At 47.1% G+C, this 69,904-nt stretch overlaps 1 protein-coding gene across 1 annotated transcript; it reads left to right on the top strand.

Moving 5' to 3' along the window:
- The first annotated feature begins 16,908 nt into the window (after window positions 1–16,908).
- KIF18B (kinesin family member 18B) lies at window positions 16,909–47,814 on the top strand. The gene is made up of 16 exons (XM_081166254.1): window positions 16,909–17,321; window positions 22,663–22,993; window positions 26,258–26,415; window positions 29,546–29,650; window positions 30,449–30,559; window positions 33,017–33,214; window positions 34,428–34,604; window positions 34,731–34,805; window positions 36,972–37,087; window positions 38,870–38,984; window positions 40,011–40,126; window positions 40,750–40,976; window positions 42,912–43,473; window positions 44,509–44,613; window positions 45,726–45,817; window positions 47,052–47,814. Exons 2-16 carry the CDS (start codon window positions 22,675–22,677, stop codon window positions 47,087–47,089), a joined length of 2,514 nt encoding a protein of 837 aa, XP_081022380.1. The 5' UTR covers window positions 16,909–17,321; window positions 22,663–22,674; the 3' UTR covers window positions 47,090–47,814.
- The last annotated feature ends 22,090 nt before the right edge of the window (window positions 47,815–69,904 follow it).

Raw genomic sequence — 69,904 nt, 5'->3', positions numbered from 1 at the left:
AAAAGTGAAGGTAAAGGTACCCCTGCCCGTACGGGCCAGTCGTGTCCGACTCTAGGGTTGTGCACCCATCTCACTCAAGAGGCCGGGGGCCAGCGCTGTCCGGAGACACTTCCGGGTCACGTGGCCAGCGTGATGAAGCTGCTCTGGCGAACCAGCACCAGCACAGCACACGGAAACGCCGTTTACCTTCCCGCTATAAAGCGGTACCTATTTATCTTCTTGCACTTAGGGGTGCTTTCGAACTGCTAGGTAGGCAGGAGCTGGGACTGAAAGACGGGAGCCCACCCCGCCGTGGGGATTCAAACCGCCAACCATGCGATCGGCAAGCGCCACCCGCCACCCGCGTCCCACACATGAAAAGTAGCATGTGCAAATGTTATAGAAATCTGAATATTTATATGTGCCCGGGTATTTGAAGTCAACACAGACAGGAAAATCCATCCAAGTGTTCTAGAAGGTGGTATGGCTCGGCCTTTCTAGAGAATGGCATCCCCACAATTGTGAGGCGACCATCCAGATCACTTCACAAACTTGCCGGTTTGCAGTCACTTGGGGCTCATCCTGTCTCCAGCTCCTCACCTGCAGTACCTCCAAGTGTCCCTATTTTCCATATTTACAGAAGCTGTCCTGGTTTCTGAGTTGATCCCAGAATGTCCCGCTTTTCCTTGTTGTTGTTTAGTCGTTTAGTCGTGTCCGGCTCTTCGTGACCCCGTGGACCAGAGCACGCCAGGCACTCCTGTCTTCCACTGCCTCCCGCAGTTTGGTCAAACTCATGCTGGTAGCTTCAAGAACACCATCCAACCATCTCGTCCTCTGTCGTCCCCTTCTCCTTGTGCCCTCCATCTTTCCAGGGAGTCTTCTCTTCTCATGAGGTGACCAAAATACTGGAGTCTCAGCTTCACCTTAGGATGTCCCTATTTCCATCAATGTTGGAGGGTATACGTCTGCCCTGGGCTCTGTTGCTAGGCGTTGTCCAAGAACCACATTTATTTTATTATTATCTCATATATTGCAGTGGCAGCCCTACCGAAGCCTTGAACCTAAGTCTCTCACGCCAGAGCCACGCCCTGAATCTGCAAATACACTCAAGCCAAGCTCAACTCTCTGATTTGGTTGCCCAGAGCCCATTGCCGGCACTGCTAATGAACACAATTTTATTCAGATCAAGCCTGGAGTGCGAGCCAACCTCTCCGCGAACTGGGTGGGCAGGGAGATTGCCTCCATCCTGCGCTCTGCTGTCATTCGGAACAAGTTTCACACATGACACCATATGCTTAGGGGTGCTTTCAGACATGGGTGATTTAGCAGCACGCAATCATGGCTGCTCTGCCTTGAGCTGGGAATGGAATAGCAAATCTTATCTCCACACTTAAGAACACTCTGCAGCTAAGTGGGCAGTCCCTCTTGCCCCAACCCCAAATATTTTTGGGAGGAAGGTTTTCTTTGGGATAATGGTGTTGGTGGGGAAACAGTTTAAGTCCATTCCTCTTGTTGCACACACACTCTCATGATTCCCCCCCCCTTTCCCTGCTGCAATGGGGGGTGAGGTGAAACAGATTTAAGGCAAGGTTTTTTGGAAAGCGAATGTTTGAAATAATTCCAGGAGGGAAAAGGTAAAAGGTGTTAACAGAAAATCCAAGGGCTCCCTTGGACAAAAACAAAGACACCAACCAGGATAACTTGGAGCGAAACAGCAGCCTGTAGGCTTGGCCTTTATTGGATATTGTCGCGACAGGACTCCCACCCACAACAAGATAAAGCAAAATGGAAGCCCAGAACAAAAGAAGGTCCCAACTTTTATTAGTTACTAATCCCCCAAACTAAACCCGTAAGACTACATCACAAGTACATCACAAAAAGGAGGGGCTGAGGGAGGAGTTGTGGTGGTAACCTGAGTGTCCTGTCACCTGGCTGGTTCCTCCTTTCCCCCCACCCCATGAGTACTTTCCAGGTGACAGAGGGGAGTTTGCAGTTTCCTGCCCCCAGAGGGAAGAGCTGATCATTGTCCTTTGTTCCAGTCTGTGCTGAATCCACTCCCATATGCAAGTTCTTTGTGATCTTGATGGTCTTCTGTCTAGGACCATCAGGGTTGGCATAGCAACTGGGCAGGGCTCCTGTGCGTGTGCTGGTATGCTCAAGGGATTATGGCTGGCCTGTATCAAACCTTCCCCATTTTGTAGTCCTTCCTTCATGGAGTAAAATAAAAGTGGAACAGTGCAGATCCGATGTATGGTTGATTTTCTATGAATTTATAACAGAAGCATAGCGTATATAGTGTATGAGTGTGTGTGTGTGTGTGTGTGTGTGTGTGTGTGTGTGTGTGTGAAGTTTGTACAAACTGAATGATTGGGGGGGGGGTTCCTGCGACAAAGGTAAAGGACCCCTGGACGGTTAAGTCCAGTCAAAGGCGACTATGGGGTTGCAGCACTCATTTTGCTTTCAGGTTGAGGTTTGTCCACAGACAGCTTTCCGGGTCATGTGGCCAGCATGACTAAACCGCTTCTAGTGCAACAGGGCACCGTGACAGAAACCAGAGCACATGGAAATGCTGTTTACCTTTCCGCCACAGTGGTATCTATTTATCTACTTGCACTGGCGTGCTTTTGAACTGCTAGGTTGGCAGGAGCTGGGACAGAGCAACGGGAGTTCACCCTGTCATATGGATTTGAACCGCCGACCTTCCAATCGGCAAGCCCAAGAGGCTCAGTGGTTTAGACCACATCGCCACCTGTGTCCCATTCTCCAGGAGAGAAGAGGCAGACCACAGAGAAGCAAATGGTGAAAGCAGAATCTAGAAAATGGCTAAAGCCATTTAATTGGATGAAATGGCCATACCTCTGTACCAAGAGAACTTGCCCAACTGTTCCACTGAATTGTAAAAAGTCATATTTTCTAAACTCTAAAAAAAAGTGGAAGCTGAGCAGAGGATACATGACAGGGCTCTGTGTGTGATTGTTTTTGTTCATGTTGTACTGCAGATGTCATGTAAAAAGTGACTGAACGAAGCATGGCTATTCCATAGTAAATGCCCAGGTGCGGAAGCTGCCTAGGAATGCATATCCATTCTTTATTTTTTTCTTTGGTCTTCAGTGGAATGAAGTCGTGTGTGAGCAAGAAAGAGATAAGTGCATTTTTAAAGTAGGACTTGTTAGCAGGGATGGCAGGGCGAAAAGCACTGCAGCAAAAATTGCAACATCAGCTGAAAAAAATTGATGAGAAGCTGTCAATTAATTCCTGGCTTTTATCCAGCCAGATTTTCTGCAGTTTTAACCTCTGGATGAAGCTGGATCCCGGGGTTCTTTCAGAGAGAAATGAGGATATGTGCAAGGAAAAAAGCATATCTTGGCCCAGGTGCAGAAAGCTTAAAGGGCAAGGAAACAATTGCCCTCTCCCCACCCAATTCTGAGAATGAAGTCATTGCTACATCTGCTTGAATGCTGCAGAATGTTCACAAACATTCCAACAAGTGAGAAATGTTAGCAATATAATATCAGCAAACGGTGCAGATGCTGGGCTTGGGGCAAATGGGAATTGTAGTCCACAAGAGTGGCCTAGGAGCTGTGGCATTGAGAAGAATAGCCCAGGGGGCTGAGGAACGAGGAAGATGCAGAAGGCTCAGGGAAACTACAAGGAAAGGGAGGTGTTCCCATATCACAGAAATTTTCCATTTCAACCTTTGGTCAATAAGTTTCATAGAAACCTTTCAGTGTTCCAGCATGTGTGAGATTTAAGAGTTGTTGTGGGTGGGGGGTGTAGAAAGCACAGGGCAGGCTATGTTCAGAATTCCCTTCTTTTATATAATTACTTCACAGGTTCCAATGGAAACATATTCTGGGAATAATTCTTGCTGTGCCTGGGGTTAAATACAAGTTGTGCTGACACCATGCATTTAAAGTACAGAGAGAGAGAGAGAGAGAGAGAGAGAGAGAGAGAGAGAGAGAGAGAGAGAATCCTAGGGACAGCTTCTGCAAATCCGGGACTGTCCCTGGAAAACAACAACAACAATAACAACAACAACAATTTATTTATACCCCACCCATCTGGTTGGGTTTCCCCTCTGGGCGGCTTCCAGCAAAATATTAAAATAAAATAATTCATCAAATATTAAAAGCTTCCCTAAACAGGGACGCGGGTAGCGCTGTGGGTTAAACCACAGAGCCTAGGACTTGCCGATCAGAAGGTCAGCAGTTCGAATCCCCGTGACGGGGTGAGCTCCCGTTGCTTGGTCCCTGCTCCTGCCAACCTAACAGTTTGAAAGCACGTCAAAGTGCAAGTAGATAAATAGGTACCGCTCCAGCGGGAAGGTAAACAGTGTTTCCGTGCGCTGCTCTGGTTCACCAGAAGCAGCTTAGTCATGCTGGCCACATGACCCGGAAGCTGTACGCCGGCTCCCTCAGCCAATAAAGCGAAATGAGCGCAGCAACCCCAGAGTCGGCCACGACTGGACCCTAATGGTCAGGGGTCCCTTTACCTTTAAACAGGGACACTTGAGGGGGGTCTGTCTTAAACTACATTTCCCAGGATTCTTTGGGGGAGTGCTTTTAAATGCAGGGTGCATATGCAGCCGCATTCCCTAGAATGGGAAGCAGTCTCTCTGCCCTCTTACTCCTTGTGCATGACCAACAATTGTGTGGACACCTCCTGGCTGGAACTTTGCCTTGTGTGTCCACTCCTTTCCTCTCTCTGCGGCGCTTACGAAGCGCTGAGGCCTGTCAAATTGACACCGTCTGCCTGCGATGGAGCCCTCATGGAAAAGCACGCCGAGTTTTTCTCCTTTCCTCCTCCGCATCCGCCTGCTTCTGTCACCGACGGCTCCCTGCGCCACTCACTTTTGCCTCGGATGGCATAAGGGCTGATTAGCGAAGGAAGCGGGTGCCACAGCGAGTGGGTTTCTCATCTCTCTCCCTCTCTCTCGCTTACTCTCTCACACACGCACAATTTAGCACTAATAGAGTTGGCAGGGCCACAGCGAGTGTCTTCGATCCACCAAGCGTGGGTGGGATCTATTCTTGGTAGGGCAGACAACCAGTCCAAACCCCCCTTTGTATGGAAAATAAAAGCACTCCGTTAGCAGAGTTGGGGCACATTTTTCGCCTGTGGGCCATATTCTTTTCTGAGCAACTTTCTGAGGCCCACATGCTGTCAGCATCGCCCTTGAGCCAGTGCCACCAACTGGACTCATCCACTTCAGCCTGACTGGGCTAGGCGAGCTGGGTAGCACTTCCAGAGACCACCTTCTGCACAGGAACAGGTCAAAGTGCTGTGGACTCACAGCTTAGAGTTGTGAGCACCGGATTCACTTCCACAAGAAGACAGTCGTCGCACAGCAGAGTATAGCAGAGCATAAAGGACTCGGAGAGCAGCTCTGTAGAATATCTTCTTTATTCTATCTACAACTATAATATACAACTATATACAGAGCTAAATGAGGTCTAAACGAAAATGCTGAACTCCACTGAGTGTCTGCAGCTGCTCTTAGCAGCAACCTTATCTATACACACGATCTCTCTCTAACACTCAGTGTCGGGTGTCACCTTCGCCCAGTAGGTTTCTACACACACAAACCCTAGTTTACCTTCTGCCTAGGCAAGCAAGAGGCGTTATCAGAGTTCCTGGGCACATTCCAGGCAGGCAGAAACATCCAAGGAGGGAAGAAAGCAGCGCCGGTGAGGAACTGTAGTTTTCAAACTGGAGTTCTGTGGGGGTAAATGATAGCTCCAAGGATCATCTGGGTGAGTGACCAATGTGTGGATGCCGTCAAAAGGTCTTTTGACCCTCTCTTTTTGCATCATTTTCCTGATCTAAGTTATCCTCCATGGGGTTGCTAATTTGCCCCGCAGGCGAAAACTCACAGACACCGTATGGGTACCTTTAATTCTTCATCTGCGAAGCAAATTGCATTTCAGGGGAAGGTGACTAATTCAGAGCACAGAAAGGATATGGGAAGAAATTGTGTTTAAAAAAAATAATCAAAAAACATTTGCTGGTTCCCGAGCTCCATCCTGAACGTTATTATTATTACCCACCCTTTACTAACAGGTCCCAGGGCGGGTTACGACAACTGAAAATTCAGAATTAAAAACTGCAACTGGAGATAAAGACACATCTACTTTAAATAATAATCATTAATGTTCCATCAGCAATTTAGCCTAGAATCCCATGGTACAAATCTAGTCATAAATATCTATGGTTGAGTAGACTTTGTAGGGACATAAAATAATTGAGTTAGGATGCAGTCCTATATAGTGGGGATGTGGGTGGTGCTGTGGTCTAAACCACTGAGCCTCTTGGGCTTGGCAATCAGAAGGTCGGTGGTTCGAATCCATGCAACAGAGCGAGCTCTCATTGCTCTGTCCCAGCTCCTGCCAACCTAGCTGTTTGAAAGCATGCCAGTGCAAGTAGATAAATAGGTACTGCTGCGGCGGGAAGGTAAACGGCGTTTCTGTGTGCTCTGGTTTCTGTCACGGTGTCCCATTGCGCCAGAAGCGGTTTAGTCCTGCTGGCCACATGACCCGGAAAGCTGTCTGTGAACAAATGCCGGCTCCCTCGGCCTGAAAGCGAGATGAGCGCCAAAACCACATAGTCGCCTTTGACTAGACTTAACTGTCCAGGGGTCCTTTACCTTTACCTATACAGTACCTATCTGAGATACAGTACCTATCAGAGATTATGCCCCACTGGACTCAACGGGGCTTACTTCTGAGTAGACATGTATAGTATGTAATTTTTAGACAATCAAAAACTTCTAGGAAGACAAATATGCTAGTGAGTCCTCAAGTAACTGGAAACCCACCTAGAATTACACAAATAAAGCAATAGGTTCAGACAAAAGTTACCTGGTGGTATGGATTTACTAATGGAGTAATTGGCCTTGATGTCACAGAAGGATGAGGCAGTGAGAAAGGTAAAGGTAAAGGGACCCCTGACCATTAGGGTCCAGTCGTGGCCGACTCTGGGGTTGTGGCGCTCATCTTGCTTTATTGACCGAGGGAACCGGCGTACAGCTTCCGGGTCATGTGGCCAGCATGACTAAGCTGCTTCTGGCGAACCAGAGCAGCGCACGGAAACGCCGTTTACCTTCCAGCCGGAGCGGTACCTATTTATCTACTTGCACTTTGACAGGCTTTTGAACTGCTAGTTGGGCAGGAGCTAGGACAGAGCAACGGGAGTTCACCCTGTCCTGGGGATTCGAACTGCCGACCTTCTGATCGGCAAGTCCTAGGCTCTGTGGTTTAACCCACAGCGCCACCCACATCCTGTGAGAAAGGTACGTGCCTGCTATTGGCTGAGCAGCTTTGGTACTAGAGAGGGCTAGGGAAGTAGAACCAAGGAAAGGAGATGGCAGGAAGGAGAAAGAGGAATCAGAGAGGGGAAGGAATATGAGAACAGAGGATGCTTCCAGATAGGAGTTTATTGTGGAATGGGTGTTGCTTACCCACTCATGTTGCTGTATCCATTCAAACACTCATGGCCAGGAGCCAAAATGGTAAAGAAGGCTGAAAGTTCACCTTTTGCTTTTCGAAGCAACCAGCCAGAATCATTGGCTATAAGCCTCTAGTTATATTTTAATAACTTTTGCTAAAATTGAATTTTATCTGACAATAATTCCATAACATATGCACGAGAGTAGCCAGGGAAATATTGCGCTGCCAACATGAATCAGATGTTATAATCCCCCTCGTAGGTTTATTTTATTCTTTAAAATCCGTTTCCATTGCAAAGCATACGCACAAGGCACGGCCTGCAAATCGCTCCTCGTGCCTCTAATATTTTTGCCTCCAAGTTGTCAAAAAGAACAAAGTGCTGTAATATAAATCACCGGTGTTCCTGAAGTGTATAGTACATCTTAGCAGGAGCTTAGTCTTAACAGATGTTGGCTGTATTCTTACTGCTGAGGCAGCTGGTCCTGATATGAAGCCTTGGAGACAGTTGGACTTGGCGTGTCTATTTATACTTGCAATTTGAAGCGTTTTTGCCCTTTCCAGGGCCTAAAGTCTCCATTTTCTTGCATTCTACATGATGGAGAGTTCTGTGTAGCTCAAAACTTTGAATATTTCTGGAATATTATTTCGCTTGCAAGGAAAGAAAAGCTCCCTGTTAACGGTGCCTCTGTGGGAGTTTTGGTTATGCTAAGCCCCAATTTCATACCCTCCAACATTTCTGCAACGAAAATAGGGACGTCCTAAGGAAAAGCAGGACATTCCAGAATCAAATCAGAAACCAGGACGGCTTCTGTAAAATCCAGGACTGTTCCTGGAAAATAGGGACACTTGGAGGGTCTGCAATTTCCATGTGGTGAGAGACTCCAGGGGTTCCTGTGTTAAGCTGGGCTTGGTTTCCTTGGAATGAAGGTCAGTGGAGAACAGGGCCGGCCCACCCATAAGGCAAGGTGAGGCAACTGCCACAGTGGCAGGGTAGCAGATCCAGCTTCCAAGAAATGCATTTATTGCGGCGGCAGTGACAGCTATGGCACTCTTCTTGGAGGCCGGACCTCCACAGCGGCCTCTTGGCAAACAGGAAGCGAAGTTCCCAATGTAGATCTTTATCCTCCCCTAGTTCCTGATGTCAATCTTCACTCACTTCTTCTTTCCTGGCTGGCCTCAGGTGCCAAAATGTCTTGGGCCAGCCCTGGCAGAGACTGCAGGGATTTTAGGATAAATGGCTTTACTTACACATATATATGACCTCAGCATAGGATGGCAGGACTCACAACATTGGCACTCCTGACAGATCTCACTTCCCCTTTAGGCTTCCAAGGAAGCTACAAAGTCCACCGCAGAGCAAGACATGTCTCCCTCTCTCTAGTCCTGAGTCGATATAGGATCACAGGCCTGGAAGGGATCCAAGTATATCATCTAGACTGGCCCTGCCACACCCGAACCCCATAACAATACTATATGCAGAACAGCGGACAGCAGACAGTCACCTCTTCCGAGTCCCGCCAACCAATCTTCCCCCATTTTCTTCTACGGTAAAATCCGGGGGAAGCAGAGAGCAAAGGGTTTTGACACCCCGCATGGTTCTGCAAGAGATGGGGTCCAGGAATAGCCACCCAGTGACAACGGCAGACGGGACAGGCCTTGATTTGGCCTGGCAACCCCCCAGCCGCCTCTGCCTCTCCCCTTTTCTGTCACTCGCGGCTGCACATTGTCAACATGAGAGAGCGAGAGAGAAACCTCTCCCTCTCTGGCTTTCTCTTAATTTCCTCGCTCTCCCGCCCTGCCCACATCTCTGCCATTCACCAGCAGCCCTGGAAATCCATCAGCCTGCCTGATTCCTTTCCGTTCCACAAGACTGTTGATGCCTAACAAGGCCTGACAGACTGCTTTCCGTGCCACGCAGGCTCTCCGGGCAAGCAGATGACCAGAGGCCTGTTTGTGGGAGAGCGAGAGAGGGTCAGCCGACCAACTCCAGCCTCGCATATGAGCTTGCCCGCTGGAGGGGGTCTTCGTGTTGGAGCTGAGCAGCAGGGAAACATGAGACACCCAACGATTCACTGGCTTTTGTCTCGCTCGGGGGGCTGGGGTGCCAATGGGTGCCTACTGTTTCTAGCTGGGATTTGGGTGGGCACAGCCCCGTTAGCTGGCTCTCACCACTGGGAAACTTGTTGCCACAGAATCTAACCATGTTTCCGTGTTCCTTTAATACACAGGTGGTGCTGTGGGTAAAACCACAGAGCCTAGGACTTGCCGATCGGAAGGTCAGCAGTTCGAATCCCCGCGACGGGGTGAGCACCCGTTGCTCGGTCCCTGCTCCTGCCAACCTAGCAGTTCGAAAGCACGTCAAAGTGCAAGTAGATAAATAGGTACCGCTCCGGCGGGAAGGTAAACGGCGTTTCCGTGCGCTGCTCTGGTTCGCCAGAAGCGGCTTAGTCATGCTGGCCACATGACCCGGAAGCTGTACGCCGGCCCCCTTGGCCAATAAAGCGAGATTAGCGCCGCAACTCCAGAGTCGGTCACGACTGGACCTAAAGGTCAGGGGTCCCTTTACCCTTTACCTTAAGGCATCTGTGGTCCTGCATATTGTGATGGCCTGGGACTCTGGCTCAGACTCGGAACCAGAGGAGACTCAGTCCGCACCGGATCCTTTGCCTCAGGCGGCATCTGAACCTAGTCTGGGGCCTGATCCCAAAGAGTCCCAGTCTGCACAGGGTCCCCTGCAACAAGCACCAGCTGGGCCGAGTCAGGGGTCTGAGCCTGCCCTGGCTCCAGATGCAGGGATTACCTCGTTGCCTTCAGCTGGGCCATCACTTAAAGCTGCTCCACTACCAGTTGGGTCAGGAGAGGCTGAGGCAGCCCCTGGGTCCAGTAACCCACCAACATCTCCCAAGCTGCAGAGACCACGGTCTGAGAGAAGGAGAGACCTGAGTACTCGCAGGAGGAGTGCTCGCTTTCGGGTGAGACAGGGAGGTGAGTCACTGGGGGATCAAGACCGGCTGTTACCCCAACAAAGATAAAAGGCTGTCGGACCCCGCCCCAGGTTGTGGGAGCAACATGGCTGTTTGTCAGAACCTGCCTGAGACCCTGTGCCTGGTTTCCTGCCTTGGCACTGTCAGACTGACTCCTCGTGGAACCCTTGGATTCGGGACCGGACCTGGACTGCGTTGCTTGGGTTACCCCTGGGCCCAGCACACATATGCTCTTCGACTCCAATGCCCATCAGCCCCACCCATCATGGTCAACAGCCAGCAATGATGGCAGTTGTGTTTTTGTTGTTAGCACCCGTCTATTTCGGGAGACAATGGAGGAGTGCACCTTTGAGGATGAAGTCAAACTGCTGGAAGGTTGCAGCAACTGCTGTGGCTGTAGAGACCAATACGGGACAGACATGTTTTGTTGCAGCTGGGGCAGATGAAGGTGTCCAGTTTTGCTACTGCAGATGCACCATGGCCTTTCTTCTCTCTGTGCTCCTCCCAGCGGGTCATCCCTCCTCTGGCCACTACTATGAATACACAACCTGACTTTCTGACTCCAGACACTGCCGTCATCAGCGAGGAATTCCCACACTGCGGGGTTGATGTTGCCAACCTTCCTGACATGTTTGCAGACGTGTTTGTCGCATAGAGTTGGTCGGCCAATAGGACTGGTGCTTGAAGCCAGCTCCCTATAGAGCGCATCCTTCAGGATCCTGACATCTTCCATTCTGTGGACAGGACCAAGCCAGCATAGACGTCGCTGAGACAGAAGTGGAGACATGCTGGGATTGTGGGCTTGGGAGAGGACATCTTCGTTTGAGACTCTGTCCTGCCATGTGATACCCCAAATATTCCTAATGCAATGCATGTGTAAGGCGTTGAGGCATCACTCTTGACAGTTGTAAGTTGTCCACGGCTCACTTCCATACAGCGTGCTCAACACACAAGCCTGATAGACCTTCATCTTGTTATTGGGTGTTAGCATCACATTCTCCCATATCTTTTTGGAGACGAAAGCCATTGGGGGTTGAAGTCCCGCCACATCAGGAATGCTACAGGTTCCTCATCCCTGCTCTAATGTTTCAAGAAGTTAATGATTACTACCACACAGTTAATTAGCATAGAAGTTAATTTACAGGTTAATTTATACATTTTTAAAAATTTCTACCTCCCCCAGAGGGAGGGATCTCATGCAATGCTGCCTCTTTTGATCCAAAATTCATTCCTCCTAATCCCAAACATGCTAAGGCTCATCTATGAGCTCATAGGTGAAAGAGAAGCTCTTGTTAAGGCCTCAGCTCCTTTGCAACTGCAGGTTGGATGGAAATATTTGTTGAAATAAAAGATCAGGTTGATGGCTAATGTCAAGGCATTCCTTGAGGGTGACACATACCCCAGAACATTCAGGAAGAGTAGAGCAATGTTAAAATCTAATTCTGGGTTTTCAAAAGCTGACAAGTTTGCAGAAAGGCTGAGGCTGAGAGCCAGAGAGCATGCTTTTTATGCAAAAGATTCGCAGCATCTTCAAGTAGGAGGACAGGAAAAGACGCATGTCTGAAGCGTTGGAGAGTCACTGCTAGTCAGTGTAAATAGACAATACTGTGCTTGACAGACCAGTGGACTGACACGGTATAACTTTGTAGCTTTGTAATGTACTTATCCTATACAGTGGTACCTTGGGTTAAGTACTTAATTCATTCCGGAGGTCCGTACTTAACCTGAAACTGTTCTTAACCTGAAGCACCACTTTAGCTAATGGGGCCTCCTGCTGCCACCGTGCCGCCGAAGCACGATTTCCGTTCTCATCCTGAAGCAAAGTTCTTAACCTGAAGCACTATTTCTGGGTTAGCGGAGTCTGTAACCTGAAGCGTATGTAACCTGAAGCGTATGTAACCTGAGATACCACTGTACTGTCAAAACCATATGTCCTCAAAAGAGCAGATACCCATTCCCCCCCCCTCCGTGTATAAGACGCCCCCATGTATAAGATAACCCCCTTTTTTTAACGCAAAATTAAGAAATTAAGTAGTTTAGCTTTGGGGGGGGAGGTCACTTCTGCCAATCGCTCATCCACCTGCCCGCCACTGCCGATCGCTTGCCACAGCCACTGCCAATTGCACACCTCACCGCAGCCACTAATTGTCTGTCCGCTCGCCGCCACCAACAGCACACCCGCCCCCTTGCTGCAGCAGCCAATCGCCCGCCTGCCTCACCGCAGCCACCAATCACCCGCCCAATCGCTGCTGCCAATCTCTTGCTTGCTGCTGCCATTAATCGCATGTCCCTCCTCTGAATTCACTATCCGTGTATAAGATGACACCCAATTTTTGCCTTTTTTTAATAGCAAAAAGCATCGTCTTATACACGGAAAAATACGGTAATATGCACAGATTGTATATGTTTCAAACGAGCTTTGACACTTCTGCATCCAACCTTCCTGCATTCTGTTGCGACCACTACAGCCCTCGCAGTGGCCAAGCAGTGATTCTGCAACAGAACAGGATTTAAACATGGGTTCGTTTTTTAAAAAAATTAATTGTTATACTCGTCGTTGTATTATATTGAATCTTTTGTGTATTTTTGTGGTTTTGCTTGGCGGGCCGCCTAGAGAAGACTCATGAAGGGTTGGCTGGATAAATGCAGAAAATAAACAAGCAGATTAATAGGGCAGAGGGCAGGAGTAAATAATCTTGACATGCCTTCCGGATCAGAGGTTGCTAGAAAAATCAAGGATCTGCCCAGATATATTTAGCAGCGGCCAAGCATGTTTTGCTGCAAGACAACCATCCGCTTTTCCTTACTCTCAGCATTTAGTTATCTGAGGTAAATTATCTGAGGTAAATTCATGGAGGTTGCATTCTGGACCCCTCCGGACTGGTGGGGTTTTTTTTGGCAGGGATATGTAATTGACACAATAATAGTGCATTCATTTAGGATCTATGCTGGACCATCCCCACCTCATTCCGCTTTGTTAGTTGTTCTGCTACGCTTCCCCAATGTTAGCACATTATTGCTGTCTGGAAGGGCACACCTGACCTGTAGCACAACAAAAGTGGAACAGCAACTTTGTTGTTGTTGTTGTTGTTTAGTCGTTTAGTCGTGTCCGACTCTTAGTCAGTGGCGTAGTGTGGGTTGTCAGCACCCGGGGCAAGGCAAGTAATTTGCGCCCCCTAACCCGTGGATTTGCGCCCCCTAACCCATGGATTTGCGCCCCCTAACCCTAACCCCCAGATGTTGCGCCCGGTGCGGCCGGCCCCCCTGCACCCCCCACGCTACGCCACTGCTCTTAGTGACCCCATAGATCAGAGCACGCCAGGCACTCCTGTCTTCCACTGCCTCCCGCAGTTTGGTCAAACTCATTCTGGTAGCTTCGAGAACACTATCCAACCATCTAATCCTCTGTCGTCCCCTTCTCCTTGTGCCCTCCATCTTTCCCAACATCAGGGTCTTTTCCAGGGAGTCTTCTCTTCTCATGAGGTGGCCAAAGTATTGGAGCCTCAGCTTCAGGATCTGTCCTTCCAGTGAGCACTCAGGGCTGATTTCCTTAAGAATGGAGAGGTTTGATCTTCTTACAGTCCATGGGACTTTCAGGAGTCTCCTCCAGCACCATAACAGCAACTTACCCACCCCCAAAATATTTGTGGCATGAAAAGTTGCAGGATTTCAGAAGGAAGTTACAGGATGTGCAGTCAGTGACTGGAAATGGAGCAGTATTTCTGCCCTGAAACTTGTCCAGGCATGAGCAGTGTTGGAAGAGGGATTGTGCAGAACTTTCCTGATATCATCAGGAGCACAAGTGCACACAAAAAAGACGTAAACTGTCATGACGCCATGTTGCCTGTGAAGACCATGTGGAGAAGCATAACCTAGATTAATGAAAAATGATGGATTTGAGACAGATCACACGAACACCACCTTGGGTCGCTCGAGGCAGGAGTCAAACTCCGCTTTCCTGACATTGTTTACTAGACAGCCCTGCACAAGGGAGTGCAAAGGACCATATGGACAGGGAGCCGTGTGACCAGGATAAAACTCTCTCTGAGACTTCCCAAATAACCGTTCAGGAGGAGAGGCACGGCCCTGTATCACACATGTATACACCATGATGACTAAGGAGGAACATGACAGACATTCATTATATTGTGAACAGCCAAAATACCCATTCCTTTCGTGATGCTGGAGCACAGGTTCACCTGATCACTTTATCGGGCCTCCACAGGGCCTTTTTTCCCAGCCAGAACTCAGTTCCAGCGCCTCTTAGATGGGTGGTGTTATGTACTGAAGTTCTCCCCCTGGGCCAGCAGGGGGATACTGTAGATAGTTTTCACTCAGGTCCACATATGCAAATAAGGGATTGAAAGTGACTTTCAGTGATTGGATAGTTACAGAAAGTTGTTACAGTTGCGTTGTACTGGAGCTCTATATAAGCAGGCTGGCTTAACCCTTCAGTTCTGTTCTGTTCTGTTCTGACCTGTGAATAAACAAGAGCCGTTTGAAGAATCGCTGTGTCGTCTGATATGTTCACCTACAACTTAACAGGTGCCATTGCCATTCTAAGAGAACTAAAGATCTTTGCTTCTTCCAGTACACTGCATTAGTTTGCCTGTCTTCTCAAGTGATGCGTATTTTTTTTCGGAGACACCGTTGAAGAAATCTTTTGAGGAATTGGAAGTAAGAGTTTATAAGTGGACCATGTTTCACAAGCGTACAGTAAGGTTGGTAGTTCAATAGCTTTGTAAACAAGCATTTTGGTTTCCCTGCGAATTAACCATTAGTACTTCGAAGCACCCACAGAACTGAGCATTAGAATGCAAGCGAAAAAAGGAGGCTGTCTTGAGGAACTGCAGAATGAGGAGAGATGCCCTAAGACTGGAGGGAACTGCACTGCTGTAGGGAACAACCTCCGTTTGAAATGACCGTGTTCTCCTGTGGTAAAGTGAAGAATTTTTGGGAATTAATCTATAATGAACTCAAGAAAAAATTTAAATATACTTCACCCAAAAAAACCTGAAGCCTTTCTGTTGGGGTTGATGGGGAAAGAAATTAAAAAGATGGACCAAAGATTTTTTATGTATGCCACAGCTGCAGCAAGAAATATGCTAGCCCAGAATTGGAAAACACAAGAAATACCTACCATTGCGGAATGGCAGGTGAAGATGATGAGCTACGCAGAACTAGCCAGATTGACGGGAAGAATTCGAGACCAGGATGAACAGGAGTATCAAGAAAGTTTGAGTAAATTCCTCTTATAACACTTACAACGTATGGCAGATGTAAGTTAAATAAATAGAATACACGATATAAGAAAACATAGGATGCTCGCTGAAGGGGTGGAGGGAAGTCATAAGCTCGGCAGAGCTAAGGTAATAATGTGATTTATGTGTATTACAATTGTATGTGTAAAGAAAACAATAAAAATTTATTGGAAAGGGGGGAAAAGAAATGACCGTGTTCTAGGATCTGGACCCCCTCCATGCAGACTGAAGGCGTAAATAGGTGAATAAACCACATTTCTTAAAGCTACGAGTCTCCACCGTGTCTCAGATCTCCAAAAGAGCACAGTCCCCAGGTGATTTTCCTGGAACCGTACAGGCTCTTGCCACCCGACTTTTGCAACAGTATTTTTTAATGATATTGCTATATACCCACATGTTTCTGTATCAAGACACATTATCCAGGGTTATTCTTCCCCCAGTGTTGTACTGTGCTACTGTTATAAACAAAAAATGCCATTTTCCCTTATGGGGTATCCAAGAGCCCATATAGAGTCCTTACATAGGTTCCCTATTGGTAGGAGAGAATAACAGAGGCCAACCAGAGAATATTGAGAAGCAAAGCAGCTAGTAAGCTTGATCTTTATTGATCTGTTGCAACAGGGTCCTCACTCACCACACACAGGAGAGAGGAGGAGCCCAGAACAATGGCGCCCAAGGCCTTATACAGTGGTACCTCGGGTTAAGTACTTAATTCGTTCCGGAGGTCTGTTTTTAACCTGAAACTGTTCTTAACCTAAAGCACCACTTTAGCTAATGGGGCCTCCTGCTGCCGCCGCGCTGCCAGAGCCCGATTTTTGTTCTTATCCTGAAGCAAAGTTCTTAACCTGAAGCACTATTTCTAGGTTAGCGGAGTGTGTAACCTGAAGCGTATGTAACCTGAAGCGTATGTAACCCGAGGTACCACTGTATGGACTTTTGAAATTGCTACCCTGTAGATCAAGACCACCCCCAGAAACATCATACCTACATCAAAGAAAAGGCAGTCTAAAACAGAAATTTTAATGTTGTTTTTCTCCTGTCCTTGTTTATCTCCTGTCTGGCAGGTTACTTGATTGGCTTGCCTGGGGCCAGTCCTTTGTAATGATAAATACTGGGTTCCTGGGCCAGGTCACAGGCTCACACCCTATTCAAACACAGACATACCCTCAAGACAAGATTTCTGAAGGAAAAGACAATGGGGAGGCTTTTCCATTTTCCTTTGACCTTGCAGAGAGAGCATTTGGTCAGTTTGGGACAATTTGGGAATCAAAAATGGTTCCAGGTCGGTCTTCCTGTGCTGATCTATGTATGTGCTTGGCTGGTACACTTATGAACATTACCATATATCTAAGACCTCAAAATTCCTATCACACTACTGTTTCTCTACAGGTTGCAGCAAAAAGCCAGCTTCAGAAGTTCCCTCGCATCCCCCCCCCCAAGCCTAACCGAAACTACTACTCCCAGCATGCATAGCGAAAGGCCGGCCGCCTCCACAGTATTTTTGTCCTCGCCAAAGGAACAGACTGGCCAATTAGAAGAAGTCCAGAGGCGCGCGTGGTAGGCCAGTCCACCAATGGGAAGCGGGCGAAGGGGCGTGGCCGGGAGATTTGAACTGGCGAGTCGAGGGAGGCAGAACTGCGTGCAGGATCTCGGTAAGGGGACATAGAAAGAATGTATTTAGGGGTGCTTGATTTTTATTGCCGTGGGGGGGGGAAAGAAAAATATACTGTATATAATATAGGATTCTGTCTGGTGGCCACACGGTACGAGGATTATCTTGCATCGTCGACTGAACAGCCTTTCCTGCTTTTAGTGCCTTCGGCGGCTGCAATGCGCAGAAAACAGATCGGGAAGTTTTTTACATCGTGGAGATCTATCAATGTCTGGGGATCATCCTGCCCTTGATGGATCTCCATGTTGCGAAGAAAGAAAGAAAGAAAACTCCCCGACAGGCTCTTGGTATTCAAGCTGCCGTTTAAAGGCATAGGAGCAGGGGCTGGTTAAAACGTTGGCAACTAATGGGAGGCACTGGGGTGGGTTTTGCATGAAGACCTCACCAAAGGGCGAGGGAGCCAACAGACCCGTCTTTCACAACCGCAAAACAATATTATAAAACAGGTTCTCAAGCTCCCTCAGCCTGAGACCTCTTGAATATTGCCAGGAATGTCAGTGGATCGTGTAATAATCTTTTTTTTGGGGGGTAGGGGGTTGTTCTATGCTGAACAAGCACTCATTTTTGCTCCTGGGTTATATGAATTTAAAAATGAGTATTCCCCCGACCCCTCTTGCATGGGGATTGTTGTAAAAACTAGTGACATATGAAAAAGGAAATCGTGCCCTAAGGCCAAGCTGCTGGTTACACCCCCCCCCCCCGGGGGGAAATTAGCCTTGTTAGCCTGTTTGATCTGACCATCCTCAAAATAGCCTCATGTTTCTTCAGAAGAAACAAATCCAGTATAGGGCCAAGAATATATATTTTGTGGCTATTCTGCAACATCTCCTTGGCTTTTCGGAACAGAGCACCACAGACCACAGTCTGCGTTTAGGATGTTCACCACACATCAAATATAATATACATTTCAAGCCAAACTGTCGTGGGAGAACTGTGAACAGGATCTCCTGGGGCTTTTTGGTTTGTCTGTTTTTATAAATGTTATTAGCTGCCCTGAGATAGGGGGTTCAGATTAGGACCTAGGTTCAGCGAGTGAGAGGGTTAACTTTCCCCTCTTGCGCTGTTTTCCCAGTCCACATAATTCTCCACACTCAAGCTGCTGTTTGGCCCTTAGTGTAAAACACAATATCTGTATGTTTTTGCTTCCCTTCCATTTGCGAACATATGAAAACATCCTGATACCAGCTTATTAATTTTAGAGAATGAAGGACTGAACTAATCTATATTGACTTGACCAACGGTGCTAAACCACTTGGTGATACAGGATCATTCCAGATATTCCCAGTCCCCTAGTATTTTTAAATGCAGGGGCAAATGTATTTTATCCAATGATAGCTTTACTCTAGCAGATACTTGATTTTTGCTAATCCTGTTGCAGTCCTCTGCACCACTGCTAAAAACATGACTGCCATACAAAAACTGCTTTTTATTTATTTACTTACTGACATTGCAACCCTAAGAATATCTTATCAGAAGTAAACCCTATTGAATTAAATGGGGCTTACTCCCAGTAAGTGGATTTAGGATTGCAGCCTTGTCTATTCGGCCCCCATCACACCGTGATGTTGGCTCAGGCCACAACAGCTTAAAATATAAATAATAAGAACAAGAATCAAATGCAGTTTAAGATGTGGATAGTTCAGTTGGTTAAAGTGTGGTGCTGATAATGCCATGGTTGGAGGTTCAATCCTTGGAATGGACAGCTGCATATTCCTGCCTTGCAGGGGGTTGGACTAGATGTCCCTTAGGGTCCCTTCAAACTTCTGTGATTCCAAAAACGTGCTGCTCATATTCCCTCTGTTAAATATGATAGGCCATGCCAAAATATAACAACAGATAGTGGTAGAAAACCAGGATATATATAGGTAACCATTAGGTCCAGTCGTGACCGACTCTGGGGTTGCGGCACTCATCTCGCTTTATTGGCCGAGGGAGCCGGCGTACAGCTTCCGGGTCATGTGGCCAGCATGACTAAGCCGCTTCTGGCGAACCAGAGCAGCGCACGGAAACGCCATTTACCTTCCCGCCGGAGCGGTACCTATTTATCTACTTGCACTTTGACGTGCTTTTGAACTGCTAGGTTGGCAGGAGCAAGGACCGAGCAACGGGAGCTCACCCCGTCGCGGGGATTTGAACTGCCGACCTGATCGGCAAGTCCTAGGCTCTGTGGTTTAACCCACAGCACTACCCTTTAGAATATATATATATAACAGATTTGATGAATAGATTTTGAAAGCAATGATTCAAAGTATTAATCCATTAGACTTCAGTTTTTGTTTTCGGCTTTCCCCTTGAAAGGAATTCCAAAATGTTGGATTTGCAGTTCTCAGAATTGCTAAATGGTGACTTTGCACAGCACTTCCTTTCAACTACATGTGGCCCCCGCTAGACATTTCCCATTTTCCTCAGTTTCAGGATGTTTCTGATCTGCTCCGATCTGTCCCTGAAGACATAAATTGAGCCCTTTAGAAACGATTTTGTGAACATGGCCTGAATCCCGAAGTAGAAGTGAAGGCACTGCCTTACAAAGCCGTCAGAAGTGATTGCTCTTTTCAGAGAGGACAGCTGTTATTAAAACCCACATTTATAATCTTGCAACAAATGAATGCATTGATTAGCCGGTACAATCAATCAATGAGTGCCTTTGGCCGTTAATCCCTTGTGGCTGAACAGGGCTGTAAATTTGTTGCCTTAGTAGCATTAAAGCAAGACAAATTTATCATCCTGTGTTCAGTTGCTGGGCTCTGAACTTCAGGAAGGTTGTTGAGACATTGTGAAGGACTCCAAGGAGAGTTAGGTGGTTGGCTGGCATGTGGCTGGTTATTTGCTACTTCCCTGCTTACTGGAGCAGAATGGTTTTTCTCTGTGAATGAATAGATGACATATGAAATTGCAATTTGTTTATCTCACCATCATCTCCTTATGCAAACTTAGTTGACTTGTGTATGCATGTCCCCAGGGTTCCCAACTGCACTATACATTTACAGAAGTATCATACCACTATAAGCAATCATGGCTTTCCCCTTTGTTAGGTGACTCCTCCTCCTTCTTTGGCGATCACTCGTAGCCGAGTAAGATTGTCTCCCATAAACACAATTTTAACAATGAGTCCGTAAGTGACTGTGGAGGCCAATTCTGGATCCACATGTCCTTCCACAGTGGGGACATAGGTTTCCAGGCAGGAATTGACCACGGTGTGGCCAAGTGTGCCTTCCTCTTAGCACGTTTCTCCCTTGCATCCTAAGTTCGAGTGTCTTCAAAGCCCATGAAACCTTTGGTAAAGGCTGTTCTCCAATTGGAGCGCTCGCAGGCCAGTGTTTCCCAATTGTTGGTGTTTATACTACATTTTTTAAAATTTGCCTTGAGGCAGTCTTTAAACCTCTTTTGTTGACCACCAGCATTGTTCCTCTCCCAGAGCTATAATTCCTATACAGTGGTACCTGTTCCAGAGTACTGTTCGCATCTAGAAGCAAACGCAACTAGTGATGGCAGGTCTGCGCATGTCGCTTTTCACTGCTTCTGCGCATGCACGTGATGTCATTTTGAGTGCGCAAGCGGTGAAACCCGGAAGTAACGCGGGTTGCCGCGGAGCACAACTCGAACGCGCTAAAACCGAGGCGCATTCAACCTAAGGTATGACTGTAGTTCCCTGGGAAGAAGGATGGATTGTTAAACCAACTGGGACAGAGGTTTTCTACCTTTTTGAGTCCACAGCTCCCTTGACCAACCACGTTCTTTCTGCAGCACCCCTGTGGGGCTCAGGAGCCCAGTTATGTCACCCCTTGCCTACAGAGATGGGAGCCTCTCACCCTTTTTTTGAACACCCTCCCTTGTGGAATGTTCCCTCAGCCTCCTTCCCTCTCCTTGGGAGTCCTCCGAGCTGCTCCTACACCACCTTCTCAAGCCGCCCCACAGGAGCCTGGGAAAAGGATGCCCACAGCCTTAGTGGCCCAATGGAGACTGGCCAAAGGTGAGGCCAGCACCTTACCTTGGGTGGCAGCAGCAGGCGCTGCCAGGCCTGCATGGCAGAAAGGCTCTCCTTCAGCACCGGACACTCAGCTCCCAGGCAGGCATTGCACACAGCAAGCCCAAGTAACGCTGGTGCAGTACCTGCCTGCCTGCCCGGCCTCCCACTTGTCTGTCCATTTCTCAACAGCAAGGGCTGGCAGACTGGCTGGCTGGACTTCCTCACCCACTTGCCTGCTTGCTCCGAGGCCTCTAAGCTCCTGGCTTCAGCAACCCCTGGCCAGGCCCCAGAGGCATCATTTGCCTGGGGAGCTTGTAGACAGGGCTGCTGCAGCAAACAGCTGGACAAGCCTTTGGGAGGCAAAGATGCGAGAGGGCATCAGAGGAGGGAGGGAAGGAAAGAGGGATAGAGGCCAGCGTTGCCCATGGCACCCCTGACCATCATTCAGGGCTCCAGCGGGAAGGTAAACAGCGTTTCCGTGTGCTGCTCTGGATCGCCAGAAGCAGCTTGGTCATGGTGGCCACATGACCCAGAAGCTGTCTGCGGACAAACGCCGGCTCCATCAGCAAGATGATCGCGCAACCCCAGAGTCGTCTGCGACTGGACCTAACGGTCAGGGGTACCTTTACCTTTAATAACTCTCAACACGCTACAGTTCCCGGGGGAAGTCCTATCTTTTTTAAGTGGTACGATATTGTTTTAAACGAGGAATGTGGATGTGGCCAGGTTTGGAGAGTTTCTTCAAGAGCAATTCAGCACCCGCTCAGAATCAACAGGGATGTGAAGACTCTGGCGCTGCGCATGTTGACATGCTCCTGTCCTCTCTCTTTAAAATATTTTTATTAGGAATTTCAACATAACAAATTATCAAACCATATAATAGCGTACATTATTCCCCCCCCTTCCCCCTCCCTTTCATCCGTCCCTCCCCTCCCCCTCCAAAGACTTTCCTCAGCTCCTCTCTCTGATTTCTCCGCACATGTTATTCTCTGCATGTTATAAAATTTGACATATCCTTACATTATCTATCTAACATGTTATCAACCAATAAATTTATGTATGTTTATTCAAAACCTGCCAAGGAGTCCAGTTCATTTTGTTGTCTTTTTAGAAGCTCCCATTCTTCCTTGAAGCCACAGTTGTCCTTGTCCCCAATTTATATGTCAATTTAGCCAACTCTGCGTAACTTGTCAGTTTTTCTTGCCACTGTTCCTTCGTTGGGATTTCCTCATTCTTCCATCCTTGTGCTAGCAAGACTCTTGCCGCTGTTGTAGCATACGTAAATAAATTCTTTGTTTTTCTTGGCAGGTCTTGTCCTACAATCCCTAACAAAAATGTCCTCTCTTTGACACAGAGCCCTGAAGCCATGGCGCACGTCTCGCCCGCTGGTGAGGGCAGCGTGGCGGTAGTGGTGCGGGTGCGGCCGCAGACCCCCCGCGAGCGGGAGGGGAACCGCCAAAGCGTGGTGCGGGTGGTCGGAGACTCTATGTTGGTGTTTGATCCCGAGGAACCCAGCCCGCCGGGGGTCTTCTCCCAAGCTCAGGACCCTCCGTCGAAAAGGAAAGGCAAGAACCTGACGTTCGCTTTTGACCGGGTGTTCGGCGAGAGCGCTACCCAAGCAGAGGTGTTTGAGAATACGACCAAAGAGATCCTGGGCGGTGTTCTGAATGGCTACAACTGTTCAGGTAAGGAGGCTGGAGTGGTGGGGCTTCACTTGGCTCTGCCGTCGAGACAGGCAGTCTTCAAGCTCCAGCTCCACCTCAGCTCCCATCAGATGTCAAAGAGATAAACAACTACCTGACATTCAGAAGACATCTTAAGGCAGCCCTGTTCAGGGAAGTTTTAATGTGTGACATCTTAGTGTATTTTTTTGTCTTTGCGGAAGCTACCCAGCCAGATGGGCGGGGTACAAATAAATTATTATTATTATTATTATTATTATTATTATTATTATTATTATTATTCAAGGCCGTGGCCTGACACCATAGATAAAGGCTGGAGCCATGGTTCGCAATGTGGGGCACACGCCCCACAGGGGGACAATTTGATTTTTAAGGGGGGCAGTTCGAGAATCAGTTATTAACAGCGAATTTTTTGCATTTCTTATGGTTCTAGGGGCCTCACATACAGTATATAAATACCATACTTTTCCATGTACAGTGGTACCTCTGGATGCGAACGGGATCCGTTCCGGACCCCATTCGCATCCAGAAGTGACCGCACCCCGCGTCTGCGTGGGTCGCAATTCGCCGCTTCCGCGCATGCGCGTGACATCAATTTGACTGCACATGCGTGAGCGGCAAAACCCGAAAGTAACATGCTTATCCCGAAGCTACTTCAATCCGAGGTATGACTGTATAAGACTAGGTTTCTTTCTTTAAAAATTATGCTAAAAAGTTGGGGGCGTCCTATACATGGATAGTGCATAGGATGGACATTTGATTGGTTGCTGCCGCGGCTGTCAGCAGCTATTGGGCGTGTTATTGGCTGCTGCGTCAGTGGCTGGTGTTGATTGGCTGACGCTGTGGTAATTGGGCGGGTGATGGGCAGCTTCTGCCAGCGAGGGACAGACGAGAGGCAGATTTTGCGGCGCGTGCACGTGAGCAATTTTTGGCAATCCCCCCAAAGGACGCTCAACAACCCTGGGTAAACCCCCCAAGAAAAGCACAACAACTCTGTGCCATCTCCTCATATTTTCTTAAATTTGAGTCTTCTACATGGGGGCGTGTTATACACAGAAAAGTACGGTCTATATTGTGGCACACATTTTTAAAATTAAAATCGGAATGTACACAGCGGTCAGCTGGTGATAATGGAGAGGTTATCTAAACAGAAAATACACTGAGCGCATTCAGGGGGAGTAGCGCTCCGAGAGCACTCAGTCAACAGTTTTGGAATTTCCCCCTGAATGCAACCGCTCCAAAGCTGTTCATTTGGAGCAGTTGCCATTTTTCAGTGCAGTCTTTTGGCCCGCTACCTGCTTTGAGCACTGGTGATCGGTGGGTATCTACCTTGGGAAATTCGCAATTTATCAGCGAGGGAATGTATGACGCTTTCTCGTGGGTCCCGTGCTTTATAAGCAAGGCAAATATAATAATTACTGCTATAGAACTCTAAATACAAATGGTAAGTGTATCTAAAGTATTAAACTTCGATCACAATTCTTTGGAAGCTTGTTTAGACCAAGTTAATAGCCTTTTAGGCTTTCTCCACGTGAATAGGAGTTCACCTTTTGAATAATCAGAATTACCATATTTTTTGCTCTATAAGATTCACTTTTTCCCTCCTAAAAAGTAAGGGGGAAAGTGTGTGCGTCGTATGGAGCGAATGCAGGCTGTGCAGCTATCCCTGAAGCCAGAACAGCAAGAGGGATTGCTGCTTTCACTGCGCAGTGATCCCTCTTGCTGTTCTGGCTCCTGAGATTCAGAATATTTTTTTTCTTGTTTTCCTCCTCCAAAAACTAGGTGCGTCTTGTGGTCTGGTGCGTCTTATACAGCGAAAAATATTGTATATGTCCGGGGGGGTGGGGCATCAGGATTTTAGAGATGCTTAGGTGGAGCATTGCCAAAAAAAGTTGGGAACCACTAGACTAGAAAGAGACGCCATTTGGCACTTATGGGATGGAACTGGAAGCCACCCTTGGCCAGTGTTAGAAACTCAGATATATAAGCTAGACCGCAAATGGCTCCTTAAACCAGCGTTACAGTCAGCGAAATGGAATACCTAGTTGCCATTTCTGGGCTAGACGGCTCAAAAGTTGTATATTTCAATATGACTTTTTGCTTCCGATTGTGCAGATATAACTTATGGGATGGAACTGGAAGCCACCCTTGGCCAGTGTTAGAAACTCAGATATATAAGCTAGACCGCAAATGGCTCCTTAAACCAGCGTTACAGTCAGCGAAATGGAATTCCTAGTTGCCATTTCTGGGCTAGACGGCTCAAAAGTTGTATATTTCAATATGACTTTTTGCTTCCGATTGTGCAGATATAACGGGTAGAATTCTACAGGATGTATTGTTATAGTGTGTGAAAACAGTAGAGACCCAAGAATTCCCAGGCAGGCACCTCCAGATGCCTGGAGGGAGCTGGCAGGCATCCTGGTACCTGGGCATCTTCACTTGGTTGCAAGAGGCTGATAGCCAGGTGCAAAATGTACCTGGCAAATTTTGAATGTTGGCCATGACTCTCAGTGAACCAGATGGCAGGGGCATTGCCCCATCTCCACCTGTGGGTCATGTCCAGAATACACTGGTGTCTAGCATGGAAACTGATTTTTATTTACTGGGAATACTAACCTGGACTGTGTGACCCTCATAGATGACAGGAGCAGGAGAGATCCTCCTTCAGGTACAGTGGTAACTTGGTTCTCAAACGCCTTGGTACTCAAAACAACTTGGAACCCAAACACTGCAAACCTGGAAGTAAGTGTTTTGGTTTGTGAACTTTTTTCAGAAGCTGAACATGCTCCATTTTGAGTGCCACGCTTCCGTTTTGAGTGTTCGCTGAGGTCTGTCTGTTTTTGCTATTTGTTTTGCGTTTTTGTGGCTCTTTTTTGTTTTGTTTTTGTGACTGTGTGGAACCCAGTTAAGCTACTGATTGATTGTGTGAATGCAGTACATGGTTCATTGCTTTCATTTTATGGCTCAATGGTCTCATTAGATAGTAAAATTCATGTTAAATTGCTGTTTTAGGGGTTGTTTTTTAAAGTCTGGCACGGATTAATCCGTTTTGCATTACTTTCTATGGGAAAGCACGCCTTGGTTTTGGAACGCTTTGGTTTTGGAACGGACTTCCAGAACAGATTAAGCTTGAGAACCAAGGTACCACTGTACGTTGGCCCCAGGATTTGAACAGCCTTCCGGCATCTGTTAGTGATCCAGGTGGTTCAGTGCACATCCCTGACAATTAGGGGCTGACTCAGTGGCTGTGGCCTCCTTCTCTTCCAGTGTTTGCCTACGGTGCAACGGGTGCAGGGAAGACCCACACCATGCTGGGATCGGAGAAGGAACCGGGCATCATGTACTTCACCATGGAGGAGCTGTACAAGCAAATAGAGGCCAGGAAGGAGAATAAGCACTGCGAGGTCCTCGTCTCCTACCAGGAGGTATCACCCTCTCCCATGTCTTACAGCTTCTTTCTACCTTAGGCTGCAGAGAGATGCAGTGTTCATAGCAGATTGATCATGAAAATCGATTTGAAAAAGTGATCTTTCTTTTATAACTTCTTTTTTCTTTCTGTAAAACCGCTTTTGTTGTGTTACTGACGATGTATTCCGACCTTGGAAAAAAAGCAATAAAAAAAATTATTATAAAAAAAAAAAACATAGCAGAGGTCAGACCGCCCCTAGCAGGAACCCAGTTTTGCAGTTTGACCTCCACGCATACAGATAGGCAAGTGGAAATTCTGGGCTTGCCCTTGGTCTTGTTCTCTTCAGAAGGGCTGCCTGAAGTAGCATATATGTGAGAACAGGGCCTTTTCTGTGGTGGCTCCCCATCTGTGGAACGCTTTTCCCAGAGAGGCTCTCCTGGTGGCGTCATTACGTGCCTTTAAGCGCCAGGCAAAAACATTTCTCTTTAACCACGCCTTTGGCCATTAAATAATCTTATAGCCTGTTAAAAGTGTTGGATTTATTTTATTTTTGTTTATTTATTAGAAGAGCAATTGATTGTTAAACCAGTCCAGGAATTGTAGCTCTGGGAGGGGAATAGGGGTCTTCTAAAAACTCTCAGCACCGTCAACAAACTCCAGTTCCCAGGATTCTTATGGGGGAAGGAAGTGACTTTTTAAAGTGGCATGATGCTCATTTAAATGTATAGTTCAGATGGGGTCCAACGCAGGAAAATGTCCGTTGCAGGGGGTTGGACTAGATGACCCATGGGGTCCCTTCCATTCTTCCAGTTCTATGATTCTATGTATTATCAAGGCACTGAAGGCAAGTTTCATACCAGCTTAGCTACAATCAAAAATGTCTTGTGCGTGTTTTCTCTCCTGGGGCTGCAACCTGATTAAAGGCATTTTAAATGATGAATAATCAATTAATCTATTGATAAATTTTGCATATGGGTAAGACGCTACATTTCTGGCACGAGAGGGACACCTTTTGGGGGCTGTGACAAATAACCATGTGCCAGTAAAACAGCACTTTCCATTTGCAGGAGGCAAGGCTTCTGATTTAGAGGAGTCTCTGGAACAATATGGAATGCAGCAGGGAATCTGTGGCCCTCCAGATGTTATTGGAATCCAACTCCCATCAGCCTTTGTCAGCATGGCTGATGGTGAAGGATGCTGGGAGGTGGAGTCCACCAACATCTGGAAGGCCACAGGTTCCCCACCATCCCAGATGTGGCACAGAAGGAAAGCACAGAGACACCGTCAAAGAAAGCTCTTTGATATTGGATCATGCGCACATGTTGCAGGAGACATCATCTCAGAAGAGGGAGAGGGTGCTTGCCACCTACAGTTTCCATAAGTGAATTGTGTTTAAAAATTACATTTTTTAAAAAAACAACCAGCTGCCTGATTAATTGGAGGCACCTTTTTAGTTGATTAAAAGCTTCGAAGCAATTGATCTAACTAATTAATCAATTAATCACTGCGGCCCTGCTTGTTGCAGTCCTTGGGCTCCTGCCCATGGCATACAAAGTGCAGTTCAGACCTGTAAAATCTAGTTGGTTGGCAGAACTTCCATCTAGTGCGTTCCCCGGTTCAAAGGGAGCCCCGTTTTTTACAGGGTAGCGCGCCATGCCTGTAACAGTGAGAGATACGCCCACCGTTAGCTGCTGTGATTTTGGCAAGGCCGTTCCACGGACGGGTGCTCTTGTTTGCTTGCAATCTGCTTTGGCTTTCCTCCCTCAAAAAAAATAATAATTAAAAAATCTGGAAAACTTTCCAGTTGATTGTTTGTTTCCCCATACGTGTTGCCTTGTTTACTACAAAGTATTCGGGGCAACTTACCCAAACTAGAGGCATTGATGAAACTACCATTAAAACAGCCAGATACATTAAAAATAAAAAGATATATTTTGCTAACAGGGTTGGTACACTCGTGGGCAAAATTGTGGAAACCTTTTGGGGAAAGTGTATTTCTGAGGTTTGGTGGCTCATAACACCTGCTTGGCTCTCCAAACTCTCATGCCCATTGGCTATGTTCAAATGAAGGAAAGTTCCTCCATATCAGCGTAAGCAAGTTGTGCTTCCTTTTTCTGGTTCTTTGGCTATACAGTGGTGCCTCGCAAGACGAAAAGAGTCTGTTCTGTGATTCTCTTCGTCTAGCGGTTTTTTCGTCTTGCGAAGCAAGCCCATTGACGGATTAGCGCTATTAGCGGCTTTTAGAGGCTTATCTGCTGATTGGATCAGCTGATAAGCGGCTTAGCGGCTTAGAAAAGGGGGGGGGGAGGAAGAAAAAACCCGCAGGAACTCGCAAGACATTGTTGTCTTGCGAAGCAAGCCCATAGGAAATTCGTTTTGCGAAGCCCCTCCAAAATGGAAAACTCTTTCGTCTAGCGAGTTTTCCGTCTTGCAAGGCATTCTTCTTGCGGGGCACCACTGTAACTTTTGATAGAATACAGGTGATTGAACAAACTTTGTTGCATTACACTCTTCATTAAAATATCTCTCCATTGATATATAATTTTATGGTATCACTCCAAAAATAAGTGGCCTTATGAGCCATCAAACCTCAGAAATACACTTTTCCCAAAAGGTTTCCACAATTTTGGCCACTAATTTTTGGCCACGATGCCGGCACCAGGGCTGGGGAGGCCCTGCCCTGGTTTTGCATGTCAGGCTTCATCAGAATTGGATGAAGCTACTTTTTAATCGTCAGAGAATGAATGAACTTTTTAGTTCCCTCCCTGCCCACATCTAGATCACTAGATGCCCCCGAAAACTGATTGACTGGTTTATCTGAATTTAAGAAACATGAGCAGTTGCCTGCAGCCTGAAACAGCAAGTGGTGACTCTCTTGCTGCTTAGATCAGGAGGGAGTTGTGCTCTTAGCTACAGCTTCAAGCTGATTTTCCAGGCATGATAGGGGTTGGAGCAAACACCCCAGCAGGAACACCAGATTGGCTCTGCTAGGGTATTTGCACCTCGCTAAATTCATCTCCCTGTGAGCGACAGTGACACACCTGCTGGAAAACTAGCTGCTCTGCCCCAGCCGGAAAGCCACTTCTGAAGTGCTGACTCCCAGGAGACTTAAATGCACTGTATTGAAGCCCGATTCTTTCTTCCAGGTGTACAATGAGCAGATCCACGACCTGTTGGAACCGAAGGGCCCGCTGGCCATTCAGGAGGACCCAGAGAAAGGGGTTGTGGTACAAGGGCTGTCTTATCACCAGGTGGGTACGATGATTGCCTTGCAGGGAGGACAATATGGGGGGGTATATATGTATATAGGGATGCGGTTGGTGCTGTGGTCTAAACCACTGAGCCTAGGGCTTGCCGGTCGGAAGGTTGGCGGTTCGAATCCCCATGATGGGGTGAGCTCCCGTTGCTCGGTCCCTGCTCCTGCCCAGCTAACAGTTCTAAAGCACGTCAAAGTGCAAGTAGATAAATAGGTACCACTCCGGTGGGAAGGTAAACGGCATTTCCATGTGCTGCTCTGGTTTCGCCAGAAGCGGTTTAGTCATGCTGACCTGAAACTGTTCTCAACCTGAAGCACCACTTTAGCTAATGGGGCCTCCTGCTGTTGCCGCCGCCACTGCACGATTTCTGTTCTCATCCTGAAGCAAAGTTCTTAACCCAAGGTAATATTTCTGGGTTAGAGGAGTCTGTAACCTGAACCGTATGTCACCTGAAGCACATGTAACCCGAGGTACCACTGTACATATATGTAATTAAAGAGCCCATCGCTTGCTTACGGGATTTCTTCAGCTCTGGTGGGAACATGAAGGAGAAGTTACTATTTGTGGCTGTGGAACGTGCTTTTCTCAACAGTCTCTCTCTCTGCTGGCCTGTGACTTTTTATTTGTTTTAATCCTTTATTGAAATTCATAGATATCATACAGTATCTTAAATCCACACATACAAAGAAAAAATAACCTTACATAAATTTACAGTTAAATATTAAATTACTCTTTCCACATATTTCCTAACTAAACAGTCTCTCTTTCTCTCTGCTGGCCTGTGACTTTTAGCCAAAATCAGCAGGCCAACTCCTGGAGATGCTGAGGCGAGGAAATCTGAACCGTACACAGCACCCCACAGACATTAACGCCACCTCTTCGCGCTCCCATGCAGTCTTCCAGGTAAGTGTGGCAGAGATTGTTAGGGACCATACGCAACTTTGGCAGGGCACTGTAATTAGGAAGAGAATCCTTTCCCTCTTCATACAGGAAATATTATTTCTGTCCCTCAATGTAGTGAAAGCTTTTTGTACGCTCATGGTGATTTGCTCTTGTGATGGCATTTAGCCAGTCGTACACGATCCCACAAAAGGTTTTGGGGCGGTTACACAGCTTACTTTCAAATTGGTGATCGTCCTGCAACTTCCTGCTGAACTCCTGCAGCTTTTCATACCACAAATGCTGTGGTGTTTTTGTTTTGCTCCCACTTGCTTTGTGCTATAGTGGAAGACTGCCGCTCCATATGGCAGTACAGTGGTGCCCCGCAAGACGAATGCCTCGCAAGACGGAAAACTCGCTAGATGAAAGAGTTTTCCGTTTTGGAGGTGCTTCGCAAAACGAATTTCCTATGGGCTTGTTTCGCAAGACGACAATGTCTTGCGAGTTCCTGCTGGTTTTTTTTTCCTTCCCCCCCTTTTTCTAAGCCGCTAAGCCGCTTATCAGCTGATCCGATCAGCAGATAAGCCGCTAATAGCGCTAATCCGCTAATCCGTCAATGGGCTTGCTTCGCAAGACGAAAAAACCGCTAGACGAAGAGAATCACAGAACGGATTCTTTTCGTCTTGCGAGGCACCACTGTAGTGTGGTAACACCATGAAGCATCACGGAACTACTAATAAAGCAGCAATTAATGACGCATTAGAAAACCACGAGTGATGCACTCTTATTGTGTCAGTGCTAAGTAGCAGAATACGCCCATCGGAAAAACCCACCAGCCTTGCAGAAGCCTTAAACAAAAAACAAACAAAAACTCCATCAAATTTCATTATTTTGGTCACAAACCAGTTCCAACTCACATACAATATCAGGGAAGTCATAAAACATGATAGGGATACATTTGAATTTGCAATTGGGTATAACAGGGACGTGGGTGGCGCTGTGGGTTAAACCACTGAGCCTAGGGCTTGCCGATCAGAAGGTTGGCGATTTGAATCCCCGTGACAGGGTGGGCTCCTGTTGCTCAGTCCCTGCTCCTGCCAACCTAGCAGTTCGAAAGCACATCAAAGTGCAAGTAGATAAATAGGTACCGCTTTGGCGGGAAGGTAAACAGCGTTTAAGTGTCTGCGGACAAACGCCAGCTCCCTCGGCCAATAAAGCGAGATGAGCGCCGCAACCCCGAGTCGGTCATGACTAGACCTAATGGTCCTTTATAATAGGGACAATGCAGATATATCAGCAGTTAAAAATATATAAGTTAAATCTTAATCACTAAAATATAACCTAAAATTGTCATTTAAGGCCTTAGTCATTATGGTAGCACAGCTTGTTCCCTAAGTTTTATGGCACCTGCACAGAGTTTGGCCTCCCTTAGCCTGATCTCTGGGATCCTTGTCCTCTACCAGGGATTTTAGACATTGAAGTTCGGACCCATTTGGAGATTTTTGTATAGCAGGGGTGATAAATGCCGAGCCTATATCCCTGTGGAAACGACAGCGTAACAAGACATGAGAGACAGTTTCTACCTTTAATCTGTTGCCCTATGTGTGGCTTCCTGGAGATATTTTGTCTTGCCACTGTGGAAAATGGAGGTTAGACCAGATGGATCCTTGATCCGATCTGTATTCTTGTGGGGCAGGTAAAAAGGTAAAGGACCAGTCGAAGGCGACTCTGGGGTTGCGGCGCTCATCTCGCTTTCAGGCTAAGGGAGCCAGCATTTGTCCGCAGACAGCTTTTTGGGTCATGTGGCCAGCATGACTAAAACGCTTCTGGCGCAACGGGCCACCGTGACGGAAACCAGAGTGCCCAGAAACGCCGTTTACCGTCCCGCCACAGCGGTACCTATTAATCTACTTGCACTGGCGTGCTTTTGAACTGCATTAAAAACTTCCCAATAACAGGACTGTCTTCAGGTGTTGTGTAGGAGTTTGGATTTGATATCCCGCTTTATCACTACCCGAAGGAGTCTCAAAGCGGCTAACATTCTCCTTTCCCTTCCTCCCCCACAACAAACACTCTGTGAGGTGAGTGGGGCTGAGAGACTTCAAAGAAGTGTGACTAACCCAAGGTCACCCAGCAGCTGCATGTGGAGGAGCGGAGATGCGAACCCGGTTCACCAGATTACGAGACTACCGCTCTTAACCACTACACCACACTGGCTCTCCATCTCCTTGATACCTGATAGGAGGGCGTTCCACTACCGAGAAGTCCCTCTGCCTGATTCCCTGTAACTTCACTTCTCAATGTCCAGGCCAAACAATGGAGGTGGAGATGCTCCTTCAGGTATACAGGGCCGAGGCTGTTTAGGGCTTTAAAGGTCAGCACCAACGCAGATTCAACTGGCTGTCTCCAGTTCTGCTTATCAAGGAAGTTCAGTGCTCTTCCACCCACACCAAGGGATGCAGCACTTTTTAACTTTTTCAGATCCATGTGAAGCAACGGGATCGCGTTGTGGGCATCACCCGGGACCTTCAGGTGGCCAAGATGAGTCTGATCGACTTGGCAGGCTCAGAGCGGGCCTCTGCCACCAAGGCCAAAGGGGAGCGCCGCCGCGAGGGGGCCAACATCAACCGCTCCTTGCTGGCTCTCATCAACGTCATTAACAGCCTGGCGGATGCCAAGGTAACGCCTTTGCTACTTCTTCCTGCCCCTGGGTTTAAATTTCTGTGGTCTGCCTCTGGGTTTACTGTTCAGGGACACCCTTGGCCATTGTTAAAGGGCACCTGAGTTCACTCAGTGACAGTCATTCCCGCGTACATATTTTTATATAATAAAGTGTGTGTACAAAAAAAGCTTCGAAGGCTTTCAACATAATAAATCTGACCGCGTTATCCAGACTGGTAGAGGCTTTAAAACATGCAGCATGATTCGGAACGGGCAAAGAGCGTATATTGTCTTTTATATATATATATAAATATTTATTAAAGTTTCAGAAAAAGGAATAGCATTAAAGCAGAAAATGCAAAAATAAAAGACAAAAATAAAAATACAAGAAAAATACAGAATAAGTACGCAGATTAAAAAAGGAAAATAAAAATTCAACCTTTCCATATCTTACATTCATATCCTTGTTTCCCTGACTTCCTCATACCTCCCTTTTTTGTATTCCAATTCAGTTAATTAATTAAGCAATTTCTTTCCCTCCATATTATCCTGATCTTTAATCTTAATATATTGTAACATTAAATTTTTACCTATTTAAAAATCCAATTTTCCATATTCTTTTATATCATTACAGCTAGAAACCGCTTAACTTCATTCGAACATCATTCTAACATTCAATATATTGTCTGTTTTTATAAAGAAATAATGCCGTGCTGTAACTTCCCTTCTAAATCTTCCACCCCTTACTTGTTCTCATAAAGTGTTTCCTGCACACAAACTTTTTGCATAAACCAGCTGCTGAAAAGTGGAGTCCTTTCCACTCTCTATTATAGCTCAGCTTCACCACAAGGGGGTGAAGTTGTAAGACTAACAGCACAATATATTCTGCATAGAATCACAGAATTGTAGAGTTGGAAGTGACCCCCTGGGTTATCTAGTGCAACCCCCTGCAAGGCAGGAATAGGGCAGGTTCTAAATTTTAATAAATATTAATAATGCAGCTGTCCCTTATGGGGATTGAACCTGCAACCTTGGCATTATCGGCACCAGGTATGTTTATTCGGATGTAAGACCCACTCTGGTCACTTGGACTTACCTCCAGGTAGGCGTGCACATGGGACTGTAGTCGCAGTCGCCACAGAAGAATTAAAGGGGAATTGTGGGCATTTTCCTGTGGGAACGTGATTTTTATAAACCCAATTTTCGTCTCTGCTTCCCTTTTGGCCCACAGGGCAAAAAGCCTCACATTCCATACCGGGACAGCAAGCTTACCCGCCTCCTAAAGGATTCTATCGGTGGGAACTGCCGGACCATAATGATAGCCGCCGTTAGTCCCTCTGCGCTTTCCTACGAGGACACCTACAACACCCTAAAGTATGCCAACCGAGCTAAAGAGATCAAACTCCTAGTAAGTATCCGAGAAAGGCAACCTATTAAATCAGGCCAGAATTGCAACTTGTGCAAAAATGTAACAGCCTTCCTCTGTCCCCCATCTCAAAATCACCTGCTTTCTGTGCTTTGTCCTGGCCTGCAGATGAAAAGCAACGTGGTCAGTGTGGATTGCCATATCAGCCAATACGCAGCGGTTTGTGAGCAGCTGAAAGCAGAGGTAAGCAGACCCTTTTTTCCCTTTGGGTGGGAACCTGGGGAAGAGCGGGGGGTCGTCGTATAATGAAGCCTTCTTCACAGGGAATATGGTAGTCCATAGCTACTAGTCATGTTGACTTACCGCATTTTTCGTTCTATAGGACGCACTTTTTCCCCTCCAAAAATTAAGGAGAAATGTGTGTGCGTCCTATGTAGCAAATGCAGGCTCCTTGGCTTCAGTGATAGCCCCTTCCATTTCTCCTCCCGCTTCACTGAAGGGACGCTGCGCAGCTCTCCCTCTCTGCTGAAGCCGGGAGAATCTTGCTCTCCCGGCTTCAGCAAAAGGAACCCAAAGCCTCCGGAGCACAGCGGGAACTCGCGCTGCGCTCCAAAGGCTTCAGGCAGCTATCCCTGAAGCCTGGAGAGCGAGAGGGGTCGGTGCGCTCCGAAGGCTTCAGGGAGCTATACCTGAAGCCTTCGGAGCACAGCGCGAGTTCCCTCTGCACTCAAGAGGCTTCGGGTTCCTTTTGCTGAAGCCGGAAGAGCAAGACTCTCCTGGCTTCAGCAGAGAGGGAGAGCTGTGCAGCGCCCCTTCAGCCAAGCGGGAGGAGAAATGGAGGGGGCTCTGTTTCTCCTGCCGCTTCGCTGAAGGGGCGCTGAGCAGAGAGGGGAGGATTTTTTTTTTCTTGTTCTCCCCCTCTAAAACAAGGTGCGTCCTATAGTCGGGTGCTTCCTATAAAGCGAAAAATACGGTGCGTAACCTCCAGAATTAGCCAACAGCCCTGGCCAGTGGGGCATTTTTGAATTGCTAGACAAGGTATGCAATCCCTCTGTCTGGTTAAAAGTTTCACCGCAGTGCCAAGGAGCTCAAAACTATGCTGTGTGGCAGTCCAGCTGTCGATTCTTGCTGTCTAGCTGCACATCGATGCTTTACAGTTTCTTTCTCTCTCCCACTCCCTGTTAGCATTGCCATAACATTGTCCTTTTTGGGGACCCAGCGGCCTGTGCCGGATTACTAAATTGGCAGAGCAGGTCCCTCATGCCTTTTAGGGGTCTTGCAACAACGGGTCAAAATTAATATTGATTTGATCTTGAAAGAAAATGGCAATCAAGCTTTCTTAGTTCAGTGTTATCCCACTAGAGTATGCACATGTGGTGGGCAAGAGAGATTTCAACTGCCGTGGGGCCTTGGCAGGATTTAATCTGGCACTGCCAGAGGCCTAGTTAGAAATCTAGAAAACTGGTGTGGCCACCAGAAAATACAGCCTTTACAGAAGAAAAAACCGGTGAGTCTCAGTAAGCAACAGGAAAAAGCACCTGAGCGCAGCCCCAAACAAGTGAGAGACAGGCAGAAAACACCCACTCAAAAGCCGTAAAACTTTATTTATTCTTTTGAGGAAGAGCAGGTGTCAGGAGGGTTGTCTGAGGGTGTCTACGGGTGCTGTGTTGAAGACCCCAGATACAGTGGTGCCTCGCAAGACGAAAAGAATCCGTTCTGTGATTCTCTTCATCTAGCGGTTTTTTCGTCTTGCGAAGCAAGCCCATTGAAGGATTAGCGGATTAGCGCTTTTAGCGGCTTATCTGCTGATCGGATCAGCTGATAAGTGGCTTAGCGGCTTAGAAAAGGGGGGGGGAGGGAAAAAACCAGCAGGAACTCGCAAGACATTGTCGTCTTGCGAAGCAAGCCCATACGAAATTCGTTTTGCGAAGCACCTCCAAAACGGAAAACTCTTTCGTCTAGCGAGTTTTCCGTCTTGCGAGGCATTCGTCTTGTGGGGCACCACTGTACAAATGTTCCCTACAGGCCAAGTTCCACTCGTGAAGGTCCTTAGAACTAATCCTCCATAGAAAATGTCATTCAGGACAACACAGTAAACAATTAAAAACATTGGCAGGGTTTTTTTAAAAAAACACTTGCAATGTGACAGGAACTATGGTGATAACCGATTTTTAAAGAAAATATGGAGAACATTATACAATGCAGCTGGAAAAGAGTAACTATGGAACCTGTAGAGGGAAGTCTAGGGATTCAGAGAATCCTATTTGTATATGATTATGATTTACACGTGAATGCAAATGTTAAATGGAAAATCGAAACCATGGTTGGTTTGTAATAAAGACAGTACACTGCGATCTTGGGAACTTCGCCCTGTGTGCGAAATAAAAATAAAAAAAATACGCCTTTCAGGTGGCCGAATTAAGAGGGCGGCTCCGAGCTTATGAGGAAAATGTCCCAGCGGTTAGACCCCACCTTGTACCGGCTGTTCTGACTCCTCCCAGACCTGGCCAGGATGAGCTCATCAGGTAGGTCTGTGCAAAGTGAGGCATTTAAAGCTGAAATCTAGCCAATCATGGACCCCAGGATTTGAAGGATCTGTTTCAGCCCGAAGTCCTCCTCACAGCCTCTTCTTTTCCTTCCCTAAAAACCTAGGCTCCTATTTTTTCTAAGATATTCAGAGACATGCAGTGCTTAAATTTTCCTTTTCCTTTTTTTTTTTTAACCACAGCAACCACGAGGCCTAGAAATTTGCCTCTATTTAGAAAATAGATTCTCAAGTGTTGTGGGATCCACTGTCAGAGGGCTTCGTCCACAATAATAATTTAATAATAATAATTTTATTTAAAAAATTATATCCTGCCCATCTGGCTGGGCAGCTTACAACATATATAAAAACACAACGAAACATCAAACATTTAAAGAAAACAAAATATCCTATGCAAGCAGCAAACAGACCAGTAAATCAATAGAAACCAACAATAACAATAATAACAGCAATAATAAACAGTTTATAGTCATGCCGAAATTAAAATAAAATGCCCGCATCCACACCATGCTGAGAGCTATAGTTTGTTTAGGGTGCTGAGAGTTGTTAGAAGACACACACACACACACACACACACACACACACCGCTCCCCTCACGGAACTACAATTCCCAGATTTCCCTAGGAAGTGGAGTTGATTGTTAAACCCCTCTGAGAGGGAAGGGATGGTCTCCGAACAACTCTTTCTTCACCCTTAACAAACTACAGCTCCCAGAATTCTTTGAGGGAAGCAGCAAGTGTTTAAAGTGGCATAACAGAGCTTTCAATGCACGCTATGTGAACATCTAGTGTTAACTACTTTTATCACTGGGGCAGGGCCAGATTTAGGTTTGATAAGGCCCATAGCTACTGAAGGTAATGGGGCCCTTTATATGTCCAGCTGTCCTTTGTCAACAACAAATTGTCGCAGTTTTTTGTGTTGAATATAGGCTATATGGTAATTTATGGACCTAATAGGTATCTAAAGCCATTTGCACATAACGAAGTATGTATTTTATGAAAGTAATTGTTGAACTGAAATACAATTAAGAAGAAGTATATTAATAGTGAAATACAATTACGAAGAAGTATATTAATTGTGAAATAATTATTAAGTCCTAACTTAAAATGATTTTTTATTCATAGCAAACTTAATAATGCAAACACAATGGCATTTGGCAATAACAAAAATTCCTTTAGAAACACAATTTACAAAGACTCATAATCTAGTCTCTAGAAACTTGCTATAACATGAAATAGTAACAGCAAACCAGTGATATTTTAGGGAGCAGGCTAGCAGGCGGGGCCCATTACTTACATCATAGGAGCCGACACAACACAAAACACTGTTGCCGTATGTAGGTTTTATTTTATTTATTTGTTTTTTATCTTATATTTTGGAAATGTACATCCAGGTGTTTTTTTTTCCCTTTAATTTTTTTGGGAGGCCCCCAAGTGAGTGGGGACCTAAGCTATAGCTTGTTTAGCTTATATGTAAATCTGGCACTGCACTGGGGGAAGGAGAGAGGTACGGATCGGAGGGCAGGAGTGGGTCGTGGATGAGAATAAAACCGGCTGAGAGCTGGCGTCATGTCTAGGAGCCCAAGCTATGAAACAGGACGTCCTTGGTTTGAATTTCACCTCCACTGCAGACTTTCTCAAACAGAGCAAGGCTGTGCCCCCAGAAGCAGGGCACTGGAAGGTTAGACCAGATGTCCTTTGGGTTTCCTACCAGCGCTTGGTAGAGAATGGTTGGTGACACCCCACTCCTGCACTTGGTACAGGTCAAAGGAGGCTTGTTCCGACTGCGAAGCCCCGGATAAGGGCGATGGCGAGGCAGAGCTGCTGAAACCGAATGATGGCGCCTCTTCTTCAGGAAAAAGCAGCACAGCAGAGCAGGTAAGGGCCAGGAAGTTTGTGGGATGGGCATCAAGGTCAGGAGATCTCAGCATGTGGATCCTTTTTCCTGAGGCTTTTCCACCCAGAGATCCGCTCAGTATCTGCAGTGCCTCTCTTAAAAGATTCACACGTGGTTGTTTTTATAACTGACCGCTGAGATCGTTTCTCGGCTAATCCCGGAGCACCCCACAGGGATTGCCCCACGGGGCAGCAAGTGGATTTGTGGGTGCTTTGATCAGCACCCTGAGGGTGTTCTTTTATCATCCGCACCCAGAGGAATTGGGAGCGTTGCATGACATCGCAGCAGCTCGTCCAATTGTGTGTTGTTTTTTAAAAATAAATTTATTTATTTGGTTTTTCAGATTAAACTTTTACAATCACATATCCAACATACAACCTAAAAGCCAAGATTCCAAAAAATCTCCTGGAATTCCCTCCTCCCCTTTGTGGGTCCTATTGCTAATCATTTCCTCCCGCATCTTTTATGATAATCCAAATCTTTTACATCTCCATTATGTCCAAAATTCACCTTTAAACTACAAGCGGTTATTCAGATCGTCCATTTGTCAGTTGGGCATGTTGCACACGATGGGTAGAATTTAGCATCCGGTATATATTATACTGGGATGCGGGTGGCGCTGTGGGTTGCCGATCAGAAGGTCGGTGGTTCGAATCCCCATGACGGGGTGAGCTCCCGCTGCTCGGTCCCTGCTCCTGCCAACCTTGCAGTTCGAAAGCACGTCAAAGTGCAAGTAGATAAATAGGTACCACTCCGGCGGGAAGGTAAATGGCGTTTCCTTGAGCTGCTCTGGTTCGCCAGAAGTGGCTTAGTCATGCTGGCAACATGACCTGGAAGCTGTACACCGGCCCCCTCAGCCAATAAAGCGAGATGAGCGCCGCAACCCCAGAGTCTGCCACGACTGGACCTAATGGTCAGGGGTCCCTTTACCTTTACCTATATATTATACAAATTTTACACCAGCATAACCCCCCCCCCAACACACACCTTTTTGCTGTGTTTGATAGATTCAAGAACTGGGGGGGGACCCCAGCTGCTGTGGCACAGAGTCCTCAGATCCAGCTGAGAAACAGGAGAAGCTGAATGCTCGGTTGCAAGGAATGGATAAAAAGCAGCTGATGAGGTGAGTCGATGTCTTTCCACCCGATACAGGGAGAGCGAGGTCTTCTTATCCTGTCATCTCGTGCAGGTTTAAGCACATATCAGGTTGACAGTCAAATTGATGTCACAGTCATTTCATTCTTTCCAAAATACAGTGGTACCTCAGGTTACAAACACCTCGGGTTACAAACACTTCGGGTTACAGACTCCGCTAACTCGGAAGTAGTATCTTGGGTTAAGAACTTTACCTCAGGATGAGAACAGAAATCACGCGGCGGCGGGAGACCCCACTAGCTAAAGTGGTACCTCAGGTTAAGAACGGTTTCAGGTTAGGATTGGACCTCCAGAACGAATTAAGTTCTTAACCCGAGGTACCACTTTACTGCTTATCTGCAGGGTGGGCAGGAACTGTGCTGATTCCTTTCTGCTCTTTTGCAGCGTACACAACATACATTCAAAGTACGCGACTTTCCCTACTTGAATCCTGGGACCTGGAACCTTTCGCTCTGTGAAAGGCAAACTACAGTTCCCCAGGATTCTTTGGGGAAAGCCATGTGATTTAATCGTACGTTGCACACACAGCCTTTGCTACCGTCTCTCCCATTGTGATCCCGTGGTTATTTTCGATCTTTCTTACTGTCTCAGGCTGGTAACGTCAATCTTGCACGTGGCACAAAGGCAGTATGCCCTTCTGAAAGCTGCCAACCTCCTCACCCCGGATACGAGGGTTGACTTTGAAGGCCTGGGCAGCTTGGTGTCGGGAGAGGCCTGTGAGGCCCCAGACGTTTCCACTGTAAAGGAGCAAGTTGGGGAACTGGATGTGGCTACTCGAGGCAGCCTGGAGCCAGAAGTGCAGCAGCTCGTGGATAATGGTGATTCTTGGGGGGGTGGGGGCAGAGTTGAAATTTATTTTAATTTTATTTATTTGTTGGATTCATATACAGCCCTATACCCGGAGGTCTCAGGGCGATTCACAGAACAAAATCAGAATATAAAACCACAAAATATATCATCAAAATAAAAACAACAACCCAATAACCGCCACAACCACATTTTAAAAGGGCATAGGATCAAATCGACCAAAGACCTGGTTAAAAAGGAATGTTTTTGCCTGGCGCCTAAAGGTGTATAATGAAGGCGCCAGGCAAACTTCCCTGGGGAGAGCATTCCACAGACGGGGAGCCGCTGCAGAGAAGGCCCCATTCTCATGTTGCCACCCTCTGGACCTCTTGAGGAGGAGGCCTACAAAGAAGGGCCTCAGAAGATGATCTCAGGGTCTGGGTAGGTTCATATGGAAAGAGGGGGTCCTTGAGGTGTTGCGGTCCTGAACCGTTTTAAGGTTTTGTGGGTCAAAACCAGCACTTTCAATTGGACCCAGAAACTAATTGGTAGCCAATGCAGTCGGATCAGAATTAGCAGTGAATGGGATTGGCTGAGTGCAAAGTGGCTGACTGAGTGGTTAACTGAGTGAAGGGTTTCCCCATTGGCTGACTAGGGGGTTGGCTGAATGAAGGGTTCCCCCATTGGCTGACTGGGGGGTTAGCTGAGTGAAGGGTTCCCCCAATGGCTGACTGGGGGGTTGGCTGAGTGAAGGGTTCCCCCATTGGCTGACTGGGTGGTTGGCTGAGTGTAGGGTTCCCCCATTGGCTGACTGAGGGGTTAGCTGAGTGAAGGGTTCTCCCATTAGCTGACTGGGGGGTTGGCTGAGTGAAGGGTTCCCCTATTGGCTGAGTGTAGGGTTCCCCCATTGGCTGACGGGGGGTTGGCTGAGTGAAGGGTTCCCCCATTGGCTGACTGGGGGGTTAGCTGAGTGAAGGGTTCCCCCGTTGGCTGACTGGGGGGTTGGCTGAATGAAGGGTTCCCCCATTGGCTGACTGAGGGGTTAGCTGAGTGAAGGGTTCCCCCATTGGCTGACTGAGGGGTTAGCTGAGTGAAGGGTTCTCCCATTAGCTGACAGGGGGGTTGGCTGAGTGAAGGGTTCTCCCATTGGCTGAGTGCAGGGTTCCCCCATTGGCTGACTGGGGGGTTGGCTGAGTGCAGGGTTCCCCCATTGGCTGACTGGGGGGTTGGCTGAGTGAAGGGTTCCCCCATTGGCTGACTGAGGGGTTAGCTGAGTGAAGGGTTCCCCCATTGGCTGACTGGGGGGTTGGCTGAGTGAAGGGTTCCCCCATTGGCTGACTGAGGGGTTAGCTGAGTGAAGGGTTCCCCCATTGGCTGACTGAGGGGTTAGCTGAGTGAAGGGTTCCCCCACTGGCTGACTGAGGGGTTAGCTGAGTGAAGGGTTCCCCCATTGGCTGACTAGGGGGTTGGCTGAATGAAGGGTTCCCCCATTGGCTGACTGAGGGGTTAGCTGAGTGAAGGGTTCCCCCATTGGCTGACTGAGGGGTTGGCTGAGTGAAGGGTTCCCCCATTGGCTGACTGAGGGGTTAGCTGAGTGAAGGGTTCTCCCATTAGCTGACTGAGGGGTTAGCTGAGTGAAGGTTTCTCCCATTAGCTGACTGGGGGGTTGGCTGAGTGAAGGGTTCTCCCATTGGCTGAGTGCAGGGTTCCCCCATTGGCTGACTGGGGGGTTGGCTGAGTGCAGGGTTCCCCCATTGGCTGACTGGGGGGTTGGCTGAGTGAAGGGTTCCCCCATTGGCTGACTGGGGGGTGGCTGAGTGAAGGGTTCCCCCATTGGCTGACTGGGGGGTTGGCTGAGTGAAGGGTTCCCCCATTGGCTGATTTGTCCACTCTCCCGGGTCCATGCCCTTGGGTGTTCGTCTCTCTTAGGCTGCCAGTTTTCATTGCTCTCTGCCTCTCTGTCACAGCTGCCCTCCCGCCTTCCCTTCCTGCAGCCGAGTGTGTCGATCCAACGGGCGGTCCTGGGGTCTTGCCCGCTTCACCAGAGAGGGGCCCAATGCCAGGCGCAACTTTCAAGACCCCCCACCTCCCAACAAAGAAGCGAAGGAAGTCAGCAGAGAGCCCACCGCTGTCCGAAAGGAGTTCCCCTTCCACCCCCAAGGGGCGGGCCAAGCGTCGGCGGAAGAATCCCCTCTCCCCACAGCAAGTGGGCTCCCTGAAGGAATGGGCTGCTTTCCCTCAGGCTGACTGCACCAGCACTCCTGTCGTGGATAAAGCCAGGTCTTCTAGTCCGTACAGTCTCCGCCCGCTGCCGTGCTGCCCTTTGACAGTTACGAAGACCCGTAGGCCTCTGGGCACCTCAGCCGCCCAGAATTGCTCCACACCAGCTCCACCGAGGGGCCTGAACACCACCTTTGACCTCTGCGAGGTTCCCTGCCCTCCTGACGTGAAACCCAGCGCTCCTGAATGCCCTGCCTGGGAGAGCATCCAACACCTCTCTAACCACCAGGGGGCACCTTTCATACCCAGGTGGGTGCCTGTGAGCTGCAAGGCCCTCTGGCATTTCCTTCCCTTTGCAGAGGTTTGGCCCAGGCGGCCTCAGACACAAACTGTGCCAATACTTGCGGTTCCCAGTTGAAAGCGTAGGGGGCAGTCTCTGCCAAGCAGCAGGGAAGAATCCCACAAAACACAGTTCCTGCCTCCACTCTTACAATCTAAGTCAAAAAGCCGTGGCACAAAAGGAAAAAGCAATGGGGAGGGTGGAGGAAAAGGATTACACTCAGACAACAAATTCCTGATGTTACCAGGCTCTTCTAACGACCAGGTTGGGTGGAAATGGGCTGCTTGTAGTTCAGAAAGGAAAAAAACAGGCCTGTGTGGCCTTTTGATAACCCAAACGTCTTGGAAGTGGCTTTTATACAGCCAAAAGTTGCTGTCCTTACCTTCTGGGCCCTATCAGGAATCTACTTGTCACTCTTGCTGTGGCGGTTAAGGCTCTCCGTGGCCTAATTGGTACCATCACCTCCAGAGGAGATGATCCTGCTACTCTTCGTCACAAGAGAGTTGCTTCTACAATCATTTTAAGTTGGGGGAATTGGGGAGGAAGGCAGGAGCCCAGCTGTTAAAAGCAGCACAGGATGTTTCCCATTTCCCAGCAAAGTCTCCAAAAAGTGAAAACAGTTGAGACCTGTCTGCATTGCCTGAAAGTTCCTGGTCTTTAAGACAGCCTTGCAAATAGTTACTAGCCTGCAAGCATTTTTGCCACCCGGTTGGGTTTGTACATTAGGTGCAGAGGAGGGCCAGAGCGCTCCCCTTCCCAGTTCCTCTGCCAGTCTGCTCATTCGCCTCCATTCAGTTCTTTGTCGCCTGCGGCCACCAGGCAAATATTTAAGTGCAAGGCCACTTTAAGAGGTGTGGACCTTTTTTTGGCAGCCAATCCCTGCCTTTGTCCCGTATCTCTTGGCGAATTAGAGGTGGCCAGTTTCCTTGGGGTGAGGAGGGGGTGGGCAGCCAAACCCTCCTGGAGGCTGTGCTTCTTGCATTTAACTCCTGCAATCCTTTCAGTTCCAGGGCGTCCATGCCAGTGTTCACCATGAAGGGCTCCTCCATTCCGCGATCGTCCTCCTTGGCCTGCAAAGCCTCAACGCAGAAGAGGAGGCACACCACTAAGTAAGCTCACTCTCCTTTTCAATAGGCTTGTCCTGGGAACACAGCTATGTCCTCCTGGCCCTGATTGAGGTCATCAAAACAATATTGATTTTACCACGGCGGTGCCAGGTTGAGGATCCCTGCCTTCAAGGCTGCCAAACCTACTTAAAAATATCGGTGAGAAGATAATCCCTGCCCTCAGGCTCCCAGCCAAAAAGGCATGACACAAAAGGAAAAGGGGGGTGGGAGGGAGGAGGAAAAAGCTTAGGCACTAATTCTAAGCAGTTGGTCCCTTACTTTTCTCGCCCTGATCTGGCGACAGTGATCCATGTGACGGTCACCTCCAGGCTTGATTATTGTAACTCGCTCTACGCGGGGCTGCCCTTGAAGCTGACCCAGAAACTCCAGCGGGTGCAGAATGCCACGGCGAGGGTCCTTGCCCCGGGGTCACATCCATCCAGTGCTTTACCAACTGCACTGGAGTACAGGGTCAGGTTTAAGGTGTTGGTTTTGACCTTTAAAGCCCTATGCGGCCTAGGACCCTCGTACCTACGGGACCGCCTCTCCTAGTATGCCCCGCGGAGGACCTTAAGGTCCAAAATGACAACACTTTGGAGTTCCCAAGCCGCAAGGTGGTTAGATTGGTCTCAACTAGGGCCAGGGTCTTCTCAGTACTGGCCCCGACTTGGTGGAACGCTCTGTCTCAAAAGACTAGGGCCCTGTGGGACTTGACATCTTTCCTCAGGGCCTGCAAGACAGAGCCTGTTCTGCCTGGCCTTTGGTTTGGACTCAGTCTGACCCTTGTGTTTTCCCTCCCTTATGGTTTTTACCCATATGCTACTTTTAAATGAGGCTGCATTTTAAACATTTTAAATTGCATTTTAACCTGTATTTTAAATTCTCTCCCCCCCCCCCCGGTTATGTTTTTATTGTAATTTTACTGGTGTTAGCCGCCCTGAGCCCGGCTCTGGCCAGGGAGGGCGGGGTATAAGTAAAATTTATTATTATTATTAGAGGGCTTTTAATGAGGAGCAAGAACGGGGGGGGGGGATTGGAGAGGAGCTGAATGTTGCTGGCCTTTCTGCAAGGCTGCTGGAGAAGCCTTGCAACCCAATCTCTCTCCCTCTTTTTAGCCCCGCCTCCTACTCGCTGGGTGCGCCACGCAGCCGCATTGCCAGGCTCCAGGGCACGTCACTCAAGTCTTCGCGGGTCACGAGCGCACCAGGTAAACTGGGTCCAGCTAATAGTAGTGCAAGTAGTGTGTCTGCCCATATTCTCCCAAACAGTTAGGCCCACAGAGCTCTGGTTGTGAAGAGAACAAGGCTGGGGAATGCTTGAGGGGAAGAGCAGGCAGGAGAAGATTGGGAGGTGGGGAGATGCTGGAAGCTGAAGAGGTAAGAGGGTTTAGTGAGCAGGAGGAGTCTGACAGAGAGCAGTCCAGAAGCAGAGGCTGGAGAGGAAGAAGGCCAAGAAGCGGTAATGATGTACTGTATTTTTCGCTCCATAAAGCGCACCTGACCATAAGGCGCACCTACTTTTTTGGGGGGGGGTTAAAGAAAAAAAATATGTGGCTCTTGGGGGCTTTTGCGGGAGATGGGGGAAGTGAGAGAGCCTCGCTCTGTCCTTTCCGCCACTTCCTGCAAAAGCCAGAGATAGTTGCGCGAAGCCTCCCCAGGGCAGCGGGATGAAGGCTCCCCTGCGGAGGCTTCCCGGGCTACCCCAGAGCTGCTTGACCCAAAGAACAGGTCGGGGAGCAGCGGAAAGGCTGCGCGCAGCCTTCCTGCTGCTCCCCGAGCTTGTGGGGCTGGCGGGGGAAGCCCGGGTCCCCCCCCCCAGCCCCAGGGACCACACATTCGCTCCATAAGACGCACAGACATTTCCCCTTAGATTTTAAGAGGAAAACAGTACGTCTTACGGAGCGAAAAATATGGTAGGCTGCTGAAGAGTCACAGGTGTCTCCCCACCCCCTGCTGTGACAAGCTTCCATCTCCCTTTGTCTCCCAGAACCAGAAAAGGCATGAAGAGAGCGGAGGGAAAGTTAGCTCCATGCAGGCGTAGTCTCCGATTGCTTAGGGGAAAACCTTGGAGAGAAGGGGACTTAGGCAGCTATAGAGAGGTGCTTCATGGGGGCAAGACCTCCAAAGATGAGCTGCTGGGCTCATTAGGCCTGAAATGCCTGTGCAGGTCTATTTTTGCCAACTCGCTCGAGGTGGGTTCCTGCTCGCTAGCTACTGTCAGTCTAATAGGACGAATGAGACCCTGCCTTCCCCACCTTAGTTAGCTCCCACCTGCCTGCCTTCTTATTTACATACAACCAGTCAAGAGGTGGCTCTGACTGTCATTGGCTGTGGCTCCACCTATGGTTGGTCTCCCTGCCTTCCGGCTCCCAGTCCCATTGGGCACCAGTCGCTTGTGGATTTACCCAGCAACTCCCCTCCTAATCTGGGCTCTCCCTACAGGACAACCCTCTGGCAATCCTGCATGGAAATGGCGCTAGGAAGATTCCGTGGCTCCTGAAGGACTGTACCCCATCTTCAGCTGTGTCGTATTCTATAAAGATGCCTTCCTGAAAATCCTCATTGCCCACTATTTGGTCCCTCAGCATCTGCTGACAGTATATTATTCGGGATATTATCCTGTATATTTAACATAATATATATATATTAAAAACAAAAACAAAAGCAGGAAAAGATAGATATACAGATATTCCTGCTTTTGTTTTTTTTAATAGATTAGGGTTTTTTTAAAAAAAAAAACTTACCATAAAAAGCTTTAATAAAATATATGATAGAGAGAGAGAGAGAGACAGATGTAGAACAATGAAATATAAATTTATTTTTTAACATCATATCAAATATTACTTATGTCCTATTCTGGTTCGTCAGTTCTCACTTGTTTGCAATTCCTTAAATTCACAAAATTCTGAATGAATGAATTATACATTTGCCCATTACCCTACACTTTATTCTTCCAAAACATCATAAAGTTTGGTCAATGAAATGTTTGTTTTCCTGTTCCCCCACGCACTAGCAATATTTGTAAATTTTAAAGCACAAACCACATCCCATATCCTCATCATCCAATCCCTTATGGAAGGTGGTTCTTCCCCCCCCCCCTTTTTCTTTTGTGACTAAGTGTCATCTCTGTATCGACATAGAAAACCCATGATTTTGCATTACCAAATAAAATAACTACCAAGTCAAATGGTATTTTCTCCTCATCACAAGGGCAAACAAAGTTAACCTCAACAAATATAGTAACACAGAAGTGGACATTTCTCACTGGCTGCTCCAGTGTTGGAGAGCATTCTCCTTGCTGAAATAAGAATAGGCCCCATCAGTATTGGCATATCGCCGGCTTGTGAAGACGCTCCTGTTAAGACAATCCTTTCCCTGACTTGAAGCTCCTGCTCTAATTACTTGTAATTGCCGTTTTTACCCTTTTATTCGTTGTACTGTTTTTATGGGCTCCTTTTATTGTTGCATTTCAATTGTGGGTAAAATAAACACATTAACTGAAAATAATGCTTTGATGAAACTGCTTGGATGTGTATTATGCACTCATATTTTTGTCACCAGTTTTTATACAGTCGTACCTTGGATCCCGAACGGCTTGCAACTCGAACGTTTTGACTCCCGAACACTGCAAACCCAAAGTGAGTGTTCTGGTTTGCAAACGTTCTTTGGAATCCGAAAATCCTCCACAGCTTCCGATTGAGTGCCGGACGCTCCTGCAGCAAATCGGAAGCCATGTGTTGGTTGTCAAACGTTTTTGGAAGTCAAACAGACTTCTGGAACGGATTCCATTCGACAACCAAGGTATGACTGTACTCGTAAACCAATCAAGCATCATATAAATAGATGATTATAATATCAAGTGTGTGGTCACAGCACACTAGAGCCACAGTTGCGAAGCCTGCTTCCTCGGTGCATATTCCTTCAGGGCTGCAGCCTAATTTCTTGATGGGTTACTGTAGCACACTGGGAAACAGGACAGCTCGAGGGACTGTGACAGCATTGCTCGGAAGCTCAGTGAGATGTGACTTTAGGGCTTTGCCAAATACAGAAGTGGAAAGGAGAAGGACTGTGAGCTCTGACCTTTTGAGCTGGTGAACTCAGTGTCTTGCTGGCTCTTTCCTGGTGAATGGTAAGAGAGGAGTGGGTGGAGAAACAAAGGGATGATTGGGGCACTGTGAAGTACAGTCATACCTCCGCTTATGTATCCCTCTGGATATGTAAAATTCGGGATGCGAACACGGCAAACCCAGAAGTATTTTTTCGGGTTTCGCTGTATGCGCAGAAGCACTCCTCCAGTTGTGAATTCCTCGGGATGTGGCCGGACCTCAAACGGATCCCATTTGCAACCGGAGGTAAAGGTAAAGGGACACCTGACCATTAGGTCCAGTCGTGGCCGACTCTGGGGTGGCGGCACTCATCTCGCTTTATTGGCCGAAGGAGCCGGCATACAGCTTCCGGGTCATGTGGCCAGCATGACTAAGCCGCTTCTGGCAAACCAGAGTAGCGCACGGAAATGCCGTTTACCTTCCCACTGGAGCAGTACCTATTTATCTACTTGCACTTTGATGTGCTTTCGAACTGCTAGGTTGGCAGGAGCAGGGACCGAGCAACGGGAGCTCGCCCCGTTGCGGGGATTCGAACCGCCGACCTTCTGATCGGCAAGTCCTAGGCTCTGTGGTTTAACCCACAGCACCACCCACGTCCCGAGGTACCACTGTAGTATTATTGGATGACAAATGCCACTCTATTCTGCTTTGGTCAGACCACGCCTGGGATATTGTGTCTGGTTCTAGGCATCCCCATTGAAGAAGGCAATTGACAAGATGGAACGTGTGCAGAGGAGGGCAGCCAAGATGATTAAGGGTCTGGAAATGAAGTCTTATGGGGGATTGAGGGAGTTGGCATGTTTAGCCTGGAAAAGAAGAGACTGAGAGGAGATGATAGCCATCTTCAAACATCTAAAGAGCTGTCACATGGAGGATGGAGCAAACTTGTTTTCTCCGGAGGCGGGCCCTCAAACCAACGGCTTTCAAGTTACAAGGAAGGAGATTCCTACTAAACATCAGGAAGAACTTTCTGATAGTAAGAGCTGGTCGACTGTGGAACAACAGGCTCCCTCGGAAGATGGTGGACTCTCCTTCCTTGGAGATTTTTTTAAAAAAATATTTGTTGAATTTTCACAAATTATATAAAACACATACAATACAAACATACACACATAAACAAAACATGTACAATTTCAAATCCTTATTTTCTTAAAACTTACTTCACCGACCTCCTCATACCTCCCCTTTCTGCATTCCAATTTCAAATATTTAGTTCAGCAAATCCTCACCCTTAATTTAATCTAATTGTAATCCTTTCTTTTCTTTTAACTTAATCTTTACAGCTGTATTCCACTTACTTTCTATAGCCGCAACATTTTAACACTCATTAATTTTACAATGTCTTTTAAGATAGATCTTAAATTTCTTCCAATCTTCTTCCGCCGTCTCTTTTCCCTGGTCTCGGATTCTGCCAGTCATTTCAGCCAGTCCCATGTAGTCTATCACCTTCATCTGCCATTCTTCCAAGGTGGGTAGATCTTGTGTCTTCCAATACTTTGTGATGAGTATTCTTGCTGCTGTTGTAGCATACATAAATAAATTTCTGTCTTTCTTTGGCACCAATTGGCCGACAATGCTCAAGAGAAAGGCTTCTGGTTTCTTAAGGAAAGTACATTTAAGTACCTTTTTCATTTCATTATATATCATTTCCCAGAAAGCCTTAATCTTTGGGCACGTCCACCAAAGGTGAAAGAAAGTACCTTCAGTTTCTTTACATTTCCAACATTTATTATCAGACAAGTGGTAAATTTTTGCAAGCTTGACTGGAGTCATGTACCACCCTTCCTTGGAGATTTTTAAGCAGAGGTTGGGTGGCCACCTGCCACAGATGATCTAGTTGAGATTCCTACATTGCGAGGGGTTGAACTAGATGACTCTTGAGGTCCCTTCCAAGTCTGCAGTTCTGTGATAAGGCTATGAGTGGCTTACCTCCATTTTCGGAGGCAGTATGTGTCTGAATATCAGCAGCTGGGAACTGCAGGTGGGGAGAGGGTGGCTATGCTAAGGTCCTGCTCAAGAGGCTTCCCACAAGCATCTACAGTTGTACCTCGGGTTACATACGCTTCAGGTTACAGACCCAGAAATAGTGCTTCAGGTTAAGAACTTTGCTTCAGGATGAGAACAGAAATCGTGCTCCGGCGGCGCGGCAGCAGCGGGAGGCCCCATTAGCTAAAGTGGTGCTTCAGGTTAAGAACAGTTTCATGTTAAGTACGGACCTCCAGAACAAATTAAGTACTTAACCCGAGGTACCAATGTATCTGGTTGGCTACTGTGAGACCAGGGTGGTTGGCTTGGTGGGCCGCTGCCTGGACCCAGCAGCTCTCTTCGTACACTCAAATCGCCCAAATTTGTGATTTACTTGTGGGAAAGTGATCCCTTAAACCGGCCTTCAAAAGCTTTTGCTGGAGGAGAAGCATTTTCAGAAAGCCAAGCCATCCGACGCAAGGGGACGTCGGGCCTGAGAGAGCCCCGTGATCCAATCTGCACATTGTCCTGAGCGCAGCAAGCAGTTCAAATTGCACCGGGTTCCTGACGCAAACTCTTCTGACAGCCCATCGTCCATCTTTGGCTAGCCCCAGGAGCGGTTAAAAGATCTGTATCTGAACATTCACCCTCTGGGGAGATGTTACCCACCCCCCTTCCCAACACACACACTCCTGCCACGCTTCCTGACCTAGTTTAGAATAGAGCTTGTCTTGTCAAGAAAAGTGGCCGCAGATGGGGCCCGGCTTGGCATTCTTAGAGGCAGAAAGATTATAATTAAAACTCCCAAACTCCCTTTGAGTAGGTGCCTCTCATTAGGAAGCGATGGGAAGCAGAAAGTCCAATTTCGTATCCGCTCGCTAAAGCGACGGGCATATTTCTATCCCCCCTCCCCCCGATAATTTTCCACCTTTGATCTCGTCTTGCGTAGGTGCTGTGGAGCAAAGAATATTCAAGGGAGATTTAGCTGAGATTCTTGCCGGTCACCCCAAAGACCTTCTTCCCCTTCCCAGCCCTCGTTCTTAATATGCTCCCGCTCTTCTTCTTCACATGCCAGGCCTCGCCTCGCTCAAGTGCAAAGCCATCACCTCAGAGATAACAAGCCTGGTGAAGCAGAAGAGAGGGACGCCTGTCTCGGTTCAAGCCTCCACCTACCTGTTCGCAGTCTGGAAGCGTTGCAGGGATGCAATTAAACACCACACAGCTCTGTGTGGTCGAGCAGAGAGAGGGGGAGGGAGACCTGTTTGTGCTCTGGAGAAGTCTGATTTATTAGTGAAACGCAGGTGCGAGCCAGGACTTTCAGGTCTCGTTGAGTTCGGTGCTTCGTTCTCTCAGTGAAATTGATTTTTTTTAAAAAAAAAGATATTTATTGAAAGTTTTTAAAATATAGCACAAAAATGAAAAATAAACATACAAAATAAAAAACAATTAAAAACACACATTAATTTTCAATAACATAACTTCCATACACTTATTTCCTCAGACCTCCTCACACCTCCCCTCCCTGTATTCCAATTCAGTTTGTTAGTTCAGCAAATCCTTACCATTAAGCTTTTACCCATTTATAAACCTTTTTTTTCGTATCTCCTAAAGCATTACAGCTGGAAACCACTTAGTTTCTATCCAACATCCTTCTAACATTCATTAATTTTACAATATTTTTTTAAATAGTCTTTAAATTTCTTCCAGTCTTCTTTCACCGACTCTTCTCCCTGGTCTCGGATTCTGCCCGTCATTTCAGCCAATTCCATGTAGTCAATCACCTTCATCTGCCATTCTTCCAGAGTGGGTAGATCTTGTGTCTTCCAATACTTAGCGATGAGTATTCTTGCTGCTGTAGTAGCATACATAAAGAAAGTTCTGTCCCTCTTTGGCACCAATTGATCGACAATGCCCAGGAGAAAGGCCTCTGGTTTCTTCAGGAAGGTATACTTAAATACCTTTTTCAGTTCATTATATATCATTTCCCAGAAAGCCTTAATCTTTGGGCATGTCAGTGAAATTGATTGATTCCCCCCACCCCCAATAAAAGGGTTGAGATGGTATAAATTGGGGAGACCTGTTTTTAAACCGTTGCTCAGCCATGAACCTCCCCAGGAGACCTCGGACCCTTAGTTATCTCTCTGCCTAATATTATCACCTCACAAGGTTGTTATGAGGATAAAATGGGGGTTTGACCATGGGCATAGCCAGGATTTATGTTAGAGGGGGGCAGGACACCATCCTCTGTCTGGCTGTGTCTAGCAGATTTGGAATAATAATAATAATAATTTATTATTTATACCCCGCCCATCTGGCGCAGTTTCCCCAGCCACTCTGGGCAGCTCCCAATCGAGTGCTAAAAACAATACAGCACCAAACATTTAAAGCTTCCCTAAACAGGACTGCCTTCAGATGTCTTCAAAAAGTCAGGTAGTTGTTTATTTCCTTGACATCTGATGGGAGGGCGTTCCACAGGGCGGGCGCCACTACCGAGAAGGCCCTCTGCCTGGTTCCCTGCGACCTCACTTCTCGCAGTGAGGGAACCGCCAGAAGGCCCTCGGAGCTGGATGTCAGTGTCCGGACTGAACGATGGCGGTGGAGATGCTCCTTCAGATATACTGGACCGAGGCTGTTTAGAGCTTTAAAGGTCAGCACCAACACTTTGAATTGTGCTCGGAAATATACTGGGAGCCAATTCAGATCTCTCAGGACCGTTGTTATGTGGTTCCGGCGGCCACTCCCAGTCACCAGTCTAGCTGCCGCATTCTGGATTAATTGCAGTTTCTGGGTCACCTTCAAAAGTAGCCCCACGTAGAGCGCATTGCAGTAGTCCAAGCGGGAGATAACCAGAGCATGCACCTCTCTGGTGAGACAGTTCGCAGGCAGGTAAGGTCTTAGCCTGCGTACCAGGTGGAGCTGGTAGACAGCCACCCTGGACACAGAATTGACCTGCACCTCCATGGACAGCTGCGAGTCCAAAATGACTCCTAGGCTGCACACCTGGTCCTTCAGGGGCACAGTTACCCCATTCAGGAATGAAATATGTCGACAACAGTTGTTTTAAATTGCTTTCTTTTGACTCCCAAGTGCTCAGAAAAATCTGTCAAAATCTTTCTACAATTTCTACTTTTAGTTAAATATTTTTAATTATTTATTTGGGGGGGGAGAGAGCTGCTCTCCTGGCTACACCCATGGGTTTGATACATGCACACTGACCCATACACAGCTCTGAGCTGCTAGGAGGGAAGGCAGGGTGGAAGGATGATAGATTGTAAATTGGTAGCTTGGTTGCATGGCTTGTAGGCTATGCCTCTGCCGGTCCCCTGGAATGGATGGCAGGTACATCTGAACATAGGGACGCGGGTGGCACTGTGGTCTAAACCACTGAACCGCTTGGGCTTGCCAATCAGAAGGTCGGCAGTTTGAATCCCTGCAAGGGGGTGAGCTCCTGTTGCTCTGTCCCAGCTCCTGCCAACCTAGCAGTTCGAAAGCACACCAGTGCAAGTAGATAAATAAGTACCACTGCGGTGGGAAGGTAAACAGCATTTTCGTGCGCTCTGGTTTCCGTCACTGGTTGCACCAGAAGTGGTTTAGCCATGCTGGCCACATGACCCGGAAAGCTGTCTGTGGACAAACGCCGGCTCCCTCGGCCAGAAGGCAAGATGAGCATTACAACCCCATAGTCGCCTTTGACTGGACTTAACCATCCGGGGGTCCTTTACCCCTTTTACCTTGCATCTGAATGTGCCAAGACATGTGAGCAGAGGAAGAGCCAATGGCCCATCTAGTCCAGCCTCGTGTTCTCACAGCGGCCAGCCAGATGCCTGAGAGAAATGCTCAAGCAGGACTCCTATACAAGAGCATGCTCCGCTCCTCCAGTTTCCAGCCCCTGGGATTCAGAAGACCATGGAGACAGAGCACAGCCATCACAGTGAGTAACCATGGGCAGCTTTATCCTCTACGAATCTGTCCAATCCTCTTTTAGACCTGATACGGAAGGGGGGGGGCATGTCTTCTTCACCTCCTTCTTCGCTACAATATATCCATTTATTTCCAATTGTCAATGTCAAAAGGGACTGAAATCTATAAAATTCATAGCAAATCAACGTGCCAATTTGCTCAATTTCTCTAGGACCCCATGACACCTCCCCTGTCCTCCATAATCCCTCAAGCAACATGTCAAGACCCTAATCTGGTCAAATTGCTCTGCCAAGCCCTTCCTCCGGGCGATGCCAGGTGACAGACTATGCATACATGGACCATTGTCTTCTCAGGATGTGCTTATCTGCGCATATCTCCAGCTCTGCATATTCCCCCCCTCCTCCATATGTTAATCCGGTGTAACCCAACCTCTTCCTAATGTATTCATGATGTAATCTGTGTAACCCAACCTCTTCTTAATGTATTCATGATGTAACTGGGATGTATTTTGCACTGTATTCTGGGACATGGAGGGAAATTTCAAAAGTTCATGTCACCCCTTTCTCACTGTTCAATCTCGCCTTGAACATGTTGCGCAATAAACTTGGATCTTCTGCAGTTTGCTCCTGTCCAGCTGAGCTCATTTTCTTCTGCAGGGACCTGCGGACCTAGTCCGATGAGCTGGGTGGCAGAGTAGCCCCGCACCCAGATTTTTCCGTAACAGACCCATCCAAGTTGGTGATCCTCCCTGCCTCCTGTGGAAGTGAGTCCCACGGTTTAACGATGCGCTACATGCTCCCAACAGTTGTTTGGGCAAAGGGCTTCCTCTGGCATCCAAGGATGACAGCTACATTTGCTTACTAATGCTCCAAATTAAGGTAGTGAGCTTCTGAGTTACACAGAGCTTCTCTTCAAGCCTAGGAGCGCTTCACCCCTGGTGGTTGCTGCTGGGGGAACGAGTGGATTGTGCCAACCAGTTGTGCCTGAAATTGTTAGGAAGTGCTATTTTATTTATTTCGGTGGTTTTTTAAATAATTTTTATTTGGTTTTACAAAACAAAAAATTACAACAATACCAACTACATCGAGCCAGCTCAGCCCAGAGGTTACATCGACCAAAACTTTGCTTAGATCCCCTAATCGCTTCCAACGGTTTAAGACCCGCGGGCGCTGCCTGACTTTAAAAACAAAACAAAACAAAAAACAATACCAACTACATAACCTTCTATTGAGATTTATCAGAATCTCCCTGACTTCCCACCATCCCCTCTGTGGGTCCAAATATCAGCATCTTCGACTACATATTATTTCATAGTCCGGTGGCGCTGTGGCTTAAACCACAGAGCCTAGGACTTGCCGATCTGAAGGTCGGTGGTTCGAATCCCCGCGACAGGGTGAGCTCCCGTTGCTTGGTCCCTGCTCCTGCCAACCTAGCAGATCGAAAGCACGTCAAAGTGCAAGTAGATAAATAGGTACCGCTCTGGTGGGAAGGTAAACGGTGTTTCTGTGCGCTGCTCTGGTTCGCCAGAAGCGGCTTAGTCATGCTGGCCACATGACCCGGAAGCTGTCTGCGGACAAACACTGGCTCCCTCAGCCTATAGAGCGAGATGAGCGCCGCAACCCCCGAGTTGGTCACGACTGGACCTAATGATCAGGGCTCCCTTTACCTTTACCTTTATATTTTATAACATTCTATATTATCCATAGTATTTGTTACATCACAAGTGTTATTAAAATCATACTAATGTTTTTATCTGCTTACAGTGGTCTCCTAAATAAATTGTGAATGTTTCCCGTTCTTTCTTAAAGTTTTTGTCTTCTTGGTTCCTTAGCTTTCTGAAAAATATGGACCTCTTCACGAATTTGCGTGTCCTCTTTGCGCAGGGGCCATGCTAATCTTCTCTGTATCATTCCAATTTTAGTATTTTGGTGGTTCTTAACAGTGGTTATACTAAGGACTGTTGTGGTTTGCTGCTTTTTTGTGGGCAATCCCAGCACCGGGTGTTTCTTCCATGTTATTAAATCAGCTACGTAATTTGTCCTCTGTGGCTGCAGTGTGTGTTCACTTGGAGGCAGATTGTGCATGAAGGCTTTCTTTGACATTTCTGCTTCAGCCATTCGGACAGCAGCTTTTCAGTTTAAACAAAGCACAAGTTCCCGCTTTCTGATGGGGAGTGGGGAAATTGCATGAGAGAGAAACTTTAAGGAAGCACAGTGGTACCTCGGGTTACATACGCTTCAGGTTACATACGCTTCAGGTTACAGACTCCGCTAACCCAGAAATATTACCTCGGGTTAAGAACTTTGCTTCAGGATGAGAACAGAAATCATGCTCTGGCGGCACGGCAGCAGCAGGAGGCCCCATTAGCTAAAGTGGTGCTTCAGGTTAAGAACAGTTTCAGGTTAAGAACAGACCTCCAGAACGAATTAAGTACTTAACCTGAGGTACCACTGCATTTGGCTCTTCAGCCCTGCCAGGGACTTATCGGTGTCTCTGGACCATGGTTTAAGTCTTGCCGCTTTAGAGTTTATTCTTTAGTTGCCGTGATCTTAGGGCTGAACAGTAATTTTCAGGTTTTTCCTGGTATTTCCTGTTAGTAAAGTTAGTTCTCTTTTATCCAGCATCTCTCTGCCTGGCAGCTCAGGTTTAGCATAGTTTATCACGATTTGCAAAGGAGTAGAGGTGTTGCAAAGAGCCGCTGTTGCAGTGGAGCGGCTGTGCAATGTGTAATTTGCACTTAAACATTACAAAACGGTTTGCTTTGGTCCAGCGAGCTCTGGCACTGCAGAATTTATTTTAACAGCTGATAGCATTGTTAGAAGGAATCACAGCGTACGTGGGGACTGACCAGAGCAAAAAGCGAAAGCAGGAGCCTTTCATTTAGTGCAGGCTTAGTTGGCAGGTTTGCAAAATATCCTTGCGGTGGCGACTTTGGTTATGGTCAGGAGAGGCTGGCTGGTGACTGAGTGAAGTGAATCGTGAAGCACGTCAGCCCCCACCAGGCATGGCTCTGGAGTGGAACTAATTCCTTCGCAATGCCCATTTGATCAACGGAGGCAATTAAGTACCCTGGCGACAGCCGAAATCAGTAAACAGATTGATGTGAGTCTTTTCTTCTTTCCAAATGAGGCAATGAGCAATCAAAGCACTTCAAGAGGCAGGTAAGGTTGCATCTGATGGCCGGGGGGGGGGGGGGCTGATAATTGGAGAGAGGGTGCTCTCTCTCTCTCCCCCTCATGTTCTCTCTCTCGTGAGCTTTCTGACGCTACTGAGAGAGGCAGAGGACCGCATTGCATGGGTGTTCATCCTTGTTCAACATCACTTTCATGCCCAGGTAGCAGACCATGGAAAGCCACCAGCACTCAGCAGAAATTTCTGGTTGGATTGACCGTTGGTCTCTGCCTTGGTAGCATGGCACCTTCATAAGTCTTAAGTGCAATAGTTGATAACACAGAAAGTTGCACTTCCCATAAGGCTGGGATGGGGAGCCTGCAGAGCGCATTAAACATGGGGAAACAATTCAGCAAACATCTTCTTCTTCTTCCACTCGTAGCCAAGTAAGATTGTCTTCCATAAACACAATTTTAACAATGAGTCCGTAAGTGACTGTGGAGGCCAATTCTGGATCCACACGTCCTTCCACAGTGGGGACATAGGTTTCCAGGCAGCAGTTGATCATGGTGAGGGTTTGCCAAGCGTGCCTTCCTCTTAGCATGTTTCTCCCTTTCGTCCTGAGTTCAAGTGTCTTCAAAGTCCATGACACCTTTGGTAAAGGCTGATCTCCAATTAGAGCACTTGCAGGCCAGTGTTTCCCAGTTCTCAGTGTTTATACTACATTTTTAAAGATTTGTCTTGAGAGAGTCTTTTGTTGACCACCGGCATGACACTTTCCATTTTTAAGTTTGGAATAGAGTAGTTGCTCTGGAAGACAGCAAACATTACACTTGACAGGGCCCTTATTCTGTGTTTTTTAAAGTATGAATCCTTACCAAAGCAATCTGTCAACCACAGAAACCCAGGATGATCCCAGGACATAGTCAGAAGGGAGATGAAGCGACCACCTTGCCAAGGTTACAGAGGTCTGGCCATAACCTGGATGGGGCCACAGGTATGCTGCTTTCAGTTTCATGGTGAAAGAAAGGCGAGATCTAAATGTAATAAATGAATAAACGAATCCCGGGGAAGGGGTGGAGGAGACATTCAATTCTGTTCCCGTTCTTGTTATGTACTGAAGTTCTCACCCTGGGCCAGCAGGGGGATACTGTAGATAGTTATGCAAATGAAGGATCAAAAGTGACGTTCAGTGATTGGATAGTTTTTATGCAAATGAAGGATTGAAAGTGACGTTCAGTGATTGGATAGTTTTAGAAAGTTGCTACAGTAACGTTGTACTGGAGCTCTATATAAGCAGGCTGACTGAGCCCTTCAGTTCAGTTCTGTTCTGGCCTCTGAATAAACAAGAGCTGTTTGAAGAATCGCTGTGTCGTCTGATATGTTCACCCACAACTTAACAGTTCTGATACAAGATGCAAAACAGAACAGAGCTGTTATGTACTGAGTTGAATAGGATCCAAATTGCAGCAGTATGATTGGTCCTAAAACAATAGGATTCAGAATGCAGCAGTCTGACTGGTCTTAGAACAATAGGATTCAGAATGCAGCAGTCTGATTGGTCCTAGAACAATAGGATCCAGAATGCAGCAGTCTGATTGTTCCGCAGGAGCCACCCAATCCAACTCCAGGTGGAAGTGAATCCGCAACCTGATTGGCCTACAGGAGAATCCTGGAATTAGCCAATCACGTGGGGCCTATTGTGTAAACAATGTATATAAAGCAGACATTCTGGGGGAACTTCCATTCCTCACTACTATGAGCTGAATAAAGAGCATGAAATCCACACTCGGCTCCTGAGTATATTTCAAGAGCCAATCTTCAAAACCCACACTTCCCCAGTTCTCCAGCCGAGTAGCGTGAACGACAAGGCAACAGACCACCGCAAAGTGTGCATGTAAATAAATCCACTGGTGAAAATAACGTACAAAAACACATTATATTGGGGGGGGGGTTGCTTTGCACAAGGATGCATATGCTGAAAACGTTTATTTTTTAAAAAATGATATTTATTAAAGTTTCAAAGAAAAAAATTACATAAATAAAAAGAAAAGAAAAAAAGACAGAAATAAAAATAAAAGAAAAATACAAAATACATTAAAAACACTTTAAAAAAATACATCAATCTTTCCACCTTACATTCATTTCCTTGCTTCCCTGACCTCCTCACACCTCCCTTTTTTGTATTCCAAGTCAATTAGTTAATTCAGCAATTTCTTTCCCTCTTTGTTTTTATCTTAATCCTTTAACTTAATATATTATAACTTTGGGTTCTCACCTGTTAATAATCCATTTTTACATACACCTTTATAACATTGCTGCTTAAACCACTTAATTTCATTCTGACATCATTCTAACATTCATGAATTTTGCAATATTTCTGTAAATAATCTTTAAATTTCTTCCAATCTTCTTCCACCGACTCTTCTCCCTGGTCTCGGATTCTGCCAGTCATTTCTGCCAATTCCATGTAGTCCATCACCTTCATCTGCCATTCTTCCAGAGTGGGTAGATCTTGTGTCTTCCAATACTTTGCAATAAGTATTCTTGCTGCTGTTGTGGCATACATAAAGAAAGTTCTGTCCTTCTTTAGCACCATTTGGCCAACCATGCCCAGGAGAAAGGCCTCTGGTTTCTTCAGAAAGGTATATTTAAATACCCTTTTCATTTCATTATAAATCATCTCCCAGAAAGCCTTAATCTTTGGGCACGTCCACCAAAGGTGAAAGAATGTACCTTCAGTCTCTTTACATTTCCAACATTTATTATCAGGCAAATGATAGATTTTTGCAAGCTTGACTGGTGTCATGTACCACCTGTATATCATTTTCATAATATTCTCTCTTAAGGCATTACATGCCATAAACTTCATACCTGTGGTCCATAACTGTTCCCAGTCAGCCATCATTATGTTATGTCCAACATCTTGTGCCCATTAAATCATAGCAGATTTCACCGTTTCATCCTGTGTATTCCATTTCAACAGCAAGTTATACATCTTTGACAAAATCTTAGTTTTGGGTTCTAGCAGTTCTGTTTCTAATTTTGATTTTCCCACCTGGAAGCCAATTTTCTTATCCAAATTGTATGCCTCCATTATCTGATAATAATGAAGCCAATCTCGCACTTTGTTTTTTAATTTCTCAAAACTCTGCAATTTCAGTCTATCTCCCTCTTGTTCCAAAATTTCCCAATATTTCGGCCATTTAACCTCCATATTGAGCTTTTTCTGAGCTTTCGCTTCCATCGGTGACAGCCACCTTGGGGTTTTGTTTTCCAGTAGATCCTTATATCTTATCCAGACATTAAACAATGCTTTCCTGACAATATGGTTTTTAAATGCTTTATGTGCTTTGACCTTATCATACCACAAATATGCATGCCATCCAAATACATTATTAAAACCTTCTAAATCCAAAATGTCTGCGTTTTCAAGAAGCAGTCATTCTTTCAACCAGCAAAAGGCTGCTGATTCATAATAAAGTTTAAGGTCTGGCAGGGCAAATCCACCTCTTTCCTTGCATCCGTTAGTATTTTAAATTTTATTCTAGGCTTCTTGCCCTGCCAGACAAATCTAGAGATATCTCTCTGCCACTTCTTGAAACAGTCCATTTTGTCCAAAATTTGCAGTCTTTGAAACAGAAACAACAATCTAGGCAATACAATATGCTGAAAACGTTTAGACACAAGTGTGTATAGTGGTACCTCGGGTTACATACGCTTTAGGTTGCAGACTCCGCTAACCTAGAAATAGTGCTTCAGGTTAAGAACTTTGCTTCAGAATGAGAACAGAAATCGGGCTTCTGCGGTGCGGCAGCAGCAGGAGGCCCCATTAGCTAAAGTGGTGCTTCAGGTTAAGAACAGTTTCAGGTTAAGTACGGACCTCTGGAACGAATTAAGTACTTAACCCGAGGTACCACTGTATATTGAGAGAAGCTCCCGCTGAAATGCTGATGAATTTTCATGAGGACTTTTCGCCCCCCCCCCCCATGCAAACTGATATGGAAATGTGGAGGACTGAAGTCAAGACCTGAGAAATGAGAGAAACCCAGTTTGACATGTTCAGCTATCGCTGGTTCCAGGGCAGATTCTCAGTAATGCAGAGACCAGACCTGCCGGGCCTAAGCATTGCTCTGTGTGACTTGCATGTTGCAGGGGAAGATCGGGAGTGGTGGGCAAAGCAGCCTTTCATGGAAGCTCGTCTGCCATTACTGATCTTGTCACGGAGGAGTGCCCGGTAATTCTGGGACGCAGTTTGAAAACTGCTGGGCTAAGCCAAATAGACCAAGCCCTTGCTCCTGAATTTTAATCTGCATTCCTGCAGAATAACTGCGAAAGCTTGTGGGTGTGAGACAGGGAGACATGCGTACATCATATTATAGAGTAACTAATGCGGGGGTAGGCAACCTAAGTCCCGGGGGCCGGATCCGGCCCAATCACCTTCTCAGTCCGGCCCGCGGACAGTCCAGGAATCAGTGTGTTTTTACATGAGTAGAATGTGTTCTTTTATTTAAAATGCATCTCTGGGTTATTTGTGGGGCCTGCCTGGTGTTTTTACATGAGTAGAATGTGTGCTTTTATTTAAAATGCATCTCTGGGTTATTTGTGGGGCATTGGAATTCATTCATTCCCCCCCCCCAAAAAAAAATAATCTGGCCCAACACATGGTCTGAGGGGTGGTGGACCAGCCCAAAGCCAAAAAAGTTTGCTGACCCCTGAACTAATGCATTGTGTCACAATCCTTCCTAAGCTAGAATTGATTTCATGCTTGCGTGTGATGGCTTCTCTCCATTTCTCATTGTTCTAATCTTAAACGCAGTTTGCACCATTTCTGCATCAGTTTGCAATTAAATAAAATCTGCAGAAAAATGTATGTGCATTTGTGTGCGAATTTATTCCAGTATACACATCATTGTATGAAATCTTGCCTAACGTGGACATTTTTGCATGCTGTTTTCCCACATAAAATACAGTTTGTATGCTATTTTCCTCCCCCCCCCCTAATATATGTGTTTTTGGGTTGGATAACTGCTGTGCAAAATTCAGAGAGCTGAAAATTCCAAAAGAAATTTGTGTTTTGGTTTACGTACAGGTTTGGGAAGTGTGATTCGATGGGCTCACGTGAAAATGTGAACCAAACACATTTTGCCTCCATTCATAGTTTCTGGGCATAGCGGCTAAGCATGTAAGCCACAAGCCTAGCAATCCTAGGTTCGAATCTTCCCACCTAGCCTGGGAATGCACAAAACAGCCTGTCTGAAGCAAGTCGTCGTCTCTTCTTCTGAGTCCTACCCCTGCCATTTGCAACATGGGGATAATTCTGATAGCAGCCTACTCGACTCGTTGGAAGGATTTCAGCAGAGCAATCTGGAGTGTGCTGTTTCATTTGTTTGCTATTATTTGTTAGCTCCGAGTGCCTCTTTTTAGACAGAAAGGCAGCATATGCATATTTGAATTAAAATACAGAGAACTGTAACTGCTAATTAGCACGATGCTTTAACAGCATAGAGAACCCATCTCCCTTTCCTGACATCATTTCTCAAGCTTTTTTCCCTTTCTTTTTTTGTATCTATCCTCCCCAATGGGTCAGAGGTTAGTTGGCAGCCCTTGGTAGACTCTCTTCTTGGAATAAGGGTCAAGTCACAGCCACCCGGAGTTCTGATCTGCAGTCAAGCCTTTCCCAAAAGGCACTTTGATCCAGAGCAGTGCAGGTGAAATGTTCAATACTGACGACTGTTGGCTGCCACCTAGCGCTCGTCTGAAGATCCTGCTCATAATTCCATGCCCTTTCCATCCTGGGCAGTCAATAGTGTAGCGGGCAAATAACCCAGCTGATATTTTACTTTTTGGACCAATTACTAGAAAAGCAAGGGAGTGAGAATGAGTATATTTTTTAAAAAGTCCAAAGCATTTCTGTTAGGGATTATAAGGGCAGAAATCGCCTGCCCACCCCCAAAAAAATATTAAAGTTGTTTATGTATGTAACAACAGTAGCTAGGATTCTATATGTGCTTAAATGGAAAGAAGAAGTTCCAACTAAAGAACAGACAAGTAAGATAATGGACTATGCAGAACTGGCAAAATTAACAGCAAAATTAAGTGAATCTAACTATTATTGCTTTACGGAAGAATGGATGCCTTTTTCGGACTATTTAAAGAAATCTTATAGTATGATGAACTCGCAAGCATGATTTGAGCAATGAGCAGCAGAAGTAATTAGATTATAATATTGTGGTTATGATTTGATAGATGTGAGACATTAACGCTGTATACAGTATAAGGTTGCAGGGTGGGGAGAGGGGTACGTGGTAAACTTTCATTCTTTAACTTAGGGCTGCCATATATCCGAAACTTCCCGGACCTTTTCAAAAATTGGTTAAAATGTCGGGGAAAACCCAGGTGTGTTGCAAGCCCATATTGGAAGTGTTGCTTTTTTACTGAACTTCCTAAAAAATAGGGGGTGTTGTTGGTTTTTTTTTAGATTTTGCCAAAGAAACTCAATAACTTTGGTGCCTGGATTTTCACTTTTTGAAATACGGCAGCCCTAACAGCAGGGTCAGGGAACTTTTTCAGCAGGGGGCCGGTCCACTGTCCCTCAGACCTTGTGGGGGACTATATTTTGAGGGGAGAAATGAATGAATTCCTATGCCCTACAAATAACCCAGAGATGCATTTTAAATAAAAGGACACATTATATTCACGTAAAAACACACTGATTCCTGGACCGTCCCCAGGCCTTAGTTTGCCTACCCATGCCTAACAGTGTGCCAGTGGGGGCTTTGTGTCAGCATCACTCAGGTAGGTTATTTCTATTCATTTACAGTGGTACCTCGGGTTAAGAACTGAATTCGTTCCGGAGGTCCGTTCTTAACCTGAAACTGTTCTTAACCTGAGATACCACTTTAGCTGATGGAGCCTGCTGCTGCTGCTGCCCGATTTCTGTTCTCATCCTGAGGTAAAGTTCTTAACCCGAGGTGCTGTTTCTGGGTTAGCAGAGTCTGTAACCTGAAGCGTCTGTTACCCGAGGTACCACTGTATTCATTTTCATTGGCAAGTGAGAGAGGTTGGGGACCCCAGGGCATGCTTGGTTTTCTTCAGTTGACTGTGGTGAGATTTGTTTGCGTGTGACGTGGGGAAGGGATTGTCGGGTCAAGTTAACCATATTGACTCATATGCTGTCGGTGGGTTCTTGTTGTTGTCTTGGAAGTATTTCTATTTAAGTTATCTTAGCATATTTAGCTAAATAGTCTTTGAATTTCATCCATTCCTCCTGGTACTCCTCCTTCTGGTCGCGGACTCTTTCGGTAAGGTTGGCTAGCTCCCCAAAGTCCATCATCTTCATCTGCCATTCCTCCACTGTTGGGACTTCTTGTGTTTTCCATTTCTTAGCTAACAAAATCCTAGCAGCTGTTGTGACATACAAAAACAATCTAACATCTTTCTTGGGCAATTCCAGACCTATTATTCCAAGAAAGAAGGCCTCTGGTTTCTTGATAAATGTATATTTCAACATTTTTTTCAATTCATTATAAATCTTCTCCCAGAAGTCTTTCACCTTAGGGCAGGTCCACCACATATGATAAAAGGTACCTTCTTTTTCTTTACATTTCCAACATAGATTATCACTATTGTGATAAATCTTTGCTAATTTTACAGGAGTTAAATTCTTGTTGGGTTCTTGTTGTCTTATTGGGCTGTGTATGCAATGCAGGCGAGCCGTACCGGCAGGAAACAGCCATATTAGAAAACCTAACCAACAGAATGAAACTGCCTGATATAAAGCAGCAGATTAATCAACCAGTGCTTTAGTTGATTAACCAGCAAGGAGTGAATTTGAATCGGTCTGGCAGAAAATAAAGGGCAACTGTGTCTGAGCAGGTACTTTAAGCTATTTTGGAGACAGTGTATTTCTGCCACAGGGACTGGCAATGTTAAAAGAGCCTTTTCATCGAACGATGAGGGGCGGTTCTTTGCTAAATCCTCTTCCATTAGTTCAAGCACTTGTACCGAAGTGCTGGCAACGGTAAAAATCTGTTTAATGGATTGAACATATTAAGGGCAATTAAATTTGATTGATTGAATGGAAGGTATTAAAGGCAGGAAAACGATCCTCGGTTGGTTTCTATAAATTAGTTGGAGCCGGTTCTTCTTTCACAAATCTGGGGGGGGGGGCTCTCTATTCTCTTGGTAGCGCAACCAACATCCAAAGCCCCTCCTCTTCATATCTGGCACCTTCCCTGAGCCCCCCACCAGCTCTGCCGCCCAAGAGGGTACAGAAAAGAGGCCATTCCCTGCGTCATTTTGGCTGGGAATAAAGAAAGCCTTGTGTTTCCCTGCTTCCTCATTAGTCCTTCGGATTCCCTTCAGCTGATTCTGATGTCATGGCGACCCCCCAGGCTCCCTGGCTGGGCTGCCACTATACACTTATGGGGCTAGCGTAGGACACAGGCTCCACAAGACTCAGTGGAAGGAGCGGCCGGCTGGCCCCAAGGCGAGCCCCCCCTCCCTGCCCTGGGTTCGAAATCCATCTGAACTCCGTCCTGAGGAAGGCCCAGCCTCCGGGTCCGGCTTGGCGCTAGTCTTTTTGCCCAACGCTGGGTTAAGAGGCCTCTCAGGTCAACAGTTCAAATCCAGCCCCAGGTAGTTGCAAAGAAAAGCCTGTTCTCCGTGGCTGCTTTTCAGGTTAAGCTAATTGGTCCCGGAGTGGCCATGGCAACTGTGAGACTGCCAGGATTAAAATGTTGAAAAACACAGCGCGGTTCATGTAGAAAGATGGACAGGCAGAGAGGCAGACAGAGAGATGTGACTGGTCACTTTGAATCAACACACAAGATTCAGCTCAGCTGCTGTTGACAGAGGGCTTGTCTACATTCCTGCTATGCCCACCAACATTTCTCTGATGAAAATAGGGATGTCCTATAATAATAATAATAATAATAATAATAATAATAATAATAATAATAATAATAATAATAATAATAATAATAATTTTATTATTTTTTATACCCCACCCATCTGACTGGGTTGTTTCAGATACTCTGGGCAGCTTGTAACATATATAAGAACAGAATAAAACATTAAACAACTTCTCTATACAGGGCTGCCTTCAGGTGTCTTCTAAAGGTTGCTGATCTCCTAGGTTCAGGGGTTGCATAACTCCATACCCTCCAGCATTTCTCCGATGAAAATAGGGTCATCCTAAGGAACAGCGGGACATTCCAGGATCAAATCATAAACCGGGACGGCTTCTGTAAATCCAGGGTTGTCCCTGGAAAATAGGGACACTTGGAGGGTCTGTTCTACTTGTCTGTTTGCCCCATGCTTTCTAGACATGGGTCCAAGCTGTTTTGCCATTACCCTGCTGCTTCCCCTTGGAAAACCCCTGGGTTCTCATCTAGCTATACAGTTCTATGATTCCTTAAGTCTGGGATGGGTAGCCTGTAGCCGTCCCAACTGCAAGTCCTATCATCTCTGACCATTGGCCATGCCGGCTGGGCTGATGGGAGTTGGGGTCCACCAACTTCTGGAGGGTCGCAGGCTCTGCATCCCTGCTATAATGCGTCACATCCTGAATCCACCCACTTCCTAGTGCAAGTCCTTGTTTCCCCCCACTTGATGGCATCACCCATCCCAACTTCAGCTGTTTCCCTCGGTGCCTGCCCAAGACATTTTGCTGCCTGAGGGAAAGGACTCCCCATATTTCAGGTACAGAAACCAGTTAGACTGCCAGTGAATCCTGCATCAACACCTTCTGCTGCATCAGATACTGTCCTCCAGAACATTGCTGTTGTTTCTCACTGATGCCCAAACACACCCAGCATCTACCACCCGAGGCAGCCCAGTGCCTCACACTTCCTAATGGTAGAGCCGGTCCTTCTATCATTTTAGGAACAAAAACAACCCAACCACAATCCTGATGCCCCACCCAATCCTTGTGATGACCAGTTTCACTATGTTCTTAGTGCTCTCTGGGACTTAAGTCTCTCGTGTTCTCCTCACTCACCCCCCTCTTTTATTCAGCCAGTGCCCCTGCATACAAATCATCCCCGCACAATGACGCCTTCTCTGTAGCTCCCTCACCTTAAGCCAGGCTATGTAATGTTCCAGGATCCATGAATAGTCTTTGTGCTGTAGAAATGGAAGGGGTCATAAAGACACTGCCTTTTCCAGAAGACCTCCTGCGGCGGGTGAACGAGGTGGTCAAAGTTTTAATGAGTCCTGTAGTGCAGGCAGAACATAAATCACCCCCTCCGCCCTGTCCCGACGATACGATCTCCCTGGGCAACCATTAGATCATAGGGAGGTCAAGCCAGCCTGATGGAGTCCTTGCAACTCAGCAGTGGCATAGCATGGTTTGCTGGTGCCTGGGGCGCACATGCATGCACTGGGGCAGGGGGTGTAGAGGGTGAACAGAGCCCACAGCACCAGCCCTCACTGCTGCTGCCACCAGAGTGACCCCCCCCCAAGCCAAGCAGGGGGGAGCCCAGCCGGCCAATGCGACCCTTGGGCGAATCCTCTTGATGCCTGCAGAAAGGAATGCCGAACTTTGCCATGCTGGGGTTGCCCTTTGCCCACCTCCCTTTTCCCGTGCCCACTCACTGTCCAGGGAGCACACCAAGGGGGGGTGAGTGAGTGCTGGCTGGACAGCCATTCAGCGAGGGGGCTGGCAATGCAGTGGTGAGGCCAGGCCAGACTCTGGGGCCCAGAGACCCCTGACAGCAGGCAGGGAAGGATGGGGGACTGGGCCCACCAGGATGTGCCTGGGCAGGATGGGGATCCCCACAGAAGCTTGGGGGCGCCTGGTTCATGCCTCCTTAAAATTGTGAACTTGGAGCCAGTCCCCCCCCCCCAATGCTATGCCCCTGCAACCCAGTCTATCCTGGCAATGTAAGGAAAACTGTGTGGTTAGGAGATTAGATAGATGATAGATAGATAGATAGATAGATAGATAGATAGATAGATAGATAGATAGATAGATATGGCAAAAGGAAAAGGGACCCCTGACCAGTCACGGACGACTCTTGGGTTGTGGTGCTCATCTCGCTTTATTGGCCAAGGGAGCCAGCGTACAGCTTCCGGGTCATGTGGCCAGCATGACTAAGCCGCTTCTGGCGAACCAGAGCAGCGCACGGAAACGCCGTTTACCTTCCCGCCAGAGCGGTACCTATTTATCTACTTGTACTTGACGTGCTTTCGAACTGCCGGGGACCGAGCAACGGGAGCTCACCCCGTCACGGGGATTCGAACTGCCGACCTTCTGATCGGCAAACCCTAGGCTCTGTGGTTTAACCCACAACGCCACACGCGTCCATATGGCAAGTGGAACCTGCAACAATTTTTCCGCAGAGTTGGATGCTCTTATTTAGAGTTCCAGCCAGCCGGCCATGCCCTTTTCACTAAGTAGCTACTGAGCATATTTAGTCCCTTACGAGGCTGTCTTGGTTCTCCCTCTCCACCAACACCACCCCATTTTAGATTTTCTGTCCCTGAATTTTTCTATACTTTTCCAAAACTTTGGGTTTCTCCAGAACTACTGATACTTCCTTTTCGTTCACAGATGTCACAGGTGTTGCTGGTCAGTAGTCACACAGTTCAGTTTTGGAGTTAACTCTTTCTTAGCAAGATCACGATCTCCACAGTCTTGGTAGAGTGTTGTGCCCAATGAGCACAGCAGCTCATTCCCTGTGGGTATGACTCCATGAAATCAGTTGCCGCGATTGAAAATCCCCATCTCCTCACAGTCGTCTGAGTCCCCTCCTCTCCAGCGCTTTTTCCAAGCAATCGGAGACTGCGCCTGCATGAAGCCAACCTCTCCTCCACCCTTTGCATGCCTCTTCTGGGTCTGGGAGCCAGGGAGGGAGGGGAGTTTGTCACAGCAAGAGGGGAGGACACACGCATGACTCTTGACCAGCCTGACTTATCTCTGCCTCTTGGCCTCCACTGCTTCAGCTTCTGCCCCGAGTCTGGACTTATCTCTGCCACAGACTTTCCCAGCTCACTAAGCCCTATTACCTCTTCAGCTTCCGACACCTGCTCTTCCCAGTCTTCTCCCTCTGACAATGCACTGTTGTCCAATCACCACTCCCCGGGCTCTAAGCCCGCCCACTCCGGCCAGCCCTTGACCATGGATGGTAATGTTTTGCCTACCATATTCAGAGGATCTGCACTCACAAAACGGAGTTCACTCTTTGT

The sequence above is a fragment of the Podarcis bocagei genome (genome assembly GCF_964188305.1).
Source record: "Podarcis bocagei genome assembly, chromosome: 13".
NCBI classification, from domain to species: Eukaryota; Metazoa; Chordata; class Lepidosauria; order Squamata; family Lacertidae; genus Podarcis; species Podarcis bocagei.
The sequence above is the reverse complement of the archived record's forward strand: the minus strand, read 5'-3'. Positions and strand labels throughout refer to the sequence as shown.

Excerpts from the sequence above, each read along its gene's own strand:
- KIF18B (XM_081166254.1), top strand. The coding sequence starts at position 22,675 with ATGGCGCACGTCTCGCCCGCTGGTGAGGGCAGCGTGGCGGTAGTGGTG. Across the intron at positions 40,127-40,749 it reads GATAAAAAGCAGCTGATGAG|GCTGGTAACGTCAATCTTGC; the intron begins GTGAGTCGATGT and ends TTACTGTCTCAG. Across the intron at positions 40,977-42,911 it reads GCAGCAGCTCGTGGATAATG|CTGCCCTCCCGCCTTCCCTT; the intron begins GTGATTCTTGGG and ends TCTCTGTCACAG.